This window comes from Aulonocara sp. 'chitande type north' Nkhata Bay, linkage group LG20, assembly GCF_057382095.1.
Source record: "Aulonocara sp. 'chitande type north' Nkhata Bay isolate Kocher_YH1m ecotype deep benthic linkage group LG20, A_spYH_male_GT1.1, whole genome shotgun sequence".
Taxonomy (NCBI): Eukaryota; Metazoa; Chordata; class Actinopteri; order Cichliformes; family Cichlidae; genus Aulonocara; species Aulonocara sp. 'chitande type north' Nkhata Bay.
Window position 1 is genome coordinate 36,794,158 of NC_141363.1, and position 70,127 is coordinate 36,864,284.

General features: G+C 39.7%; 6 protein-coding genes across 7 annotated transcripts; 2 read left to right on the plus strand and 4 right to left on the minus strand.

Annotated features, from left to right (window-relative positions):
- The first annotated feature begins 4,648 nt into the window (after positions 1–4,648).
- Positions 4,649–13,184, plus strand: LOC147306210 (transmembrane protein 198-like). The gene is made up of 5 exons (XM_086277060.1): positions 4,649–4,878; positions 6,135–6,446; positions 9,842–10,417; positions 10,525–10,652; positions 12,301–13,184. Exons 2-5 carry the CDS (start codon positions 6,293–6,295, stop codon positions 12,448–12,450), a joined length of 1,008 nt encoding a protein of 335 aa, XP_086133186.1. The 5' UTR covers positions 4,649–4,878; positions 6,135–6,292; the 3' UTR covers positions 12,451–13,184.
- Positions 11,360–18,253, minus strand: LOC147306211 (matrix metalloproteinase-19-like). The gene is made up of 9 exons (XM_086277059.1): positions 18,026–18,253; positions 17,502–17,590; positions 17,284–17,414; positions 16,993–17,205; positions 16,658–16,903; positions 16,472–16,573; positions 16,187–16,351; positions 15,946–16,073; positions 11,360–15,874 (listed from the first exon to the last, which is right to left on the minus strand). The coding sequence occupies exons 1-9, from the start codon at positions 18,140–18,142 to the stop codon at positions 15,635–15,637; spliced, it is 1,431 nt and encodes a 476-aa protein (XP_086133185.1). The 5' UTR covers positions 18,143–18,253; the 3' UTR covers positions 11,360–15,634.
- Positions 18,254–20,098: 1,845 nt separating this feature from the next.
- On the minus strand, positions 20,099–25,233 carry pym1 (PYM homolog 1, exon junction complex associated factor). The gene is made up of 3 exons (XM_086278251.1): positions 24,962–25,233; positions 23,265–23,358; positions 20,099–23,144 (listed from the first exon to the last, which is right to left on the minus strand). Exons 1-3 carry the CDS (start codon positions 24,990–24,992, stop codon positions 22,634–22,636), a joined length of 636 nt encoding a protein of 211 aa, XP_086134377.1. The 5' UTR covers positions 24,993–25,233; the 3' UTR covers positions 20,099–22,633.
- Positions 25,234–27,231: 1,998 nt separating this feature from the next.
- spats2 (spermatogenesis associated serine rich 2) lies at positions 27,232–49,078 on the plus strand. Of its 2 annotated transcripts, XM_086277574.1 has the most exons (13): positions 27,232–27,354; positions 29,748–30,013; positions 32,350–32,429; positions 33,961–34,069; positions 34,593–34,642; positions 34,939–35,161; positions 35,972–36,151; positions 36,302–36,437; positions 38,878–38,936; positions 41,805–41,914; positions 42,147–42,249; positions 44,248–44,396; positions 44,480–49,078. In XM_086277574.1, the coding sequence occupies exons 2-13, from the start codon at positions 29,989–29,991 to the stop codon at positions 44,738–44,740; spliced, it is 1,485 nt and encodes a 494-aa protein (XP_086133700.1). In that variant the 5' UTR covers positions 27,232–27,354; positions 29,748–29,988; the 3' UTR covers positions 44,741–49,078. The 2 variants fall into 2 exon arrangements, with proteins under 2 accessions (XP_086133700.1, XP_086133699.1); XM_086277573.1 differs by lacking the exons at positions 27,232–27,354; positions 29,748–30,013 and having other exon boundaries at positions 32,319–32,429.
- A 1,101-nt stretch (positions 49,079–50,179) lies between these two features.
- LOC147306214 (PAN2-PAN3 deadenylation complex catalytic subunit PAN2-like) lies at positions 50,180–56,790 on the minus strand. The gene is made up of 22 exons (XM_086277046.1): positions 56,262–56,790; positions 55,999–56,168; positions 55,793–55,910; positions 55,594–55,671; positions 55,261–55,516; positions 54,833–55,121; positions 54,559–54,655; positions 54,319–54,429; positions 54,068–54,187; positions 53,846–53,974; positions 53,529–53,728; positions 53,263–53,405; positions 52,978–53,084; positions 52,783–52,881; positions 52,552–52,680; positions 52,158–52,295; positions 52,011–52,070; positions 51,672–51,920; positions 51,384–51,527; positions 51,106–51,285; positions 50,905–50,998; positions 50,180–50,573 (listed from the first exon to the last, which is right to left on the minus strand). Exons 1-22 carry the CDS (start codon positions 56,526–56,528, stop codon positions 50,389–50,391), a joined length of 3,363 nt encoding a protein of 1,120 aa, XP_086133172.1. The 5' UTR covers positions 56,529–56,790; the 3' UTR covers positions 50,180–50,388.
- Positions 56,791–69,016: 12,226 nt separating this feature from the next.
- LOC147306215 (trace amine-associated receptor 1-like) lies at positions 69,017–70,003 on the minus strand. Its single transcript, XM_086277471.1, has one exon. The coding sequence runs from the start codon at positions 70,001–70,003 to the stop codon at positions 69,017–69,019; it is 987 nt and encodes a 328-aa protein (XP_086133597.1).
- Between the last annotated feature and the right edge of the window lie 124 nt (positions 70,004–70,127).

Sequence of the window (70,127 nt, forward strand, 5' to 3'; positions counted from 1 at the left end):
ATGTAAATGTTATAGTCAGTGGTGTAGTCCTGAGATTATTAAGATGCGGATGCTTGTAAAGTGCTGAGCGCTCTTAGCAAGAAGTGTCTTCTCGATGTCAGACAAAGTCATCACCTTAGCCTACAGGTTATCATTTAAAATAAAAGTTTGCATACCTAGTTTATTGCTGCGTTAATTACACTTTGTGACACCTGGGACCTTTAAAACATGTTCAGGATATCTGGGAATCTTAGACTGAACACCTTAAGGAGTAAACTAAAATCCAGTATTCTTACAGATTACTTTAGGTATCTCTTAACTTCTATTCTATGTCTTATTCATCAGTACAAGATGGGAAGCTATGGCACTAAATACAAATTGCAGTTGTGGCTTTGCTGACATTTGATTATAAAAGTCACGGTAGCTCAACGGTGGCTCAAGGTAAAAATGTCTGATTAATCAACCACTCTGAGAGGAACAGAATGACAAAGGTGCAAAACAGCAATCAATACCTGGTGAGACATTTCACTCAAAATTATCATAAATCATAAATGTCAGTTTTGTGGTGGCTCTACAAGACACCAGAATTCAATATCTGGACAACATAAACATCTGTACAAGATTTCCCTTTGGGCGAAAGAAGGCGACAAACCGACCGACAGATCATCAATACCGTCTCTAAAGCTGAACCACTATATCGGCACTGCTAAAAATAAACAACCTTCCATCTTTTATCACCAAGCTCTTTTGTCAGTTTTCATCTAATCTCTCAAGTTTTAAAAAGCATGGTGTTGTTTGATCTGCCAAAGCAGACAAAAGACATATAAGACCAATGAAAGCATGACAAGCTGGTACTGTCCTTATTAGACGTCTCACTGGAGGAACTTAATTCTGAATGACAGCTCCATTTCACTGCCTGTGTCAACCTTATTGCATCTCAGTGTCCCGCAGTTGTATGGCCATGGCTGCTGTCATGATTAATCTGCTCCATCTCCCCTGACATCTGATTTTTGTGCCATAACTCAGCCGCTGACTTGAGGTGAGTGTTTTTTTCACACTCTGCTGTTTCTGCTCGTGTGTCTATAAATAAGACTTTTGCTGCACTGTAAACTGCCCGGAGCAGATCCCTGTTGATTGAGTGCTAACTTACTACTTAATCTCACAGTAAGTACATGCTCTTACTATGCCAGCCTGTGGAGGGAAAATGTAATAACTAAAACGTTATACTCGGCGAGACTGTCTTTTGAAAATAAAGGATTATCCGATTTGACAAGTGTGGCATCTTGTTTGTCTGAATTTGTTGCCTCGGCCCAGTTCTCCCACAGAAATAATGAAATAAACTTGAACTCAGTGGCATCTGAAAGCAGAAGAGACATAAAAATAAACCCACTAACTAGTCGTGCTTGGACTAAAATCCTTCTCTGTATATGTGAAAATGAGCACAGCTTCATTTTGATTTGTTGCCGAAAGCAAAATGAAAATATTATTACTATTTAATAAAGAACCAGTTATGCAGACCAATCTTAGTACTAATGAAAGAATAAAAAATATACTGAGACTATAGCTTCATAATAAGCCTGTGCATACATATCGATGTATACAATTCAGGTTTGATAACAATAAAAAACAGCTAAAATATATCAACTTACTTTCTGCACTTGCCCTACAGCCTTAATTTTTACTTCACTTGACCTCCTCAGTAAAACGCACCTGCTCCCCTACGTCTTACTCTCTTCACTCCCTTTGTTACTGTTTACTTTTTTCCCCCTCTGTCTTATTTTTTTTTTTTTTTTACAGTGCCTTGATTTCTAACTGAAGTATGAAATATTTGCCTTAAATAATTTCCCTGATCATCTTTGCACTGTTCTCATAGATTTCAAGCTGCATCATTGTTATGGTTGATTTTACCTCCAGTGCTGAACTGCCTCCCTTCTCTCTTTCTCCTTCCATTTCGCTCGTGTTGTCAGCACCTCCCCCCTGGAGGCATAGCTTCGACCGGTCTCTTCTGGCTTCCTGGTTGGTACACCTGCAGTTGGTCACTCATCATCTACTTTTTGCAAGATTTTTCTGCCAGTTATGTGGCACTGACTGTGTGTGGCAGCATTTTTTCAGGCCCCCTCGTGGTATTTCCTGTCTACTTTTAAAAGTTTGAAGTGTGTTGTCCTAATATCTCAGATCTTCTTTCAGTGCATCAGACAGTGACCAATGCCTCCAGGCTCCTCTGGTTTGGATATATGTCTGCCCACTCTGCACCTGCCTCCCCTTGGACCGTTCATTCATTCATCCATCCATTCATCCATTCTTTCCCCCTTATCCAACTCAGGGTCACAGGGGCTGGAGCCTATCCCAGCAGCCATAGGGCGAGAGGCAGGGTACACCCGGGACAGGCTGCTAGTCTACTGCAGGGCTAACACATAGAGACAGACAACCATTCACACCTTTGGGTAATTTAGAATTACCAATTAAAGTAAACCCACTAAGTGCATGACTTTAGGAAGGAAGTCAGATTACCTGGACAGAGAACCCATGCAGACACAGGGAGAACCTGCAAACTCCAAACAGAAAGACATTGGATTAGAAACCAGGACCTTCTTGCTGTCTGCCAACAATGCTAAGCACCATGTTGCTGTGCTTCCCCCTTAGACCATTATTGTGTATTTGTGAATAAACATTTTAAACTATTCTTTTTTAACTACCGTTTACTTACCTGCCTCACAAATCTTCTTGTTTATGTTTTTTATATTTATGCAGAGCGCCTTTTAAAGGAGACTGTTGTTGTTTTGCTCATATTAAAAATGGCCAAAATTTCAAATAATGAAGCCACTGTCTGTAGTTTAATTTTTTCTACTCTTAGACATCAGTTTGCAGATATCATTAAATGATCATCTATGGCACAGAGCCCTGTCTGAGCGCACGGAAGTCCTACATCTTTCGTTTATCAGGGCAGGTGATAAAAAGAGAGCTGGGTTGAAGGGAAATTGATAAGCGCTAGAATGAATTGTTTCAGGCAGTGGAGTTTTCTGAGAATCATGCAAATGCACACCAGCAGAAAGCACAAAAACAAGGAAGATACAAAGCAGAAAAATAAAACAACAATTCAAAAAATGCACGATAAGTCTGAGAAATCGATAAAGGTAAAAAGGAAAACAGGGCAGGTTAGTCGTCATTAGGCTCAGGTAGGAGAGAAACACAAAGGAAAGCAATGAAAAACAGTGACAGTGATGACAGCACAGACAATCCCAAAGGAGGGAAAGGAACAAAAGCAGACAGTGAAACCAAAACAAGTCAAAAGAAAAAAAACAACCTTCAAAGTAAAACAGGAAGTAGCTAACAAACAAAGAACTATCAATGACCCATGAAGACAAGCCCTGATGACAGAGACAAGGGCACAAGGAGGGCACAAACACAAAGAAAGCAACAAATATAACAGGGAACAAAATACAACGAGCACATGTAGGTCCCCTATGTAGCATGCAGCTTTGAGATAAAACATTAATTTTAGCAATTGCAGTCCAGATGTAGATATGAGCTCAATAAGTTCAATAAGGAAGTTCTCTGGTCATTCATTTACCTGCATTCACGCTGCTCTTTTTTCTGCATTACTTCCTCTTTCCCACGCAGTCAAAGATATATATGTTGTCATCACTCTGGCCCAGTCTTTTTCTCACCTGCGTTCTGGGAGCCAGTCAGCCTCTGTTCCACATAGTTTAAATCTCAATGCTCTCCTGTCATTCTGCCTTTCAGACTTTTACTTCCTGCCTCCTCTACATCTCCACGTCATCCTGACCATTTCTGCCACCACCAGCGTCTAAACTCCAGGAGGGTCCTCTTCTATTCCTTGCCATTGTTGGACTCCACTATGCTATGTGGCTTCATTGCAGTCTAATTACCAAATACATTATTACTCTAAATTTCAATAACTCATGCTCAGTTCCTTCAAATCTTGACTTATTGAGATTTGTAGGCATAATGTTGCCTGCATGCTACCACCTTAGTTTAGCATGCTAAGATTCTGATTAGCACTAAAAACAAAGTATAGCTAAAAGTTGTTGTTAAATTTCAACCTCATGGTGGCAGTAGAGGAGAAGCTCAGGGATCACTTAAGTCAGTATGCATCATCAGAATCAGAATCAGAATCAGAATACTTTATTGATCCCTGGGGGAAATTATTTTTTGTTACAGTGCTCCATTTTAAACCAACATTAAGACAAGACAGACAATACGCTAACTAAGAATAGTACAATATATACATATATATACATACATACATACATACATAAGTCACTTATAAATAAATAAATATCATCCCTTTAAGACCACAAGTACCTTCACAAATTTTAATGCAGGTTCATATTATATATAGCACTAAAACTTTAAAGGCACCCACTTTAACATGGTTAAAACACACACACACATTTAGAATACTGTTTGCAACCCATCATGAAAAGGATTAAATTACATTTTTGTGGGGAGATCCTATGAATAAACACAAATCAGAGCCTAAAACAATATTGTTTTGGTGCAAACTGAATTTAACCTTAATGAAAAGTCACACTGACTGAAATAAACTCTGAACTGTGCTGTGGCTCCAGCAGGATCCTGGGTAGTGAGAGTTGAACTCTCAGCTGGTCCGGCCTTGGACTTGGTAGCAGCTTTGTATTGACGCTGGGGGCAGATGGTCTCTCTCTCTCTCAGAGTCAGGCGTCAGCTGTTCACAAGCACAGATGAGGGACTTACTGCGGTGGACATTGATTTCACACACAGCTCTCAGAGAGAACAACATAAACTTTTGACAAACTATGGACCTCTCTCTTCTTCCCTGGGGTTAACAGCTAATGAGGATATTTTGTTTTTCGCAGAAAGTTTACTTCTACAGTGTGAAGATATGTGGCATTTAAGGTAGGTCACAGAATTTTTAAAATTATGTTTTCATTTAAGAGACTGTGGTTTCTTTATTGTTTGTAGTTATTCTGTTCAGCTCTATAGATAATCATACTGACTGTTTCTGCAATGAAAACAAAACATTTTTTTGTCACTGAATCTCACAAACTAGTAGAAAAATAATTATTTTAGTGGCTTTTCCTGTATTGAAGCTGTGATTTTTTTTTATGTTTTTAATGTTACAAGGATTATTTAGCTGCTAGAAAATGTGTTTATGCTTTTATCTATATAAGAGGACACAGGAGTTGACAGGAGGATCCCTCACCTGCTAAAGCCCCTATAATTCCATTTGCTGACTGTAGGATCTGCCTGAACAGCTTATAAAGTCTTTACAATAATACACCCTGTAGCTAGACAGCTGCACTGTAAGCCAAGATGAAGAGTGTGTAAACACGATCTATGCAGTTAATAATGAGTGTATAAAATATCTAACAAAATAGTTTTAATTTAGCTGATAAGTAATCCTATTCTGTTTTTCTAGTGGAGGAAAATAGGTTTATGCTTTGCATAAATGTCTCCATCTTTGAGTGAAATGTATACCCCAATTTCACTCAAATTAATCAGGAAATATTTTTCTTTTGAATATTCATAATAACTATCCACAACATTAAAGTGATGCATCGTTAATTATAAGCTACAGTCCTTCTCCAGAATGCAAACTTTTAAATCACTATGTACTTAAAGGGTTTTCTGAATGCAGAACTCATTTGTTTCTGTACTGTTTTAGCTAGTTTTACTTATGCTAGAGGCTAGAGTACATCTATTCCACCATATAGAATATACTGTATTATTGTTGAGCTGTTTTTTTTCATTATCTTGTGCACTAAACTTAACCATACTTAACCACATGTTCAGGACAATACATACGTATTACAATGGCATCAAGTCACAAGGTCATTTCCTCATCTGTATCCTGTTCTTGAACAAAAGAGAAACTCAAGGGGAACCCCAGTTTCCTCCTTTGGTTCCTGAACAGGGAATTGGACATGGGAAAGAGCAACATCCTCTCATAAATTCACCCAAATATGACTGATGCTTCATTTAAAAACTTTATGATGTCTCATATGGAATGGAAGTTGTGTTTTCATTGGAGAAATTTCCGGGATAGACGAGACTTGATGTTTAATAAATCTCAAGTTAGTGCAGGAAAAAATAGAACTGGGTCTGTGTTTGTCTTTGCTGTAGAAGTCATAAACAGTCTTTTCTTTCTGCAGGTGCACAACAGGAAACAGTTTAGTACATGCTCTTGGTTCAGGAGCTTCCTCTTTCCCTGGATACAAAATGCAGGCCGTTCCAGTTTTGTCCTTTCAATGAGCAAAACAGATTCACGTCCACACCAGCTGCTCACCACCAGAAGTAATAACCCTCCAAGATGGCACTCACTTCACTCTATGTTACTGAGAAACCAGGAGCTGGCTTAAGTGAAGTGGACATATGTACACTTGAGATTAATATGAAGTATGAAGTCATCCCATCTATTGTGTGCTCTGTTTGCCTTTCATTTGGCCTCATCTACTGCTTTTCCGGTACGTAATCATAATGTTATTAACGTCAAATTTAAGGAAAGACTACTTAAATTTTTTACATCTAACTGTCCACTCCGCTTTTAAATGTTTCAAGAGCTCACCTGATGGCTTAAAGCCTCAGTGGCAGGTGTCTGCAGGCTGCCAGGGGTTTAGGGTGGATAAGCCCAAAGCTAGAGAAGGCAGATGGGTAGTCCTGTGTCTGAATTTGACAGAGACAGCATATATGAAGTGCTACCTGTTACACACTCATGGTCTAAAGTTAAAGCTGAAGTCTGCTCCTGTCAGCACTGACAGTGATTTGTTTTTATGTAGAGCTACACAGGGAGAAAATATACTACAGTATTAAAACCAATATTTATTTGGTATTACTGAGAAAATATGCAGAGAAAAATTCAATCAACACAAAAACTGAGTGTGATAAAGAGTGTTGTGTCACAAGGACCTGCAGCCTAAAACATGTGACATTACGCAAACACACATGCTGCCAAAGTCTGTTTTTCCAGTAACACTAACGCACTGTGAGGAAATGTATAACTGTCAATAATTAATAATGGGGAATTTAAAAAAAGCAGTTTTAGTGGTGCAGACAAAGAGAGTGCTGTCATAGTTGTATTCACTTATGCAACTCTGTGGTTAGTGATTGCCATGCACATGCAAGTGGCCTGCCCACAGAGACTCAAAGGACACCAGAATACAAATGAGTCATGTGAAGCATTGGGCAAATGTACAGCAGAATTACACTGCAAACAATGAGCTTTGTCTACTATCATCCACAACCATCCACCCAAAAAAATTCATCAGAAATCTAAAACATTGCCATAACTGTCTTCACCATACGCCTTTCCATATCACAAAATAAATATCTTTTGTATTCATAGACACTAGTAAACATGTCTCTCACTATAACTAAAGGTAACCTGTGGTATTAGCCACAAAACTGTAAAGGAACGAGAGCAATCACTGTAGTCTCCCCACCTGGAGCTGGAGATGAATGCTGGAACAAATTTGTGAATGAAAAGGTATTTTAGTGTGTGAACCATCAGCATCTGCAGAGTCATCCAATCAGCTCTTATTGTTGTGGCTCATATAAGGTAAAAAAAAAAAATAGTGGACCTAATATTTCATCTACCTTGGATAATACACATTTTTAATCTGTTTTTTACAGATTCTTTTATTGTTTTTGTTTTTGTTTTCTTAAACATCTGTCCTGTCCTTGTAGCAAGCAGAATCATGGTCTGAATGCTTTGTTGTGCCAAACACATCTGCTTTCCCAAGAGGAGCACTATGGGCTCTCTGTAGGCTCCTTTTGTTAATCTTATTGTTTTATTTATTTTATTTTTTATTATTCATGCTATTATCTATGTGGATATTATGCTGAAGCAGAAAGGACATGAAAGATAGAAAAAGAAAAGGAGAGAGAGAGAGAAAAGAGTGGGTATGGGAGGGAGGAAAGCTGGGAAACAGACAGACATGCTGGGTCTCCAACTGCTACATCTAAAACAAAGCACATTTAAAAATCCCACCAAAACTACAATAAAACTAAAATAATATTATTATTATTGCTAAGTTACAGTGCGTCACTTTATTTCTGTTCACACTGCAGCTGTAAGAATGTGACTTTCCCAACTCTGAGACTAATAAAGTTTATTTGATTTTATGAAGAATAAAAACATGTTTGTTTGATGTGTTTTGGGCACAGTTAACAAAAGAATCTTTGCAATGCAATTTTTTACAATTACATAACTGTAACTTTAATATAACAGTTAAGGGGACATAATAAATGACTGAAGTGTGGTGCTTTACATTATTGCATTACTAACAAATAAAATGTAGTTACATTAACCCATTACATCCTGCAAAATCCTGAAGAAACATCACAAAAATATTAGGTGATCTAAGCACATAAGCTAAACCTAAAACCTACAAATACAAACCAATATTCCTTAATTGATCCAGTGATGCCTATGCTTTGCCTGCTTATCCCCTGGGGCAACCTGGGACCATTTCGTGGCCTTTGCGTTTTACGTTTCCACGCCATTTCCACTGTGTTTAATGGAGTATAGCCAAACTTTCTAACATGAATTTTTTTCCCATTTTATTTTGAAATTCAGTCGGAGTTTTTAAAATGAGCTTAAATGGCTGAATAAAAGGCATACATCCACTATCGAACCTCGTGGCCGATTTGTGCCCCATTGAAACCCTTTATAAACGCTATTTTTCACTGCAGGATTTATACCGTTAACATCTGGGTGATGGCTTAGGTTTCGTTTTTGTTTTGGAGAAGAGGCCTTAGAATTGTAATTTTTTTATTTGTCCACCGGGTGGTGCCCTTGCTCCACATTTGACCCGGGGCTGGAAAACAGCGGGCTGCTTAAAGAGACCTGCGGGAAATGACGCCTCTTTTCCGGCGTGCTGCAGCGGCTTCGCCCGCTGATCGGGCGGGACAATTTTCGGCCCCAGGACCGTTTGAGGTTGGATTTTTTTTTTTTAATCAACAGGAAATGACGTATTTGTTGTGACGTGGTACCGGATGTGTGTGTTGGAAAAAGGGGTCCGACGCAACATGCCCCGGTCATCGTCGCGAGTCAACCCGGGAGCATGCACCGATTCCGGGCTAGAGGAGAAGCATTTGCCGCCTGGAGACCATTTTCTGGTCCTGAAAAAAAAAATAAAAGGCGATCGAAATGACTGTTTGTGCCAATCTTTAGTCCATCTAAAGGCCTAATTATAATAACAATCAAATATTACTTCAAATGTTTTTTTGGGAAAATATTTAGTTTTTTAGTTTTTTTTTTAGTTTTTTTGTAATTTAAAGGGTTAAAACAACGAAAATATAATTAAAACTTTATATGAATATTTCAGGGAGAAGTAGTTTTAAAAGACTGACCAATTTAAAGTGAAAAAAAAATTAATATTTAATATTTTTATTGCACTTTTTGGGCGTGGTCGATAGTGTGCATTTTATGAAATGCGCTCCTGGAAAAAAAATAAAAGGCGATCGAAATGACTCTTGGTGCCAATCTTTAGTCCATCTAAAGGCCTAATTATAATAACAATTGAATATTACCTCAAATGTTTTTTTTGGAAAATATTCAAGTTTTTTGTTTTTTGGGGCTAAAAAAACAGGGCGCTCATGTAATAAAACTGGGATTTAAAGGGTTAAAACAATGAAAATATAATTAAAACTTGACATGGATATTTTAAGCAGAAGTAGTTTTAAAAGATTGACTAATTTAAAGTAGAAAAAAATATTGATATATAACATTTTTAGAGCACTTTTGGGGCGGGACCATTTTTGGTCCCGAGGTTCACGAAAGGGTGGGATTTTGAGGTTGCCCCAGTATTAAAACTAACACTGGAGCTGGTTCTAACCTTCTTTTATTACCCTCCCCCAGGATACCGCTGCTTCAAGATGGTCATGTTCTTCTCAGGCTTCCTGTTAAGCTCGGCAGCCATGCTCCTCTTGTACCATAAAGAACCTGCACTGAGCACCCAGCTGCAGGCAGAGACCAAGGCGGGCATTGGCCTTGGTGTGGCTGTGCTGTGTGGACTGTTGACCATGTTAATGACAACTGTGGGACTCCTCATCAGCGGCTTACTTCTGGGAAGCCTTCTCTCCCTCTCCATCTTGGTGGTTATTGGACAATTTCACAGCCTTACTCCAGTTTGGGTGCCTCTCAGTGTTGTTCTAGCTGCCAGCATGGCCGCTGCTGTCTTTACACTCCAGTGGCAGAAACTATTCAGCATAATCTTCACTTCTGTGTTTGGAGCAACTGCAGTCATGCTGTGTGCAGATTACCTGGTGGGGGCATTTGTATTGCCAGATCAAGTGTATGATATATTTTCTCAAGCTGCTCCACGACCACTCTGCTGGTTTGACTGGGCTGTCACTGGAATCTGTCCTGTTTTGAGTCTCACCGGAGTGCTGGTGCAATGGTGGTTTACTGCCAAAGGAATGTCACACAATGGAAGTAAGTTTAATTCAATCTCTAACTCAAGGCTGTATTCACAACCTCCCTATTTGATGTTGTGTATTCATGTTTTATGTTTTTTTGTTCTCCCCTTTTAATGCATCCAGGTGCACATAAAAAACAGAAGAAATATGCAAAAAAACATGCAAATAAAGAGTCAAGGAGAAGACCTCAGCATCACCGCCAACGGAGGCCTCCACCCCTGAAACGCTATGCTGGGGATGTCCTGGCACCGGTCAGTGGCTGAGATTCAAATGGTTGATGTGCTTTTTGGTTCATATTTTATTTATCCATTCCAGATAATAATAATAACAGATGCCAAGGCACTTGGTTGTTTATCCATATCTACATAAGTCAAAAATGTAAAAAAATCTTTATGTTTTTATTGCTATTTCCTTGAATTATAAGAATCAAGTCAGTAATGTTGTGAAGAGCATTTTTACCAACTCTAAGTCATTAATAAATATTAAACTTAGCTATGTACCTAAAGGATTTAGTTATCCTTTGCTTTATTGCCTCCCACCTTTACTACTGCAACTTCCTGATATACAGTGCAATTTCCCAATTTGCATAGCCTGAAGCAACAATATAGGGCTACCCTCTTGTGGTGTCACCACCCAGAGGAGGGGTCAGACACAATGTGTGTTGGATGGCAATCAAGGGCTGCCAAAGTGCTTCTGGCAAATTGTCAGGCAACTCAAGAGGAGAAAGCAGTATTATACTCAAATGGTGCATAGTGCAGGTGGGAGCTGCAAACTTCAACTCAGCACATAGGCAGTGGAAGGAATACCTCAAGGATCACATCAATCCCATCGACATGGATGGATGAGGGGGCAACTTGGCCATCACTAAGGTGAGGTCACCATGATAGTTAAACCACTCCTTCTTAAGGCACTGGATGTTGTGTGACTGACACCCACAACATGCCTTTGGAAGGTAGAGACAGTGTCTCTGAATTGGCAAACTTGGGTGGTAGTTCCTCTCCTCAAGAAGGGGGACTGGAGAGCATGCTCCAGCGTCATGGGGGATCACACTTCTCAGCATCCCCAGAAAGGTCTTTGCCAGGGTGCTGGAGAGGATAGTCCACCCATAAGTTGTGTCTTGGATCCAGGAGGGGCAATGCAGTTTTAGTCCTGGCCGTGAATTCCGGATTAGCTCTTTGTCCTCTCAAGAATATTCTAGAGTGAGCAGGAGTTTGCCCAATCAGTTTACATTTGTTTTGTGAAGGCAATCGACTTCATCCCTCGGGATATGCTGTGGTGGGCACTTCTTTTTATGGACAGAATTTCTAGGCAAGTGACAGAAGGCTCCCACTTTGGTGGTTTAATGATCTCATCTCTGCTTTTTGAAGATGATGTGGTTCTTTTGGCTTCATCAGATGATGGCCTCCTTTCAGGAGGTGGTTAGGGTAAGAGAGGTCTGGGCTTCTCTGCTACCCCCACGACCCAACCAGGGATAAGCAGTGGAAATGGATGGATAGATGGATTTTATTTATCATTTATTCTTGTTTTTGAATTCTTTTTTTTTAAGTATACAATTGTTTATGTTGCTCTGTTGCTGTTTTATTTATCGTATTTTAATTTAAGTTTTTAGGTAGTTTTGGGTTTTGAAATTGGGTTGCTGGAGACCTTGAATGTAAATACGTTTGCCTGGAAATGATTTGGGTTATCTTCTGTCTCTTTCAAAATATGCTAGATAAATAAAATTGACATGACACAAGTATACATTAGTATTAGCACACTTTTCATACATGAACTGGTAAACAAGGCCCACTGCAGCTTTGTGGAGCACCAGAGTGTTCTAGGTTCTCACTGTGTATAATTTGTCTCCATGGTAAATGGCCAGTTTAACAACAGTGCATCCTCCTTTTGTTTGCCTTGCAGAGTTATCTTCAGAGCCTTCAGGAGCGTCAGATGGGAACCGGCTCCTCTAAAAGCACCGTCAGCACTATCACACACACTCTAATTGACTTTGACTTTGAAACAGGCTCCATGGTGCCTCTGACCACTTCCTCTCCAGTCTTCACAGTTTGATTAACATGGCTTCAAGCAACTATAGGTTACATATGTCTGAGGAATAATTAATCATTTGAATTTTTGACCATCACAAACACCTTTCCACAGTTTCAACTTGTGGTTTGAATCCTTATTACTGGCTTCATCAGATAACAATCAGCATGCTCAGACTGATATGAGGTACTTGGAGATCATCCCCTGAATGATGACAAGACAAATTAATGCAACCTCAACACAGCATCAGGCCCATGACTACTAAATCCTTTGAGCAGTTTAACTCTCAGATGAGTTCTTTTGTTTCATGCAATATCATTACAATCTTAAACACTCTGCTTATGTCACTGTGTACATACATAGATCAGTAACACATCTAGATTGCACTGAAATGTAATCATTACAGCTACAAAAGATAAATGTGTGCCAGCACATGCAATGAAACCAAGGATATACATAAAACATATAATTCTGAACGGTAGACCAATAAAATGTTGATCAGACAGCTTCACAGTCAGCTGTTTTGGGTATTGTCTTATGTTAAGAGTCATTAAATCAGCAACGTGATGTTTATGCAATCATACCAAAGATAAGAATGTCAGCAGCATCGAAAACACTGATGGTATTAAAACTGTGAAGAGTGTGTTTAGTTGTTTATGAGTTCAAGTTTGAATTTGAAAACCAGATGATGTGTTATTTCATCTTTGAAGGTTACATCCTTATTTTTAAGAGATTAAATAAAACATGCTTTTCCTCTGCTCTGTACTGTTATTAATCCATCTATACTCCTCTGGTGTGTTGTCCTTCTTTGAAGATATCTGTTCTGGAGAGGCTAGATCAAAATTCTCCTATTTGTAGGTCACAAATACATTTGACTCAGAAACTGTATCTCCTCCAAAAAATCATGACTAGGTCACAAAAAAATCCACACGCCTTCTTGGAGTAATTGTACAGCTGTTTTCTGTACACCATTTTGTCACTGCTATAAAAGAAGAATGCAGCTGGCCAGCATTACAGAGCGAGATGTCATTCATGTTTACATTCTCTGACCTTTCACAAACAAGAACCTCTTGTGTCTAAATGTTAAATCCAGTTTTAAAGCTTTTACTTCAGCATTTCTTTAGCATGTTGCATGTTTTGGAATCAGAAGTGACCAAATTTGGACAAATGGGCTGAGTTATCTACTAATATTACCATTAGCTTGATCCGTAAACTGCATGGATGCATCATGCAGACACAGATACCTTATAATTAGTGCTAAGCGAGCCATGTGATTTGGTATATAAATGTATTAAAAATGCTCCAAAAGATACAAACAGATTTGAGAAGTTTTTCAGAGTTGATAATGGACAGCTACCAGCCTTGAAAGTTTAAACAGTTCAAAAAACCTGTAATTATTATGAGGGATTTAATTATAGAGAACAAAGCCATTTTTGTACTAGACTGTAAATATGCCATAGCTAAACTTTGGCCTTTTAACACTGGAGTCTCTGAGTACAGACTCACTTTACGGAGCCAGCCTCAAGTGGTCACTTGAGGAACTGCAGTGTTGACTTCGATTTGCAGTCCCTTCTGGATGTTGCCACTTGGTCAATGCACTTTGTTCTATACAGTTTTATGGTTGTGGGGTTCAGGTTAGCAGAAAAGAAGAAAACAAGAAGTCTATGAACACTATGAAAATGGGTCCAAGATTTCTGGAACATTGTTTTAATTATAATTTAATTTTAATGTATGAATATGTCAGTTTTGTTCTTAACCTTCCCTTTATTCACACTTGTTTAAATGTTAATTCCACTTTTTTCCCACCCTTTGTTTTTTCAGTTAATGTCGCTACTGTTCAGCTATGTTAACTTTGCACTTTACGTGCAAGGATTTAGAATAGAATAGAATAGCCCTTTATTGTCCTTGTACATGCATAATGATATTATGGACATTTTTGTACAGAATGATGTTTATCGTAGCAAAAAACTTCTCCACAGACATTTTAAAAGAAAGTGGAAATGACATTTTTCACATTTTTGAGCCGTTGTCTTCTGTCTGAGTAAATACAGTTTCAATTTTTTTGTTCCTTCTAATTTTCATTTCATTTTGAATTAAAGTTTTCATTTCAGTGTAGCTTCAGCTAGTTTCCGCTGGTTTGCACATTTCACAATTGAGCTTTTTATGGTCTGACGATGTCCAGTTTTAATACAGTCTTTTTTTTTTATGTGGGTGGTATTTGTTAAGGGCAAGTGCTAAGAAGTCCAGAATAGATATTAGAACACAACAGTGTAATCGAAAAATTACGGTCACGGAAAAACACATACAACAAAGTCTTCTGATGTTTCCAATAGAACCACACGGCAGCAAAATTAATTCTTAGTTTTCTGAATGCACAATATAATTTTCAATCAGCCTATTCAAAGTCTGATTTTTATTTCAGTTATTTCAATTGTTCACATCGAGTTGTAGTTTTTAGTTTCATTTTAATTAATTATAATAAACTGGTGCCTAAATAAAAGTGAACACAGAAGTTAGGTATTTGGAAGATCTCCATGTGGTGAAAACCGCCTGCTGATCTTGTTCACGTGTCTGAAGTTGACTTTCTTATCATGTAAAGTGACCTTATCCTTCAAAGACACTGCATGCACAACTACACAGGTGTTTTCCACCTGCTCTGACTTCTTAAGACTCCTGCTTTGTTAAGAGCAGCGTGAGCTTCACAAAAATCTGTTTTGGTTTTATTTGATTCGTTTAGATTTTACCAAGACTCCTTTATCTGGCATTTGTGGCCAGACGTTAAAAAGGGCACCCTAACAACATTTGATATAACTCATATAATATACTGACATAATGTACACATACACCAATAAAATGCAACCGGGGGAAGGCTACAGAGAAGTATTCCTCACGTGTTCTGTGATTAATGTCCTCTCCTCTGTTATCCTGGTTGATTGGTCTGTTTATTTAATGTTAAAGTGGAAGAGAAGCAGAAGTATGTATAATTAAAGATAACTATTTTAACTAGTTACTAGTTTATTTGTTAGTTTAATTAGGTAAGTGGAAGCTTTAGTATTCCTTTTTTGCTCAACATGACAGGACTGAGAAGCAAATATCATTGCACACACCCACATAACCAATACCCATACTGTGAGCTTGTTTCACTGTTATTAAATCAAGTCATTGTGCAGATAAGGCTAATGTTGAGTCCCCAGTGGCCTCTGGTGGCTCAGTCGTCACACTGCATCCAGCGCAAGGCAGTGTTGAGAGGGTAGGTCTTCTCCACTGCTTGGTAGTTTTGGTTTACACGCCAATACTCGGTGCCTTTAAATATGTATACATAACCATTAGTCCACGTTAGTGCAGCATCAGTGTTGCTGGGCATCCCTTTGAAGAGTTGTCCAACTGGTTTAGGGTATGATTTGAAATCCGTCGGAGCAATTTCATCCCATTGCCAGTATCCAGAGCCCTGAAATAAAGAGCAAATTATTGACTGAGTTCAGATATCAAAAACAACAAAAAGACTGAAAATCATCTTACTTTGAAAAAGATAATCTTCTGATTCTTATTGAAGTAAAAAGCAGAGTCAATATTTGCAGGGATGTTGGACAAACGTTTGGGGAATCCCTGGTCAAGTTTGAAGCCTGTGTATCTCCATAATTTGTCTCCTGTGAAAGGATGTTTGCAGAGGAAAGACACTTGAATTCAGAAAACACACCAAACAGAACACACAGCTGGAATTAAACATTCTGAACGCTGCTGATAAAACTACTGAATAAACCTTTCAGAAAGTAGGATTTGCCAGTTCGCGGAGAGTGAACAGCTGCACTGAGACTTCCTGGCAGCTCCTTCCACAGTGCGGAAATCTGGGAGGGAGTGTTGTAGTCAGAGTTGGACACTGTCCACACATACTGCCCACTGAAAAAGTATGTCTTACGCAAAGGACCTGCAGGGGCAAAATGTAGGAGAAAAAATATCTTTAGAAGCATCTTCCTGTTTTGTTAAACAAAATACAGAGCAAAGCATATATAAAGGAATTTGTATTAGAGCATCAGAGTCTCTGTACCCAACATAACTGCATCCACAGTGGCCTTGCATGGATTTGGAATAACTCCTCCTGGCCTTGACTGTCCTGGATTTCTGGATTCAGGAATCTTCTCTGGCTTTCCTGAAAAGGGATAGCATTGCAGGTTGCATAAATAGTACTTCAAAGATATATTCATATGGTGCTGTAATAACATTTTGGCAATACCGTATAAAGCTTGGATCCCTTGTATGTCATCTGGATGAAGCTTGAAGTCAGAGCGGTATCCATTGTAAACAGGTCCCATCAGTGCATTGTAGTACTGTGAGTGGCCCAGGCCTAGAGCGTGGCCAATTTCATGAGCTGCTACAATCCTCAGGTTGGAGCCAGAACTCTTCCCTTCTGTCCACAGTTCATCCTCATCGAAGTGCACAATGCCAGACTCGGGGGCATCAGCATGCGCTAAAACACGGCCTAAAGATGAAGCAAGGATTCTAATTAAATACCAGAAGTCACTCAGATCACAAAACTTTGGAGTTTCTTTGTTCATATGCTGGTCCTACCTCGGCCATCAAAGGGTACTGGACACGTCTTGTCTTTTCTGTGAAATGAGATTTTGATGTCTGCTCTTCCTTGATCCAACTCTCTGAACCTTAAAGGTGACACATCACTCCAGTACTTAAAAGCATTCTGGATGGCCATGCGAGTCTTTCCCTGACCCAGATCAGGAGTGTAATTGTAAATGCGGTACGTCAGCATTTTCTTACGCCAGTAACCTGTGAAATTATAATTCTAAATCCTTTATATGCACATAAACTACACATTAAAAATCCAATATGTATACCGTTACCTACCCAGGACTCGATATTTGAGAGATTTGTTATCGAAAGAATCCTCGAGGCCACATCGAGGTTTATTCATCATTGCCAGCGTGGCTAAATCCAGTTTTCCTGATACCTGCAGGTTGGTCACTTTCTGAAACATTCTGACATTAAAAAAAAAGTTTGAACTTTCAATTGAAATGAAGTCTAAATAGTAAATGAGGACAATGTAAACTGATAAGATGGTTAACCTTAAAGCTTCCGCCATTTGCTCATGTGAATAATCTTGAACTTTACTGTCCAGTGGGATGTGCAGGTAGCCATACTTCTTTAAGTAAACCTAAAAGAATGGCAGACAGTGTGAGGGATATTAAATTATTGATCTCTACTAAACAGATTAAAACAATTGTTCTTTCTTTTTTGACATGTTACTTGACTATTTTTGGTCACTGAAACTAAATAATCTCAGCATGGGTGAGGTGAGGTTGACTGAATATAGATGCTCCATTACCAGCTGAGGAATTACTTCCATTTGTGCCAATTATATAGAGATCTGGCCTTACAGTGACATTGGTGAGCTTAAGACAATTAAAAATCCAGTTTCTGCTGATCTCTGTGGAAGTAATGTTAAAACTGGACAGCAGTGCATGCTCCAAGTATTTCTATTTTAATTCTCAGCGAATTGTATGCAAATTCTAGACTCGGAGACTGTGATTTTTACATTAATATTTTAGATTATATTCCAGCAGATCCAGCTTGTTTTGTATTTTCTTACCATGGCTTCTGTGGTATCTTTTCTGCTCAGGGCGATAGATGAAGCTGTTATCAACAAAACAAGAAGCACCATTAACTCCAGTCTGTATTCCATTTTCCAGTTTGGGTCTTTTTCCATTACTAGATAGAAAAAACAACAACTTTGAATCCAATGCGGCAAGTTGATCTTTTCAACTGATAAATAAGCTGTGTGTCTTTCCAAACATCATTTTATCCATCTTCTCTGTGTTCGTTCTTCTATAACTGTGTCAAAGTTGGTGTCTTAGTATTTATACTGTCAAGTGTCTGTTCAGGACCTGCCTCGAAACCACATAATAAATATTTACAAGGAATGTGATGTGTCGACTGCAAAACACCAACACATATTTCAGATGTTAACCACCTGATCACGCCTTCTGACACCATCATTTAGAGCCATTTGTCTTGAAGGGTGTAAGAATAACTTCAGAGTAATGTTGTTTACGTCAAAGGAAGCAAATAAATTAAGAATGAACTTTTTTTAGAACGTGGATGAGCTGCCCACTACCTAATAAAGGTGCCGTCTTGCGACTAGTTATGTCATTGTGGTGGAAGACAAGCACTTTCTTGATTTTTAATTAAGCTGTATTACTTTATAACGGATGTCTGTGGTAGATGTAACAGAAATGCTACCGAGTTGCTCACATGTGATTCATGTTTGTGAAATCTGCACTTTATTCCACAATATCTGAGCGTTCTTTATCCTGTGGTTGCCGTATAAAAAACAACAACAAACCACACATCCTCAATGAGACAACAGCTAATTATATTGTTCTCAAAGTAGGAGCCCATTCAAGCAAAAACAATGACACCCCCGTGTAACCATTGCTACAAATCGTGTCTGAGACAGAGTACGCCTCCTCCTCTGCTGTTTCATTGTGGAATAAAGGCTCATAAAAACCGAGACGGCAAAACTCCTGGGGTTTAAAACATTTACATCTCCTGGTGAGACCATCCCTGATTCCTCACCAAGAAAGAGAATTTTTATCTAGCCTCTCTGGCTCTTTAAGGCATAAGCTTTGTCATTGATTGACTAATTCTAATGGAGGAAAGCAAACATATTAAAGTGGATCTATCATGATTTTCTTGTATGCACCATCAAGATGGTGGATGCCTCTATTAAACACAAAGTTTAAAAAATGAGATCAGTGTTATTGTGTGGTTAATAGCTTACATACACGCATCATGGGCATGAATGTCAGGGCAATTTGGGGTTTTTACTGATTTGTTTGAACTGCTTTTTCCAGGGTGGATGATTGTGCAGCATACACCTTTTCTTTAATCCAAGTGGGGTCAAAAGTATACATCCAAACTGTCACCGTCAGATGAGAGGACACTCATTAGGATATTCATGAACAACACAGGAACCACCAAGGCTCAAACCTCCAATCACACATCTGGACCCATCTGGCCGCAATGACTTGGAATGGATAAAGCAGGCAAACATTAAGCTTCTGAAATGGCCTTCGCAAAGCCCTGATCTCAATCTTACTGAAAATTTGTGGACTTTGAAAAAAGCCAAGTCTGTGTCAGGAAGCCAACCAATTTAAAAGAACTCTGTCAACTCTGCCAATAAGATTAGTCAAATATCAGCCAGAATTATACCAAAGTTTGTTGATGGCTACCAAAAGCATTTGGTTGAGGTGCAACTTGCTAAGGGACATTTAGTCAATTACTAGAGCAAGTTTTATGTAAATATCTGAGCCTGTATGTTGTATACTTGTGTACCCTGTGTGGATTAAAGAAAACCCAAAATAAATCCAAACTTGCACACCTAATTGTATGCTGTACGATCATTCCAACCTGGAAAAAGAACGGGTTAAAGAAATCTTTAAAAGCCCCAAATTACTATGGCATTCATGTCATATGAACATTTGGCCACAACTGTACAGGTAATCCCTGTGAGCCTGCCCAGGTTTCAGACTGGAAAACAGCTACCAGTATAGACATTCAAACATATTAATAATAAAGATAGCCTATATAGGGACTTTCTTGCTTATATCAAATACTGGACAATCGTCAGAACGATGACTTTGAAGTTTTTATAAGTGGGGTTTAATTTATTTAAGCTTTAGGTACATTTTTATCAAATGACTAAACATAACAGAAGAATATATCGACTTAAGTTAATACAGACCCCTTTGCCTTGACTACATGTGGATGACTCATTCTTACTTTATGTTACATCCCAGCGGTCCATTTTGAGCCAGAAAAATCATTAATATAACATCCTCATCAGGACCACTCATCCCTCAAGTATAGGCTATCAACAATTCTACAACAGCACACTTTTTTTTTGTTAGTTTTGACCCTATGCCAAACCCTTTGCATGAAAGGGGTAGTCCAAATTTGTCTGGCCTGTCCAGCATTAAGTGTCTCTGTCCTGGTGTTCCTGGTGGCTCTCTAGATCACTCAATGTGCTTCCTACCCTCTGTATTTTTTAATGGTTTTTTTTTTCATATTAAAGCAAATGTTACTCAAAAGGATTAATCAGTGTATTTGTTTCAGCTGCTCCCGTCAAGGCTCACTATGGCATATCATCTATGCACTTAGTGTAATGGTAGCAAAGCTGCACAAAGGCATACAAGGAGTAGAGGAACATGTCAAAGACATGGCTCATGAGTCTGTTTGTAAAGTGCTGGAACAGCAATGGAGCTCTTTGGATACATTTTTGTTTTTTCAATAGGAAGAGGGCCATGTGACACATCAAACTTATTGGTAATGTCACAAGAAAAACAATGGTGTGCTCGGTTTCAACGTAACTTTATTTTTTCATGAGTTATTTACAAGTTTCTGACCACTTATAAAATGTCTTCAATGTGCTGCCCATTGTGTTGGATTGTCAATGCAACCCTCTTCTCCAACTCTTCACACACTGATAACAACACCGCAGGAGAAATGCCAACACAGGCATCCAGTATCCGTAGTTTCAGGTGCTGCACATCTCGTATCTTCACACCATAGACAATTGCCTTCAGATGATCCCAAAGATAAAAGTCTAAGGTGGTCAGGAGACATTCAACTGGCCCACGACGACCAATCCACTTTCCAGGAAACTGTTCATCTAGGAATGCTCGGACCTGGCACCCATAATGTGGTGGTGCACCATCTTGCTGGAAAAACTCAATATCCAGTGGCCTTGAGGTTTCCATTGATGAAGAATGGACCCACTATCGTTGTACCCCATATACCACACCAAACCATCACTTTTGTTGTTCCAACAGTCTTGGAGGGATCCATCCAATGTGGGTTAGTGTCAGACCGATAGCGGTGGTTTTGTTTGTCAACTTCACCATTCACATAAAAGTTTGCCTCATCACTGAACAAAATCTTCTGCCTGAACTGAGGGTCCTGTTCCAGTTTTTGTTTTGCCCATTCTGCAAATTCTGGGGCCGATCTGGGTCATCCTCGTTGAGATGCTGCAGTAGCTGGAGTTGTAAGGTTGCCATTTGTGAGTAGCTAATATCCACAGAAGGGATGTTCGACTAATGCCACTCTCCAGTGACATGCGGCGAGTGCTACGCTGTGGGCTCTTGCTGAATGAAGCTAGGACAGCCACTGATGTTTCTTCATTAGTGACAGTTTTCTTGCTTCCACATTTTGGCAAATCCAACACTGAACCAGTTTCATGAAACTTAGCAAGCAGTTTGCTAACTGTAGTATGGGAGATGGGTGGTCTCGTAGGGTGTCTTGCATTGAAATCTGCTGCAATGACCCGGTTACTGCGTTCACCAGATATCAACACAATTTCGATCCGCTCCTCACGTGTTAACCTCTTCGACATGTCAATGGCTGTGAACAAAGAGAAACTTGTAAATAACTCATGAAAGAATAAAGTTACGTTGAAACCACGAGCACCATTGTTTTTCTTGTGACATTACCAATAAGTTTGATGTGTCACATGGCCCTCTTACTATTGAAAAAACAAAAGTTGTATCAAGATGGCCGACTTCTAAATGTAATTTATAGATAAAAACAAAAATATAGATCATCACCCCTAGTCTTATTTTCTGAGCAAGTAAATGCTTTTTAAAACATATTCCACTTTAAAAACACAAAAGCACTTTACACAGCTTGTATTTTAATAAAAGTAGTGACTGTGAAGACTCAACATTAGTGAGACTACAAGAGGGCATCCAACCATTGACAAGAATGTTAATTTCCAAAACAGAAAGGTTAACAAACCAGATTTTCTTTGACAAAAAAATTATTTTTTCCATGTTTATTTTTTTCTGTAAATGAGTCCTCGTGATGTGATGAAAAGTACAAAACGGAGAGGACAGACACGCACAAAACAATTCACAATTATCCGTTTAAACATATTTATGGATGAAGAACCTCTCCTGTACAAGTATATGAGGAATCACAATGTTATTTATCAGAATCTATAAAACAACCTTGTCCGTGGTTAAGATGCGACACCTGCTATGCAGACGGTGCTGGGGCTGTGTTCACTTCCCAAGTTCATAACAAATATCAAATAGGTACAATATGTTTAATGGAATCTATGATCACAAAAGCTGCAAGGGTCCCTTCTTGTGTGTAGTTTGTACGTTGAGTTCATCCAACTCTTCTGCTGTCTTTTATTGCTTCAGGAATCCTGCTCCAGCTGCTCTAATTCCTCTTGTAAGGCCTTTGCCCGACCCAGCTTCTCCAACTGATCCTTTGTTGGCTGTTTTATTTCCCCTGAGTCCACTTTCTGCTGCAACTCCTCAACCTGTCGCAGCTTCTTTTTTACGTTTTTGATCTTCTTAGCCTTTTCAGCCGCCGCTGCTGAAGAGTCAATGGAAGAAGCCGCAGAAACAGGCGCCGCCGTCTTGTTTGCAGACTTGTCGCTCTCTGAAATGGACACATTCTCGACAGCGTTGCTCACCGACTCCACGTCCGCATCTCCATCCTGGCCCTGCTGCTGCTGCTGTTTTCGTTTTTCCTTACGTTTCATGTTGCGTTTGGCAGACTTTGAGAGACCAGCTGTGTCACTGTCCCCACACCCGGGGATCTTCTGCTGCTGCTGTTGTGTTGGTTGTGCTGCATCAGTTGGGTTCAAACCAGGGGGCAGATCTGGTTTACTCTTAAAAAACTTGACATACTTGTTTTCATACCTAAAGCAAGAGAAATGCAATTTAAATAATAGTATATGAGTAATTTTTATTAACGATGCAGCCCTACAAATGCACAAAAAGAAAGTGTGTACACTGTAGGGAAAGAAGAAGGGCGCTTACACAGGGACTTCTTCCTGGGGCACATAACCGTCCTTCACTCGCCTCGGCTTCCTCCAGGTTCCATCAGGTCGCTGAGTAGCAGCAATGTATTTCCCTGAAGCGAAACAGGCAAAGCATTTTAGAGATGACATACACCTTTGTGCAGGAGTGACCTGAAAATGTCTACTGCTTCTATTCTCACTGGATATTTTCCATGTTTTCCCAGAAAGGCAACACTGATGATTTAAAAGAAAGACTTGGACAGTGTGAGATTCCTGCAGCCCCAAGGCCCCGACCAACTACATGTATTAACTGTGAATCTTACGTTAATACAGTGCTTTTTATGGATTTCCATACATTTTAGGCATTTTAAAACCCATAAAATGTGATACTAACATGTTCCTACTTTGCAAGATTATTTTAGCAAATCTCAAAAGTCCACCATAAACCAAGGAGCTAACTCTAACTTTAAAGGTCTCTAACAAATCCTTATGCTAAGAGAGGAAAATAAAGACATTTTCAGCTGCATTTACTTTTTCCCCAATTTGTGGACTCTAAATTGGTTTGCATTGTTCGGTTCAGTTCAGAGTTACATACCAAACTTTGGACAGCTTAATACAAATAAGCACACTGCAAGTCATTATATTTTTGAGTGCATGGAAAAAATGTTTCAAAAGGCACTAATACCACAAACAAAGCCAAGGTCTAAGCAGTGAACCATGAAGCCTAGTAAAAAATAAACAGGTGACTTATAGCAATATGTGTTTAATATGTGCATCCAAGACAACAACTTGATGTAGCTGAAAATAAAGAAAAGAACATTAACCAGTCAACTTAGTTTACAAGTATGTGCATAGAATACATTCTTCATGTCACATTGTGAACCACTTAAAAAGTTGTACACATATCAATCGAACGACCCCACAGTCACAGAAACTTCACACCAAAACACAACACATGCAGAATCATTACAGTGAGCAAGTGTGAAAGTGGCTTTACTGCAGATCATCTCAACAACAGTGCTAGAGTTTTCTTTAAATGCAGGGACATATTTAGTTTATTGCACACAGAGGTAAAACTTGTTTAAGGACTGTTATAAGGTTTACACACCACTAGATGTCACTGTGCTTGTTTGGAAAATAAGTGAATAACAAATCAAATTTATCTGCTTTTATTAATTCACAACTCTCCGTTATTTTTAACAATTGTACAGTCAAAAAATGTTTTTTATTTACTACAGATGTTCTTTGGATTAAATTACAGCCTCTAAACGGACTTAATACAGTGACAGTCTAAGACAACATCAGCTTAATTCACGGCATCAGCAGCGTTAGCTCTAGCTGTTGCGGCCACTAACAGATTATCCCTCTACACGGAATTTAAAGTCAAATATCCAGATGTTTTCCTAAGCACCATGGAAATGTGTGTCTGACACTTATAAGCGTTATGTTAAACGGTGATTTAACTCTAATAACTAAAAAGTGCGCCTGGAGTGTTTAGCAACACGCTAACTAGCTTTACGGAAGACTTAGCCATTTTTAGTTACTAGCATTAGCTAGCTGCAACATAGAAAACCTTCAGTTGGCGGTGTCGGGGAACTATAAACGATGAATGCTGCAAAGGCGAAAGACGGGCTATCTCTCCCCTGTAGCTGTAAGATTTAAAATGTAAGATACATTTTCTTTGAGACAAAGGTCTGGCACATGCATCAGCCTTACCAGATTCATCTGTCACATAGGGGGTTGCCATTTTGGTGTAGTGAGCTACTCCGCTCCCCTCGCTCTGGATTACTATCTATCGGTAATGGTGTACCCAAAGGTCCCCTCCTTTACCTCGCTCACTCACAGCACCACACTTACAGCTTTTTAAACATCTGCTTTAAAGTTATTTCGCCGCTCGATGTGTGCCCGATCATGACAGCACATGTGTATGGCTGTTAAAGAGGCTGGCGGGCGGTGCAAGGTAACAAAACGAGCGTACCCTATTCTTCGACTTCGGAAATGACGACGTGGATTCTGGGTTGCCAGGTTTGGACAGTATGCGTATTGTTCTCACGTTAATAAAAAAATACAAAAAGAAAAGTCGTGTTAAATTTGTTAGTTCTTAAAAACCTCCCTTCTTTCTATTCCAAATGCTATTTTTTTCTTCTTTCTGTATTTTTTGGAAGTCTGTCCTTTGGAGATAAATCTAATCAGAATCAGAATCAGAATCAGAAAGGGGTTTATTGCCAAATGTTGAGCAGGTTTACAACATTAGGAAATTGCTGCGGTGCTTCAGTGCAAACATAGTGTAATAAATAGCACTTAAATAGTGTCATAAATAGCACTTAAATAGACATGAAAAAATAAAAGTAGGGATAAGAATTAAAAGTGCTACGTAGAAAGATATGTGCATGAGCTATACATGAGATATATACATGAGAATAAGAATTAAGAGTGCTACGTAGAAAGATATATACATGAGTGCAGGTGGTGATCAGTGCCAAACATGGAATGATGCAGTGACACAGCGTAGGGTCATGTGTTAGTGGTGGGAACAGTCATATGGTTATTGTTCATGTGTCCAACAGCAGAGGGGAAGAAATTGCTGTCAATATCAATTTGATTAAAAAAAAAACCTTCTCTATTTTCTCTCTATTGAACTAACAAAGATCCAGATTATACTTTCCAGTATGTACTCGTGCTGTTTTTTTGTTGCCCGATCTTGTACACTTAATCTTTTTTAAACCAAAAGAATAACTCCTTTTGAAAAGCTGTTAAACGATAACAGATTGATATTACATTGATAGATTATTAAACATTTGTATGGCAGAGCTGCCATAAATTAGTCAATTGTTCACTTCGTTGATTAAAAGAAAAGTAATTTGCAATAGTTCTGAGTTATTTTCATGCAAAGTATAAAAATATTCATTTTCAGCACAAATACCATTTCACTATGTATTATTCTGTAACTGTTAGAGAGCCAGACACAATTGGAATTTATTAGCTCAGGTAACAATGAATTGCTTCATCCACTGATGGAAAGGACCCTGGATGTGCCTGTAAAACTTTTAATTATTCTTCTATTTATTTTGTTTACTATTTTATTATGTTGTTTTAACATAAGCCTGGGCATCGAGTGTAATTACAATGTACTGGGGGAAATTAGTCTGAAATATTTTAAAGTTTCACTTTGAATTTTGCACTTTTTCTTAAATGCATTGTTCTTAATTATTTTGAATAATAACCAAAAAATGCATGAGTTTATTCACTAATGCAGTTCCATGCAGCTGTAAAAAGAATTGCGGTAAAAAATAAAAAAATAAATTTTATATATATATATATATATATATATATATATATATATATATATATATATATATATATATATATATATATACTAAAACTAACCTAAAAACTAAATGTACTAGCGAAAAAGTAAACTCAATGAAACTATATATACTCATAAAATGAGTAAAGTTCAAACACAGGAAATGTGCGTTTGTTGACTCTACATGTGAGTTAACTACTAGTTAATACTTTTTTGTCTGACTGTAATATCAGGGTCTTTAGGGTCCACACGACTGCTCTGCATGTCGTGCAAGACACTCACGTTAACCTAACCCTACTAACTGCATGTATGTGGATAGGGGGGGGGGGGAGCTAGAGTACCCGAAGAAAGCATGCAGTCTACGCAGAAAGGCGCTTGGCACATGATGGATGGTGGAACTCAGGACCTTCTTGTTGTGAGGCAACAGTGCTAACCACCTCGCTAAATATAGATAATAACTCAGCATTTTTATTTACAAAGGAAATCCTACATAAAAAAGTAAAACCAAATATTCTTGTAGAACAAAAACTAAATTTAAGAAAGCTAGTCGATCTTGCAAAAAAAAAAAAAGCAAAGCGAAATAATACAAACAATCCTAACTACAGTAACTATGCTGTAGCACATTTCACATCCTGTTTGAATGTTATAAGGGGCGTTCTTTCAATCCAATCTGGCAACCCGAAGTAGTCTGGTCGAGGAAAATATTGCCCACAGCAAGACTACTTGGCATTAAAGACGGCTGGTGGTAGGAGCTGCGGACACTCGTTTCCAGAAGCTACTGTTCACTTGCTGCCGCCAACAAGTACGTATTCGTGATTTTTAGATCATATTTTTGTGCTATTAGACTGAAAAAACATGCTTTAACCGCAGCGGAGTATTTAACGCTAAAGTTAAGCAGCCGAGTGATGGCTAGACTTACAGCACAAACCCGACTAATAAAAGCCAAGCGGTCTGCTAGCTGCGCGCTAACGTTAGCCAAAGCGGCATCCAGAGGACCCTCCAGAGAGGGGTTGTTTGTCTGATGTGCTGTATTTAGCTATGCATACATTCTCCGTGTTTTTTGGGGAGCTAATTTAATGCGACAGAGATTTTTTTTGCGGTCAGCGAGGCAGAGCCTTGCAGAGATGCTATAAACGTTAGGTAATGTTAGCACGCTAACGGTAACGTAACCTCCGGACTTCAGCCAAATACGTGCAGTGAGCTGCTCTCTGATGAAAGACTGGACCGAGACCCCCATTGTGCAAGTTGCTTTCAGTCAAGAGTTTGCAAAAATGCGTAGATATTCATTAAAAGCGAACAAATAAAACAGTGACATTACATAACAGGCTGAATTGAGCGGATCGTTCCGCTACAATAAACGCGAAGTTCGGGTTTTTTTTTTATGGCCGATCTTTGTCGTGAAGGTCCTTTCACAAAAGATTGGGATGTTTTGGGGGGTTGTGGGGAAGCCTTTCCGCTTCTGTAGCGATCCTTATTACTCAGGCTTTGAGCTGGAATATAATGCAAGATGCTAGTTAAGATGCAGCAACGGATGAGGGGGTATTTATATCTCTCTCCCTGATTAGCCAGCTACACTTAACGTCTTATAATTAAAGGAGGTAGTCTAGGTTTTCTAGTCATGCCCGACAGGTTTAATTAACTGTGAACCTAGCGATCACTGGCTTCTCTGGCAGCAATTCAACAGAGATTAAATTACAGCAAAGAATAAAAAATAAAAAAACAAAACTACCTGGTGATTGGATTGTGTGTGTGTTGTTTATCAGTGCTTTTCCTCTTAAATCTGCCACACACGCATGTACCTTCCTTGAAGCCCAAACTTTTTTACGTCATGAGTGCTGTGTTGGCATTTTCTTCTTAATGGCATCACTCAACAGGAGTGCACCTGGCATTCTTGAACGCTGGAGAACCATCCCTCTTGATAAACACAGTACATCTCGGTGCCTTTGCATGAGTGGCTTGTGCAGTGTCACTTGTTGATCGTGCGTGTATATGTGAGTTTGACGTCTGTAAAGGTGTGGTGGAACTGGGACTATGGCATGCCAAGTCCTAATCAAGAGGGTGTTGGCTTCTACAGCCTTTTAAGTTTCCGTTTCTGGTGAACCAGGATCAGAAAGGGAAACCTATAAGCTACAAATAGCTGGTCCATAAAACTGGATCCAGACTACTGGAGGTCTGACTGAAGCAATTTTAAGGCTAGAGTGGGCATAATTAAATAAAGTTCACATAAAGCAGCAGTGAGACGGGCAAGAGAATGTGTCTGCTATATTGATTACTAAGCAAATTGTTGCTTAGTAATCAAGCTGTAAAATTTCCAAGAGTGTAATAGGGATTTGCAGATGCTTTTTTTTTTTTTTTCCCACAATGAAGAAATTGCAAAATTGTACTTTCGGTAGTTTTGTCTAAATTAAGAACCCATGTCATTATACCAAAACCAAACCTTATGTAATTTCTGACATCACCGACTCTTATTCTTCCTGTTTAATTTCCAGTAAAGAAAATAAGTTGTAAAAGTGTCCAAAGGTATTTTAAAAAAGAAAAGGAGAAAAAAGTCATTTTAGACTTCAGACCCAGTGTAGCTGTCATAGAGACTGCCAGAAAACTTAGAATATTCAAAGTAGTTTTAAATCACACACACAATTTTTTTTTTTTTTTTAAATACACTTTCAGATATTTGCACACAGTTGTCACCAGCCCAATCAAACGCTGCACACTGCAACACCATTGCCAGCACAGCATTATCACCCACCACTCCTGTAGACAACCGAGAAAAAGGAAATACCCCTAAAAATGTGTTAATCTGAAACCCTGCTAAACTTTTCTTCCCAACTATATGCAGCTTTTCTGCCAAGGACAATATGAACTGCAGATTTTTATTTATTTATTTATTTATTTATTTTTCTTGAGGACTCTCCGCCAGACAGACAATTTATTGAAATCTGTTTTTCATTCATATTTCATAGCCAGAGGAAATGGATTTAGTTTGCATTCTTTTTTTTTTTTTTCTTTTCTTTTTTTTTTCTCAAATCATCGAAAAGGGAATGGTGGTATCTGCATTTTTACTTGGTACAGCATGACCACAGTTGGGGTTTCCTTTTATTTTTTTTAATGTATTTTATTATTCCAACATTTAGATACTGACACGAAACCACTTCTTTATCACTAGTTCTGAGTTGTTCTTTTTCTTTCATTCCACAGATTTAGTGAGGGTAGAGAAAAGGGGAAAACTTAAATCTTTGACTGAATGGTGACGGTCTGGATCTGAACCTTGTTCTTCCAACCCTTCTGCCAGCTCTGAGCTTCATTGAGCTCTTCCCTACCGAAAGCAACTCCAACTGAAAGTTTTGTCACATTTGGACCTGTTAGCTCTGCATCAGCTTGAATATATTTGAAGGAGTATACACAGCAGAGATTTTCTTGGATACTTCTGTGTGACAACATGGCAAAGAAAAACAGCCAAAAAGGTAAGGGTTAAGACAAAATATGTAATGTAATTTATTGTAAAGTACTTGGAAAGTTCTTGATTTAATCACATATCTTTATAGTTTTCTTCCAAGGAACCAGACTTTGTTATTTATTTTAAAGTGGTTTTCAGGAATAGCTCTCCAGGTTTTCTGAAGGTCTTTCAAACTTTTTCTTTGGACAATGACTGCTTTTTCACCCGTTTTCAGTTAAGTCTTTCTACCTGACAATTTTCAGAGGAATGATGTGTTTGTTTTTCAAGCCACTTAACACTGTCATATGAATCAAGCATTAAAAGGTGCTTATCTGAAAGGAGGAACCAGTGTTGTGTCCACATATACCAGAAAAGGTTTGCAAAGAACCAATTTTATATTGCATCTTTAGGAACTTTTTTTTACTAGCAGCCTGTTGCAAAAGCACATCATTTGTTCCCATTGTTTAGTTCAGTCCTTGAAAAATGCCAAGGATAACACATTTAAGATGTTTTTTTTCACCACCGAGGTGATTTTGTGCTATTAGCTTAAACCTTGGCATATCTCAGGAGTGTTCTTCTTTTAAAATATATTTTTTTTTCTTTTGAAAATGAGGAAACTTGAGAAGCAGATGTCAAAAGAACTGGGAGGCATTAAAAAAAATCTATCTACAGCAGATGAACAGTGTCAACGACAGAAATGGTCTCAGTAAAAGGGTGGCTGTTAAGAAGCCATTCTTAAGGAAGGAAAATGGCAGAGAAACAGCTGATGTATAGCAAATTACACGTCTTATAGACTGATGAATTCAAATTTGAAAGTTTTGGTTCAAATAATCATCATTAGCCATCTGTAAAACACAATTGAGGTTCTGTAACGTTTTGGGGCTACATTTCAGCCAGTGGTGTTGGGGACCTTTTCAAAATTGGACTTACGAATGCAGAAAAGTACAATCAGTTTTTGAAACGTCATACGATGCCGTCTGGAAAGCATCTGATTGGTAGTAGCTTCATTCTTCAGCAACACAATGATCAAAGATGTTGTTAATGCTGTAAAAAGGATACCTGGATACAAAAACAACCCCAGACCTCAACATTATTGAAGCAGTGTGGAATCTATTTGATAGAGAATTGATCACAACATCCAGACAAGAGCTTTGTCTTTCATGAAGCCTGGAGAACTATTCCTGAAGATGACTTAAAAAAACAAAAACAAACCTTCTCTAAAAGAGTTCAGACTGTGTTACACAATAAAGGTGGTCATGCTAGTGCTGACTTTCTCTCAATACGATATAGCCTTTATACTGCATTTCCATGTACCCGTTTCAACGAATTGCTATGTCCATTTCCCTAGCAAAAGGGACACGAAGGATGGTGCAATACTTTTGCACAATACTGTATCTCTATATGGTGCACAAGAATTGAGTTACAGATGGGTCACAGCAATAAATTATTCAACAAATAAATGTATGCATGATTGTTTTCAGCTAGAATCTAATGGAGTTGTCCTGAAAGTACGTGCAGATGGCTGTACTTTTACAGCGAATTGGAGCTGTGGATATTTACAGTGACATTAACCTACTTCCATGCATGAGAAAAACAACTTTTACAAGGGCTCAGCAGTTTCCTCCCTCTTGTGTCTTTCAATGGCTAGAGATTAACTGTGGACTTCACTCTGACTCTTCGCATTCAGCTGAAGGCCTTTTGTTTATCATTTTAAAGATTAGTGTCATCTGACCTTACAGGAAGAGATCTCATTTTACCTTGACTCAGCTGCTTGTCTCAGTGAGCCAGATTTATTCTCCTCCTGCTAGAAGAAACTCTGAAGTTTTTCCTTCTTGAAAGAATGTCTTTTTGGATGCTATCATTGGTTATTAGTCATTAAAATGAGATCCGTGTTCCAGACAGTTCAGGCACAGATGTGATGAAGTCTTCTTTTTTCTTTTTTTTAAGCACTTCCTTTGTGCTTGTATCTGAAGTAGTTGTGCTTAAATAACACATCGTTCCACCTCCACAGTCCTGTGAGGCTGGCATCTTCATTTTTCATATTTGTTTATTTGCATACAGGAAGCAAAATCTATTTTCTCAATTTCATATGTAAATATTTTGTTTTTTATCATGTAGATTAACATGTTACGTCACATGTCTGTTTCACAATAATAATTCTGCTGCTGTAACCTGATTAGTATATTTATAAAGGTGGCCAGCAACTTTGTTTTTTTTTTTTTGTTTTTTTTGTTTTTTTTCCAGGAAATCTCTAAAGATGTCTGCTGGTGGTTTTGTTTTGCAAATGATGCTCTACAGAGGTTTGCAAGTACAATTGAAGGGTTAAATGGACAATGCAGTTGAGTTTCTACTATATTTTTCCAGATACATCCGGAGTGGTGTTTGATACCCGTTCAAAAATGGTCATGTCCCAGGGTGGAACGGCTGAGAGGATGAAGGAGAAGGTAAGAAATTTACACACTCCTCAGGAGTAGTGCTGCAATTTTCTTTCTTTTTTTTTTCCTTTTTGTTTCTTTTTTTTTTTTTTTTTTTTTTTTTTCTTTTTTTTTTTCTTTTTTTTTTTTTTGGAGGCCTTAATCTGAAACATCAAATTGCAAAATATTTGTTCTCATTTGTGGATATGGCTGTAGATGGAATTAAGATTAGAATGAAATTATAGAAGAATCACAAAATACATTCAAGAGATTACACGAGGTTTTAAATTGCTGAAATTGCGTCTTTTTTTTCTTTCTTCAGCAAAAATCGGCACAATAATTGAACACAGTTATGAGCTTTATATTAATTTAAAGATAATGTACACTGCATAAAAGCTCAACTGAAACAAAATGCAAATACCTGAGTAAACAGATATCTGTAGACCTGCATGTGAGTCAGTGCTATGAGCTTGACGTCACTGTCTTGCAGTAGATCAAAAATAGCATGTCAGCATTGATAAATAGAACTGATAACATTGGAGGCATGATTTTGATGGATTGTACTATCTCAAACTAGTTCTCTATTCCCATCTCTAACCATTGGATTCTTATCTGCTGCCAAAGTTGGACGCTTCTAAAGCTTGACATTCAGTTTCATTTACTGTGAGATGTGTACAGCAGGTTCCTGGAAAGTAGCTTTTTGGCGACAGTAAACATGAGAGGGCAAATTGTCAGAGCATGATTTATGTTGAAGTAGAGCAAAAATCAGATTCACCAGCTTAACAGATATCTTATCTTTAAAAATGAGAGCTATATAGGTATGTATCACTTAATCCCATGCCAGGAAGCATCTTTAAAGCTGTTAAACTATAATTTAACAGTTCTGGGGAGTTTTATATAGGATCCCAAAAATTATTTTACATTTTTGTTAAATTAAATGGTGAAAAGCAAAAATATTTCATTAAAGCGTCCGATAGATACACTCACTGGCCACTTGGTAGTCCCTACTTTAATTCTTTGTGGTATTGGTTCAGCAAGGTGCTGGAAACATTCCTTACAGGTTTTGGTCCATATCAGCATGATGGCATCAGACAGATTCTGGTGTTTGTTTAGATTTAGATCCATGATTGCGTTATGCTGACTGTGGAGGCTTTTTGAGTGCAGTGAACTAATTGTCACGTTGAAGAAACCAGTTTCAGATGATTTCAGGAACCATTCACCACACTTCTCCTAAGTCACCTTTCTTCCTCATTCTGATGCTCAGCTTAAACTTCAAAAGGTTGTCTTGACCTTGTCTACATGCATCATATGCTTGTCTGATTATATAGTTCCATTAACAGTCGAATTTTCGAACCAGTCGAACAGTTGTATTGACTAAAGTTGCCATGGAGTGTCATTCTTTCACTGACCAAAATGAAAGCTTTGTATATTTCTACATTATTAGTGTATTATTAAGAGTATGCATTCATGTCCTACAGCCACTTCTTACTTAAAGTGTATTTTCAGTAAATGTTTGAGGGCCCTTATGCTTGTCAGTGCTAATGTTCACTATGCTTCACAGATCAGTGCTGTCAGGGCGGTTGTCCCCAACAAAAGCAACAATGAGATTGTGCTGGTGTTACAGCATTTTGAGAACTGCGTCGATAAGGCCGTGCAGGCTTTTTTAGAAGGTATGAGGACACCAAATCTCTGAAAGTTACTGTGATGTTGTGTGACTGGATATTTCTGTAAAAGTGAATTTGTAATTTGGTATTTAATGGAGCTTACTTCACTCACTCCACAAGTAGAGTTGTGTTTACATACACAGGTCGTGGGCATGAATTTCACTGTAATTCTGTGCCTTTAATGATTTCTTTGAACTGTCCTGTAATTACAGTGTACATGTTAACATGTACACTGAACTTTTTTTTTTTTTTTTTTTTTTTTTGTCTTTAACCTTAAATTGTTTTCACCATCATGCCTGCCATGCTTTGCATTCTGTAGTTGCGTATCATTTGCATGCCTTTGGTTTGGCAGGTTTAATTATAGCAAAGGAGCGTTGTGTCTCTACGTCAGACTACTCTTTTGTTTCCTTAGTTAGCCGTGTCTAAACAACGCCTCGAGGCATTCATATGTTCAGATGGTATTACAAGATTTTCAATCTGCCATGTGTCAGCGTGTACCTTCGTCATCATTGTTTGGTTTACACCGCAGGCAGTGCAGCTGAGATCCTGAAGGAGTGGAATGTCACTGGAAAAAAGAAGGTGAGAACCACAAAGCCTACGTCTTAAACATCTCTTTGTTGAGTTGGCATATTTATGTCACTGTTTCTTAGTAAAAGATTTAGTTTCAAATCATTGATGACATTTTAATCTGCTCTCATTGGTTCTAAAATGCATGGATTTGTTTAGTAAATTCTTCTGCCAAAAGCTTAATTTTCATTTAAATCAAAGCTTTCTCTTTTCTGCATGCACTGAATTAGTTGATATCACTGCACTGATACTAAAAAGATGATAAAAAAAAAAAAAAAGAAGGCTAACACTGATATCCTACTGTTCAGCCCAAGAAGAAAAAGAAGCCCAAACCTCAGCCAGAAGCCCCAGCAGAACCTGCTCCACCTGAGGCCACATCGCCCGAAGAGGGCAAGGACGAGCTGAATGGCTTTCATGCCAACGGCTCAGTAATGGACGGAGAGTCTCTTGATTCGCTGAGTGAACACTTGGACTCTGCCTCCCTGGATGCAGCCGAGCTGGACTCTGAACCTGCTACATCCGAAACCACCGGTAAATGCAACTGTTCGGCTAAAATGTGATGGATGGACAGAGTAATTTATGGCCATGCAAATTGCTGCTCTTACAACCTGAACCTTATTTGACCCTTTAAAGTAAATCTGTTCCTGGACAAATATTTTTGTTATATGACTTAACTGCAGGAAGGTTACCTTAAGTGAGCCAAGGACACAGTGTGAAAGTCTCATTAGATTTTTATCAATGAAACTTAGATTAGAGCAGAGCCTGTTGCTACATGCTGGTAAAGAGTTATTTATTACTTAACTTGAAGAAATTAATTTGGTGTTATCTATTCAAAATCAAAGTTCAGTGGGGAAGTGTGTACTTGTAATCTTAGTGGTTTAAAAATGTCCTCCTGAAATGTGTGACTAGGCAGTTTTTTTGTGGGGGGAGTTAACTTTTAAAGTGAACCACATGGTCTGCTGACTTAGCCTGAGTGGGCAACTTGCTATTTTATTTTATTTATGATTTAGCCACAAGCTCTTCAGGCCCATTTGACTGTTTCCGTGTGCTGGTCGTTGGTACAAATGCAAATAAATCTTAAAGAGAGAATTCTTAATCAAATTATATCCAGAGGTCTTTCAGTGTGCTTTGGTGAATGCCATCCCTCATTTCCCTTCATAAGAGTTGCATGCAACCAAAGCATGCTCAAATGCTGTCAGAAACCAGTGCAGCAAGTGCTACAAGCGTACTACAAATAGAAAATACCAAGAACCTTGTCCCTAATAGATTCTGCTTCTTCACATGAGGGTAGTTTTATAATTATTTACTTTGTGTCCTGACAAGTACTTTGTTTTCTCACAGGTGCAGAAGCAGAAAGTCAAGGTAGTGCTCCAAGTCCCACCTCTCAGCCAGGAGGAAGAAATCACCAGGCTCCCAGAGGCAATAAGTCACGACAAAGGCCAAACTCAAATTCACATCATCCCCCTGCCTCATTAGCATCTAACACAGATGAGCAAGGATCATCAGGAGTAAAGAAGATGGGTTAGACATGGCTCTTATTTCCAGAAGCCCATTTTATTCTATCCATATTGTTTCTTTGTGCCTCACAACCAAGGGCAAAGGTAACATGAAAACAAATGTGTCATAGCCCCAAAACTCTTGCTTAACTTTTCCTTATTCTCTCCTTCTCAGCTTCCAACATTGATCGCTCTGTGAAGGACCTGCAGAGATGTACTGCATCACTGACTCGCTACAGGATGGTGGTCAAGGAGGAGATGGACTCCTCAGTAAAGAGGATGAAGCAGACATTTGCTGAACTACAGAGCTGGTATGGGAATTCATTTTAAATCTGCCTGTTGTCATACAGTTGATGTTGAAGTAAAATTGTTTTTTCATTTAACAATCAAAAAGTATATTGATATTATATTGACAATATTCTGTGCTGTTAATAGTATATTTATAAACACTACTTCCAAATAACATAAAATCATGAAGCTAGTCTGCAGGTCTCTACAGATGTCTCAGGTAGTTTGATCTAAAATTAATGTCTGAAGTTGTAAAAACACTGCTTTTAATTTTGTGTGAGCTTCTTTAAACTTTGTCTTGCTAAACAGGACCCACAGTGGGGTTTTTTGTTGGGTTTTTTTTTTTAAAGTAAGTGAGTAGAAAGAAATCAGGAAATAATTGTCACTCCTGTGACAGTGTCAACAAGCCTCTATATTCGTAAGACAACCCTGAAATAATTTAGAATCTTTGAGTCTAAATAGACCGTGACGAGAGATGCATTAAGAAGAAAATTGTTTCAGAAAAGCAAAGAAGAATGTAAAAATAGATCTTTGTTCCAATTTGATTTCTCAGATTTGTGTTGCATGTTCACTAAAGCAGTTCAGACATTATTGCATTTTTATAGGTGCTGCTCAGTTACCTTTGTCCTTCTTGGTGGTGCAACTTTGCATAATAGTAAAAGAGGTCCATGTGTTGAACCTTGGATTGCTTTCATAGAGCCTCTGGTGTGTGCAGAAAAAAAGACTGATTTAGAACACTTTATTAAAGATAATAACAAACTAAATATTTTACATATTATTTCATTGTAGTAATTTGTCTTTAATCCCTGGATTTACACTTGCAGTTGAATTATTATTTTTTTTTTTTCACATTAGGCATACAGTTCATGTTAACTGGATTTACAAACCAGTTTAATTGTCCAGTTTTAGTGGTTTGTCTACTTTAGGGTGTTCTTTAAATGGCTTACAAACTTCATAGGTACTGCTGGTCTGAGCAAGAAGAAAAATCCATGCCCGTTAAGCCCCTAATAATTCATCTGGATAAGATGACTGTCGTGATCATTCTCATGAGACTTTAGTAAATGCTGAAGTAGCTGGCAGTAGATTATGAGCTCACTAATAACTAATTGGTTGAAGATTATCTGGGTTTAGTCCAAGCTGGCAATTACAGAGTATCGTCTACAAAACCTCAGGTTATTAGGTCTAACTCGGCAAAGCAAAAAGATTAACTGAAACATTTGCACGTTGATAAAGTGTATTCCTTATAAATTCTCATAGAGCGCAGCCATTGTTCATCTTTCAAAAGCTGAAACCTGATGCTGTGGTTGACTGTGAGGATATCCATTCAGCTCCACTCTTGGCTCCAGACCACTGCTGCCACTGACTTATAAAACTTTTAACAGTTATTCACTTTTACAAAGATAAAAGACAGATCAGTTTGTTATTGTTCAACACCTACAACTCTTAAGAGGCTCTTACTTCAATTCCATGCCTAAGACTTCCACTTCTGTGAAACACTCATGAAAAAAAATTTTGTTTTATTGTCAGTAAACTAGAAGATTGTATTGAGGCAGCCGGTACAAAAGCAGGTAGTTGGTTATTGTCGAAAATGGATGATAAGCACCGCTGTGTCGTATTTCAGCTTTTTAGAAAGAAAAGCTACATTGTGGCTTTCTTTTATTTGTAATCTGTGAACAACCATCAGCTGAGAAACAAAACTGAAGCGGTATAATTAGATTTACAAGTGTGGACAAGAATTTTAATTTCCATATTTGCTTTGTGCGTTTTATTATGAGTAATGATGATACCATCTATCATCATTACTCAGACACTCAAAGTTTGCCATGGGTGTAGTTTAATTCTCGTTAGTATCTCACAGCAACCTTTGAGGCATACAAGATGGCCATCTACGTAACGGCTGACTCTGTAATGCTACAGAGAACGGAGCGAGATGTCCTGAGTGTAAAGCTCAAACTCCAGTAAATGTGTTATCCCATCAAGACTGAAGCGTTTATGCCAGCAGTTGTGTTCTCAGGTTCGGGTTATTTGTTGTCTAGCAAGATTACTCAGTCATGAACAGATTTACATGGATATTTTCTCAGAGGTGGAGCTTTGTCCAGTTTAGAAGTAATCAACTTTTGGAGTCTGGATCCAGGAATTTTGGAAACTATTCTTCACCATGAGAGGAGTCAAAATTGTGCATTTCCTTTGGTGTCTCTATAAATGTATGCTGAATTAAAGTGATAAAAATAATCATTATTGATGTTCTTAAAATATTAAACTAATCAATATTCCAATATCCTTCTGGCTTAATTTGTGCATGGTGTGGAGGAATTTTCAGCCTTGGCAGAAGTCTGCTGTCCCCAGTGGTCTTATTGTTTAACCATATTGGTATTTTGCTGCAATATTAGTGCAAAGTCGGCATGCAAATCTTGTTTTAGAGAAGATTCTAGAAAGTTTACCCTCTTTTCTTTATTTTTCTAGTTTAATGGACAGAGAGGTGACTCTGCTGGCAGAAATGGACAAAGTGAAAGCTGATGCCAGTAAGTATTGTATTTTCCAGTATGCTTGTCACATACCACCCTGCAGCTGCTTGTGTTCTTCTCATGATATGATCACCTGACTCAAAGGCCCCAAGACTCTGACCTAAATCACTTCTGGAGGTTGTAAAAGAAATCTTATGGAACAGCAAGTCCCAGTTTCTTCTAAACTGCAGTGTTGCCTTAAGGTCCTGATACACCTAGAGCGTGCGTACGTGCGTGCGTGTGTACGTACAATGTAGGCCTCATATTTGTACAACTAGGCCATTCTCTCTTATTCTGTCCTCTCAGTGTAGAGTGTTGTGTGTTCCAGGCCTGGAAAAAGTGAATAGTGTCAGGTGTCAAGGGAGACTCAATGCTGTCTTTGTGCAAGGCGTGTGTTGAATTGAGAGAAAAGCAAAGAAACTCTAGTCCTCATCCGATGTTACAAAAGCCAGGTTTTCTCAAAAGTTACTTTACTCTAAGAATCTCTTCCTTCAGGAGAAAGTGATACAACTGATAATATATATGTATATTTATTTTAGATTATATGTTTCAAATAGAGAAAAAAATAAGTATTTGTTAAACCTCTTTCCTGGCTGTGGGACTGTATCAGTAGTGCTAAGGACCAGTGGGTACTTCAGATGTCCTCTTTAAGATTAGTCTGAGTGGGACATGTCATGTGCTTGTTGAAAACACAGGTGTATGATTGTTGCTTTTACAGCCGTGATTGGACACTAAGGAAGGAGAGGAAAAGACTTGTATCAATTGACTAAGTAGCGAGAGCAAGCTAGAAAGGATTGGGAAAGGTTAAAGTGATTAAGGATAGAGATTGAAATGTGCTAACAAGTGAGCAGACTATGTTGAGAAGATGGAAGGACTTTGAAGACCTTCTGAATGAAGAAAATGATGGAGGAAAGTTGGGTAAGGGAGTTCAGATGAGAATGAAGTGAGGACAGCCAAGAAGATGACGATGAGTGGAAAGAAAGCTGGATCAGGCAATATACCTGTGGAGGCATGGAGATATTTAGGAGAAAGGGGCTATGGAGTTAGTAGATGATGATGATATTAGTAGTAGTAGTATTAAGTAGGTTAACAGAATCTTGGAGAGTGAGAGCATGCCTGAGGAATGGAACTGTACTGGTACTGATTTTCAAGAACAAGGGTGATGTGCAGAACAGTAATAACTACAGAGGGATAAAACTGGTGAGCCATACCACAGAGATGTGGGAAGGAATTTTTGAAGCTAGATTAAGTAGGCTAGTGACAATTAACAAGGAGCAGTATGGCTTCATCCTGAGAAAGGCCACTGCAGATGCAATGTTTGCACTGTCTTTTTGGATCTAAAGAAAGCTGGTGAGGTGGAGGTGGAAGAGAGCCTGGAGAGGTGTGGGTATGTGTTTTCAGCCTATGCTTTGGAGAAAAGAGAAATGAAAGTTATTAGATGTAGTTAAGATACAATGAGCAGAGGTGGACAAGTTTAAGTACCTGTACTAGTCATTCAAAGCAATGAACAGGGTGGACTGGATGGAGTAGGTGGAGAAGAATGTCAGAGGTGATTTGTGACAGAAGTATAGCAGAAAGTGAAGGAGAATGTTAACAAGATGGTAGTGAACACCTGCTGATAGCACTAACCAGTGGCAGCGTGTAAGATTTTCACTGATGGTGACCACCAGGTTGGGCAGATTGAGCAGTTTAGAGAGAAAATTAGAAAAGCAAGGCTAAGATAGTTTAAGCATGTTCAGAGGAGGGATAATAGATATATTGGGGGGGAAAGGATGTTCAATATGGAGCTGCCAAACAATAGAAAAAGAGACTGTACTGAGAAATTTTGTGTTTGGTGAAGATATGAAGAGATGACATGTCTTCAGAGGTATGTTATTTTTCTCACAGAAGAGAATGCTGGGGGTGGGATGTGCGCAGATGGTCCGTTGTGGTGACCGATAAAGGGAACAGTTGATCAAATAAGAAGCTGTATTAGTGCAGAAGCTCAGAGATTTAGACCAGCGTTTATGTAGAGTGAGTGGAGATGCGAGTGGTGACGCCTATTGTTAAAGACAGTATTGCAGGTGAATACTGCCATACCTCAGCACCAGTATGAATGGAGTCAGGGTTGTGGTGAGGTCACAGTTGGCAGCCATCATAATGGGCCCTCAACTGAAATCTTTGTCATTTTCTTTGAACTGGGGACCAATTGCATATTTCTGCAGGGCAACCCATTATTCTAGTTTGAGCTTCATATTTTGTTCTTTGATTCTAGTAGAGCAGCTTTGGATGAGTCATTGTTCATTATCATCCCTTTTGTCTTATACTGGGCCCTGGTGCTGTCTCTCAGGTTATCATTACCTGAAACAACCTGTTTTAGTTCCCATCCCTTCCTCTTTAAGATGCTGTTCTTTTGATTGGCTGCATTTCACAAACTGACGGAGTGATGAGTATTTAGATGAAACTGAAAGATTACGAGACCTCTTTATTTTAAACTTAAGCAAAAGAAGAGGGTCGATTTTGAATGTATTTTTACTTTTTGAAGAAAGGAAATTCTGTCTTGTCTTTGCTTCCTAACACACAGGACAGTTTGTCTTTAAGAGAAGGCACAGTTTTTAAAGTAGTGGGTGGCCTCAGACTTATTTTGTCTGCCAAATTTCCAAATTGGCTGCTGGACGTGTCTCACAGTGAGCGCTAATGCAGCCAACTTTGGACTGACTAACTGAAATGTTCCTCCTAATTTAAAGTTTAGAGTTTAACAGCTCAGAATCACTTTAGGTGCAGCTCTGTTTTTAAACTTTTGCTTAAATGTGTGGAAGACATAATACAGGCAGACATTTGACTGCATAATAAAAACCCTCCTTAAATTCTTTCACATCTGTTCATATTTTTGCTGCTACGTTTCAGTGATGATCTTGGACGCCCGGCAGAAGAGAGCCGAGGAGCTCCGGCGGCTGACAGATAAGTCGGCATCCATGTCAGAGGAGCAGCTGACTGAACTGCGTGCAGACATCAAGGTACCTGCACAGCACAGCTGCTCCACTTTGATGCTGTCTTTCAGCATCAAAGTGGTGTTTTATTTCATAACCGACTGAATGGGAAATTGGTGTTTATTTTTAATTAATCTACAACTCAAGGCAGATTCTCCTACTTATGCTTACAAAAGTAGAGATGAAAACAACAAATTTTGAGACACAACGTGGGTGGGTTTTTTCCCTGACTTTTATTTATTTATGTTTTTATTTGCAGCACTTTGTGAGCGAGCGTAAATACGATGAGGACCTTGGAAAAGCTCTAAGATTTACATTTGATCTTGAACCGCTGAAGACGAGCATTGCAGGGTTTGGATCAGGTACAGTATCAAAGTCATCTCATTTATTTCTCTTACTGACCTGTGTTCAGCTATGCCTCACGCTCGACTGGGACACACCTTTCCTTAAATCACAAAATACAAGACCAGCAGGCTAGAAATGACTAAAGCAGTAATTATTATGATATGGCAAGCATGCAGTACTGAATGAGCAGAGCGCTATTTTTATGGTTGGAAACTATAGTGGAGCAATAAGGAAGCTTTGATAATATTGTTAGCAGCTCTGTTTATTAATTAACCTCTGAAGAGGAGGATGTCAAGTTGGCTGTTATGAGGGAGAAAGAGGTTTGTGCGTGTTCTTTTTTTCTTTCTTGGTCTCTGCATACTCGGACCGGTCTGCAGAAGCTGCTGTCCCATCATGTCAGACATTTGGTTTATTTGTATTTTGACCGTGACTGTGCTAATCAGAGCACTCTTTAAGCAGTCTTATCTGACTCTAAAATCTTAACCCAAAAATTGTGATTTCATGCTATTTAAGGTTCTGAGAATGCCTCTAATGTAGATCTGTCTAAAACAAGTTTTTAACACTTTATTTTATGCAATTAGCACACTTTTTTTCTGCTTGGTGAGAAAGGTTGCTTGGTTTACCATTTTTGACCATAGCCTATATTTAACAGAGGGACGTAGACACCATGACTTCACGTACAGGTTTTGGATTTCACCTTTTGAAGACTCAACTTGGTGTTTTTGCTACTGCCGTGTTTTGTGCTGTCAGAATTTGCCATATTTAGACCATTGGTACAGTGTTAAGTTGTCACCTTAGAGCCCAGTCACACAGGCCTGTGCAAGACCAGATGGTGACCACCTGACAACCTCTGGTAACTAGGAAACGTATTGCCTAACTTGCTGGCAAGTGGTTGCTGTTGGTGGGTGAAATTAGTCAGAAAGAGGTGCTGCACTGAAACCACCTCGTGACCACTTTGGTTGCTAGCAGTTTGTTGCAGTTTCACTGTGCAAATTGCAGTTTTTTGTAATTTGTATAACGTCTGTAAAATGCTCTACAACTACTCACCAAGTGGTAGTGAAACTTTAAGAAGTGCAACAGCTGAATGTTCTCCCCAGAGAAAAGCAAAGGTTTCTCCTTATGAAACGTCTAGTTTGGAGATAAGGCAGAACTTTTACTTTGAAGGTGAATGCTGCTGTTTCTTTAATCACATTGCACTTTTTCCAAGTTTTACTACAGCTCAGTGAAAAGTTTACAACGTTTGCAGACAAGCTGGAAATCCATCATGGCAATCTACTAGCAACCGAAATCATAGTAACCAGATTTCTGGTGAAGCCTCCTCTTTGCAACTGTTTTCACCAATTGGTAACCACTCTCTAATTTGTTAAGAATGCACTTTTCTTTCCCTAGTAAGCAGTGGTCACTTGGGGTCACTGACCATTCATGCCTCTGTGACTGATGACTAAGGCTTGTAAAAGCTTTGTTAACAAGTTGTATTCATAAACTGTACAAGTGCAATGCACTGGGACAGATCATTCATGATGTTCGATGTTCATTAGTGTTACAGAAATATAAATACTAGAATTTCACTCACCAAAATTAAGGCATAAACTTGTGGGAGGGTTTTTTTTTTTTGTTTTTTTTAAAAACCTCACAGCAAGCCATATTAATAATTAGATAAGGCATTAAAGTACTCCAAAAAACAAACACAGTGGAGTGGTCCAGTTCAGTGACTGTCACTGGCATAGGTGAGGCCTATTAGCTGCAATTTCCTGTTTTAAGACACACCTGTAAATGTAAGTCTCAACAGTTAGAAAAAAATGAGTCACTTTAAATATCTTTTCAAAAGGAAAACTATTAATAGATCCCAAATAGTTTCTATAACAGGGTGTAAATGTGTTTTTTGATGCTGCCATTGACTTAGTTTTAAGTAACCATTAGAGGAAATGTAGATTTTGGCACTTCTGCATTTGCTTCATCTTTGAGCCCCAGAGGTTTCCGCTGAGTGTTGACTCACTATGTCGATTTTCTCACAGTTTACCACCCACGTACAGGCTACTCAAACCGATCCCGCTGTAGCTCCACATCATCTTCTGTCGCCAGCCCCACCCTGCCGGAGACGCCTGCTCCTACCCAGATCCAGAGCAACCACCCAAGTGAAACCCGTCCTCCACCAGCCAAACAGGTCAGCTGGAAAGCTGTAGTTTGTCAGACATTAGACCAAATGCTGGTTTACTTCACTGACAAACTTTAAACTCTCCCCCTCAGATTTTCCAAGGAAACAGGCGTACCTTCCACGGACAAGGTTATCACACAGGTGGTCAGCGGTATAACGGTGGTTCCTACAATGACAGGAACGCTGGTCGTGCAAACCACCGCCATCAGAATGATGGTGCCTCCTCTGGGCCTACATCACAGCACTCTAACAACTCAAGAGGTCCCTCGCATTCCTCCACATCCTCTCACAACCAAGACCGACCCTCTCACAATGGGCTTCCCCAAAGGGTTCCACGAACACATGGTCCTTGACATTTTAAAAAAAACAAAAAATCACAAGCTCAATCAAACCCATCAACTAACCCTTGAACTCCTCCTTCTCTCCACATACCCTTCCCCAACCCTTCACCTCCTCCCCACCTACTAACTCCTTTTAATGAAGAATAGAATACAAGTTTACATATTTCTGTCAGTTGAGCTGTAGTGCCGCCTCGCCACATCAATCAATTCATCCTTCAAACTTGAAAAGCGCTCACTGTTCTATAATCGCTCTTCCTCTTTCTTTTCTCGCTCCTGATGACGGTTAACAGTTTCTATCTTTAGGCCCCTTTTGAGAGATCTTACTGTCATGCTATTGTCAGTCTCTGATATTAGTTTTAGCAGTTAAAGCAGACTGCCAGAGACTGACATGATTACCTGCAACAATTTGTGCACTATTGAAGTTGAACTCTTAGTACTTTTTCTATTTTTACTGTGGCTTTGTCAGCTCTCTGATTCGAACCTCAGATCTTATTATTCTGCTTGTCTCCCAGAACCATTTCAATGCCTTCACCACGGAAAGCGTTGTGAAAGTGTAAAAGCAGTTCTAGCATTAGCTGGGACTTCTGAAGAGTAGACATGCAATCAACACTACAAACTGTCATTAATCATTGCAAGGTAAAGAAAAAAGAGACATATCAAACTGTAATCCAGAGCTTTTTGTACGGCTGCTACAAACTGTAGGGAACTTGTTAACGCTAGGACTTGGCTGTATTAAGAGTAACACTGTGGACACAGATGGTTACCCTTTTGAAAGGAGTAGTTTAACATTTGTCAGTGCGCTTTCCCTCACTCTTTGCTCTGAGTTGCATAAGTAGATTAACACACGTGTACACTAAATATGAATCTGGCAGCTGATTAGATTAGCTTGGTGTGAAGGCTGCAGAAGGAGAGTAACTGCGTTGGCTGTCTTAATGTGGCAAACTGCACCTCTAAATTCACTAATTCACACAATCTTTTCTGGGGTTTTGCACAAAACTGGGATTTTTCTGGGGGGTTAAGTTTGAGGCTAGCTGTTACTCATTTCTGGCTTTAATGCTGAACTGATTGGCTGCTGCTTGTAGTTCCTTATTTAATGTAAGCACAAGTGTGTTATCTACCTCCTCATCTGACTGCATGGAGGTGATAAGTGCCTATCCCAGGGTCAAATGTCAAACTACTCCTTTTTAATATTGCCTAAGGCAGTGATGTATCGCCCTCCCACTGGCCGCCGGAGTTATCATGTGTGCTGTTTTTTGTTTTTTCTTAGCTAGCTGTCCATTGTTTTATAACAAAGAGGGCTCATTACCTTTTGTAGAATAATGTTAAATATGTAAAAACTCTCAACAAAGGAAAAGTCCTTTGTGGTGCACATGCTTTTTCATAGTTCTGAACATTTATTCACAGGCCGTTTGTTCTTTGTGTTTTTCTTGTTATATGCACACGAATGGCATATTAATGTCGTGCTTGCCTTTAGTCACAGACTTCACATTTGCCTTTCTAGAAACATGGATGTCTGCATCATGATGGCTTTGTAAACAGACGGTACTCATAGAGCAGATATGTGATTTATGAATATGTGCAAAAACAAAGTGTAGGATCTATTCTTCCCCTTCTCCTGCCTGACTGATATAGATATCAGCCATTCACTGATTTATGGATATTGGCATGTATGCTGTGTGATACAGAAACTCTTTTTTTTTTTTTTTTTTTTTTTTAAACAACATAATGCAGAAAAAAGATGCTTGGGGTACTAGAATTAAAAGTTTGTCCAGCAGTGTGACTCCATTGTTTACAAAACTCTCAGCAGTGCCTGCTGCACCACGGAGAAGATGGAGGTGTGGAGTCGAGAAGTGTCTCCACATTAAGTTACGACCTAGTTTGTGAAATACATTACTGGAAACTTAATAATGACCCCTGTATTTTCAATTTCAGTAGATCCCATATTTTGTGTGTGTGTGGGGGGGGGTTATTGGCTGATATGTCGATATCTAGCGTCAGTTGGCTCTTCTTTTTATGTCCACTCTGTGCATCTATGGAAGTAAAATTGAGTAAACTGATGAATGCATTAGAGGGTTGTATTGATTTCTTAGATCTTTTTTTTTTTTTTTTTTTTTCCCTGCCAAGTAGCTGCTGCTGTTGGGGCTCAATCTCATCGTAGTGTCCAGTTTGTGAACAAAAGGCTGGCGAGTACCTCGTCGCTCATCCTTCGACACTACCCGTTTCGAAGTCGTTCTCTCACAGTGGGCTCTTAGTTTGGGACATGGACCCCCTGGTGATTCCTCCTCTTATAATCCTGTAGTTAATGTACATATGAAAGGCTGTAGTGGAAAATCGGTTGTTACATTATTGCTGCATCTTCTTCATAACATATTGTCTTCCTTTGAGCAGATTTTTTTTTTTTTTTTTTTTAAAGGGGGGTTTTTGGTTCTTAAAAGAGTTTCTGGGCATATGGAGCTTTTTTTTCCTGCCCCATTGAGATTAACACTCTTTACGTAGTTAAATTAGTGAGTATTTGTGTAGAAAAGAATGCAAACTGGTTTCTGAACTTTGGTAAATGTTTTCTAGCTTGTCTTGAAAGGATGATTTAGCGTTATGGGAAATGAGCTTTTAGCTTGTTACAGTAAGACAAAACTATCTGGAACAATGAGTTAGCTTGGTCTGGCATCAAGCCAGGAATTGGGTAGATTCCTTTCACATTAAACGGGCCCAGATTGTGGGTTTTTTTTGTTGTTGTTTTGTTTTCCCTCCTAACATTTTTTTTCTTTTAAGACAGCTGCTTCAGAAAGAGAAAAAACTAGCAGTTTTTGCTTTTCATGCCAGGTGCTTCTTTTTTTCTTTTTTTTTACTTTTATTACAGCATTAAGGTTGCTTCTGTGTCTTTTCAATGATATTTCCATTCTTGCTCCTTGGGACCACTGGGTGGAAAAATAAACAACCACTGCAACTGTGGCCCTGTGCAGCAGCAGTAGTTGCAATGAGTGTTTCCAGTTTTCTGGTCTCAGGAGGGCAGTAATGAACCACCCGTCTGTTTAAAAGCAGCTCTCAGGTGTTGTGGTTTGTTTTTGGGTTTTTTTTGTGTTTTTTTTCTTTTGTTGTGGTTTGGGTTTTATTGTTTTGGGGGGGGGGGTTTGTTTTATTTTTACTTGTATCCATCCTAGACTACAGTAAAAAACTTTTCATTTCCAATGTAACTAAATTGTCTGCTAAGCACCTCAATAACAGAAGTCACAGCTGCATAGAGCTGCAATAACAGAGTCACTGGATGCATCTGTCACACTGCTTGTGAGCTATCCTATTGCAGCTGTGTAAAGTAACAAACTAGAATCGTTAAATGCAGTAAAGTTATGAATCTAAAGTTATTGTTTTTTACAAATGTTGTAAATCTTTAATTCGGGAACAAATTCACCCCTTTTGAATATGGTTCTCTGGCACGCAGCCTGACCCTGCAAAATAGTCACATGTAAATTAAAAAAAAAAAAAATCTTCAAAACATTTAATGTGATTTATGGGCGTCGGATGTGCTGATTAGGTGCATTGTGTTACAGCTGGATAAAGCCAGACTGGCCTATGCTAAGCAAAGCTAACCCTGTTCAGATAGGCAATTGCTCTTCTCATCCAAACTTGCTGGACACTCCATAAGACGGCGAGCGCATTTCCCAAAATGTTTCCTTTTAAGTGCATGCACAGCTGGTAGGGGGGTTATATCATCACAAAGATCTGTATAGACTGAAGTTGTACCAAAATCTGAGCCAGCTCATCGACGGGCTGCGGTATGAAGTGATTTAAAGCTGCAGGACAAATGCTAAACAATTCATTAATTATCTCATCTGCAAAGTTGTTTGCCTTCCTTCAACCACCCTTTGTTTTACATTCCTAACTGTAGGGATATTAAGTTATCGCCAAAGAAACTATCGTCCTGTGCAACTTTTCTGCCTGTTTTTTTTTCCTTCTTTTCCTCTGCCTGTAAAGAATTCCCACTGGGATAAATCAAACAATTCACATTCTTTTTTTTTTCAATCCTTTATTTGTTTCCTTACTGTATATACATATATGTAGGTATATAATTTGTGCTCACATAGGGCATTTTGTATGTGATATTCATATTAGGCCTAATGGAGGTTAAAACATAAAGTTCATTAATTTCTTCCAGTAAACCCTTTGTCCATCTTCTCAAAAACCTTTCTGAGACAACTGTAAACTCAAGTGCCTTTTTCTCTTTTCCCACTGATTTATCAAAGTCCCCTCCACCAGAGTATGGACCAAAGACATCAACCGTCCCCAACTACCCAGCCCTCTTTCTCCCTCTCTCACTGAATGGCACACTTTCCATTTACTACAAATAAACAGTTTGCAATACTGAGTGTGTATGCTTTGTTTTTTGTTTTTTTTAATTTATAGAGTTGCATTATAGAGTTTTCCATTACTCTGTCTAACCAGACCAGGACCTTGTGGCTTAGATTTCATGACTTCATAAGAAAAAGAAAAAACCATACCCAAGGATATCATGGTGTACATCTAACACCCTTCACATGCTACAAGCTGTTAATCCCTTAAATATGTACCATTAAATCTACAAGAGTGACAAAAGTTGAATAATGTTCCCTACTCCTTTGTTGGTAAATATGGACAGAACGGATGGCAAACAGATAAATGACATCTCCATGCAGTACCAGAAACATCAGGTAGAGGGAACCGTTACATTCAGAATAAATAGACATGATTTGGGAAGGTTTGAGAGTCATTGTGTGATAACTGAGAGCCGTGAACCGAGTATCCTGAGCTGATATCTGAAGGGCACTTATGCCGAATTAGTGAGAGGGTAACTTAAAGAGAGAGTTTTAAAAAGCTGCACGTCTTCTGGCTTCCTTCAATGTTATTCACTTTCTCCTCTTGCCTTAGCAGTGCAGGTTTTTCTCCTTCAATTTCATCAACACTTTGTCTGCAGTAAAGGTATTTCCTTATCTACAAAAATTGGGGTTAAAGGTATGAAGATTGTGTTGCGAGACCACATGGCTGGTTCCAAATTATTCAGATTTCCTGTGTGATATACTAAAGATTATTTTTTTTAAACAAGTCAAAGGTTTCCACGCAAATGTAAGTGAAATAAAAATATTGTAGTAGTGAATGAGACATGCAGTAGCAACGATAGCATAATGCCAGAAATGGTATACGCATTGCAACAGATTCAAAGGTGGATGGTGAAAAGAACAAACTAAATTAATTGTTAAATTTAAATGATTCTCTGAACATCCATGGATTATAGTTTCAATCTATTTTAATCAAGATTTTCATGGATTCGTGCACATTCTCCACTTCCTGGTATCAAACAACAAACATTTTACAGTGCTCAGGATGACTTCATCTACATGCAACAATTTTGACTTTTTCCTTTTTTCTTTTTTTTTTAAACAAAAATGCTTCAAATTCATATTTTGAATGATCACTTTCCCCCCTGTAAACCTCTCTGATATAAAAAGCTTACATTTAGATATGATAAAAACAACTGAGTCACTGACTCAAAGCAAATAACTATAAAATATGATACAAAATAAGCAGCCCGAGCATCTTCAGGTCATGGTGTTGCTCACAGTCCCATCACAGAGGGAAGCACAGCAGCACCCGTGGATGGAAGGAGAGTGCATTCAGTCCACTCAGACGGACTATCTCATGTCCGAATCTGGGACTTTCCAGTTCAACTGGAAGCCTTTGTCGTAGACTTCGTAGAGCACTTTCGTCACGTAATGATTCCCTCCTTCCTGATACAGCTCCAGGTACTTCCTGTAAAGCTTCAGGGCCGTGCATGAGTCCTCCGTGCTGTCGTGGGTTTCTCCCTGGATGTTGAGGCCTGTGGACATGAAAAAAAGGTCAGGAATGATTAAAATGAAAGTGTTCAGCTTCAGATTACAGTGTGGATATGAGGAATTGACACGTACGCTTTAGTACATGAACTCAAAAAAGCCTCTAAATACTTTGTTGTTCAGATTTAATTCCAAGATGGGTTTGATGACAACTAAAACATCATGAACTATACTGACTTCGGTAACATGAGCGGATTATTCAGTTTACATATTTGGATCCTAATCCCTCTCACTGTAATAATGTGATTTAATTCGATTAAAGACTCATATTTGGATTATTTGGATTTGATTTTGTTTTTTTTGTTTCTACTAACTTACCAAGAAAATACCAAGCAAGGAATTTCAGAGAAATCATCCTCTTGTAGGGCAATCGGAAGAGGTCGACGGTGTCGATAACTTGATCTTTGGGAACCTTAAGAAACAGAAAATAAAAAACATTAAAATCAAAGCACATCTATAAAAAAACATCTCTAAACTATATGAACTAATTTGAAATATATAACAGATGAAATAACGTACCACTAAATTAATGACACGAAAGTCATTCTGCAGGCCGTGGCCGACGAAGCGAACTCCTGCATTGATGAGGAAGCGTAGCTTCAGGTAGGTCGACTTCAGCGTGGTCACGTGCTTAGAGGATACTGTGGCATCCAGGTCTCCAGGTTCGATTCCAGAGTATTTTGTCAAATAGTCGACCACCTGGAAGAACAAATTGACAAGTTAGCGGGTGGATCCTTGAAACATTATATATTCATTCTTTTAGGTCATCGTGGTCTTTTCTCTCTGCAGCTTCTCACCTGCTCCTGAGTGGAGATGTAGTCATCGATGAAGGGGACCCCCTCGTTGGGTCCCTGACCCCTTACACAGGTGATCCTGGCCACAGACATCTGACTGGGCGTGATGGTCGATTTGGTGCCGTCGCTATGCAGCACTGCTTCCTCCTGCAAACGCACACATTCAGGGGTCAATTTTGTTTTAAATACTTGAGTCAGATTAGCTGAACTACTGAAAATATGTATTAGGAATATTTAAAATTGTTTTTGATCCTATATTATAATTAATGATGGTATCATAGCCAGACTTACCTCACTGAGCTTTACAAACTCAGCGTCCAGCCCCACCAGGTCGCCAGCCTGCGGCATCTCACTGACTGTGAGTGGGATGAAAGTGGCGTCTGTCTTGCTCTGCTTCTGAGTCCGATATAAGTCGGATTTGACTTCAGACTGATTGTGCTGAAACTCACTGCGGAGGTCGTATTTGGTGTGGTAGTTTCTCTTGGCGTAACACAGGATGGCTGGCACTTTCCAGCTCACATCAAACTGTGCAGCCTCAGTCTGAAAACAAAAGGAGAAACATTTTTAAATGACTGCACACATTAAAGTTAGCATGAATAAACAAGCAGGAATCTTATCTAGGATCCTTACCTGCTCAATCGGCTCAATGAGGAAGTCATTGAAGAGGTACCACTGCTGGCGAGAGACTCCCTGAAATAATAAAATCATTTTGAATGTTAAAAATGAAACTTTTTGTAGTCAGCAGATGTCAAATTTTCTTATCTAAGCGTCGCTCACCTCTTTTCTTTGATGGTAGGTCTCACCCACTTTGATGTGTGCGACCAGATTACCACCCGCGCCAGCGTCCAGGATGTGCGGCACCGTGGCCACCAAGTCATACAGAGAAGCTCCCTCCGCCTGTTCAGCAGCACTTAACTAGTAACAGAAAGTGCAAATAATTGTAAGATAAACTTTTTCATTTCACAACAGTTGAGAAATTCATGTGTTACAGAAACAAAAACACTAAAACCAACCTATAGTTCAATATCTACAGATTAGTGTAATAATGTTTTAAAAATATTGCTCCTGGAAATATGGTTTTAATCTTGAAGTGAAATTTTAACTTGGTGATGAAAAGTTACTCAATTATTTCTTCAAGTGCAAAGATCAGCTGAAAATCTAAAGTCCTCACCTCCTCGCCCTCAGGCCAGCTGCTGATCTCCAGTCTCTGACTTTTGCTGAGGGACATCTTGAGAGTGGCGGGGATCCACACGTGACGCTGATCCTGATCTGTCTTCTGCATGGATTTGTTGAAGGTGTACTATAAAAACAGAAACATGGGCAATCATGTAAATAATGAACAGATAAATCAGTTTCTTTGTTTCTTTTAACTGTATTTAAACACGGTGAATCAGTGGCTTACCTCGGCCTGAACCTTCCAGAATTCAGCCTCTTTGCTGCTGTTCACCTCACAGTTTATCACCAAAACATCTGGGAGACATCGAATGTTGCGTGTCTGCACCTACAGTGTAACACAAAGAAATGATTACCCTGCACAACAGGTAACAATCAACCATAAATGAATTGTCATTATGAGTGAATGAAAGCTGTAACTTACTGTGGGCTGATACTTGTCACAGTTTCCACACCATGTGTGAGATCTCTGCTGCAGGCAGATGCTTTTCTTCAGGATCTCAGCAAAGTCGTGCTCCTTTATTCTTTCTCCTGAAGTGTCAAAGTACAATGAATATCAGTGTATACATCAAATCAAGCAGATATTTCCCTCTGCTCATTCAAAAACTAAATTCATTCAAACCATTATATAATCATTAATAGTTCAAGTTTCAAAGACAGAGTAATTCACAGTCACAGATATCCATGCTCTCAGTGCTCTCAGACTCACCTTGAGAGTCAGGGTAATGCATGTTGAACAGCAACATGAGGGAGGAGTAGACTGTTTCTATGCCACAGAGACACGGGCTGCGGTTCTCAACTTCAGAACAAAACAGCTCTCTAATGACAGAGTCGCCAGGGGAGCCCAGAGAACTGCAACACAAACACAAATCAGTTTCAGAAACCAGAAGGAAAACTCTGCATTTATAAACAAACATAATGATAAGACTGGGACAGTGTCCAGTAAGAATGCAGGTCAACAACGATGTGTTTTACCTGCTCCTGGTCGTCCTGTAGGCCCGTGGATCCTCCTGCTCCTGTGTCTCCTGGAAGAGCTGGTAGAGGATGAAGTGATTCCATCTCTGGATTAAGCGACCTAGCTTGACTGTTCCTGTCGTCTCCTCATAGTTTGAGAGGATCAGGCCCATCTCTTTGGCTTCAGGGACGTTTCGAAGTGCTCTGAGGAAGTTGCTGGCCTTAAGGAAGAAGACATTAGAGGTTACTTTGGGCAGTCACAACAAAATGAGATTTCAAAGTAAGAGCCTTGTAATCCCCAACAGATTGAAAAAAAAGAAAGAAAGAAAGAAACTTACCTGACATGGATCTCCTTGTGACAAATCCAACATGTGGAAGAGGAAGCCGAGTTCACAAGCCAAACAAAACTCCTTGTGGCACAAATGATTCTGAACAAGGCAGCGAACTGGCTCCAGGAAGTATAACACCTAAGATGCAAACATAAAAGACCCATGGAACATTTGACAAATTGTCTCATATTAAAAATTAAATGTACACATTGTGAATCTTCAGCTTCTTACCTGGATCATGCAGTTACAGTAGGCGTTGGGAATCTGCGGCTCCAGGCCAGCAAACAACGTCCTGTTGTAATGTTTGAAGTCAAAATCTTCCCGTCCACGTTTAGAGTATTTAATTGTCACCTGAAGCACAACAAATACATCTTCGTCACATGCTTTGGAAATCAAAGCTTGTAGCAACACTCTAGAAATTGTTACAACTTAAAATTAACTGTATCTCTATGAACACCAGGGTGAAACGTAGCAAGTCCAACCTTTCTGTACTTTTCGGGAACAATGTGAAGGAGCGGCTCTTCATCACTCTCTGTTGGAGATTCAGGGATGTGGTTGTAATAACCAGGTGACCCTTCTTTATTTGCAGGGACCTGCAAACAACAAACAGGAAAAAAAACTTAAAATACACCACGTGGAGATGGGTTTAACTTTTTTTGTAAATTTATTACAATATTGTAAAAATGACAGTTTAAAAGAGAAACAAGTTTTTTTTTACATACCTGGTTACAGGGGCAGGCAGAAGGATTTTCCACATAACTGTTGAAGCCAACAGTTTCAATAGTTTGTGGGATTTCTGGGTCCATCCCAGGAACCCACCTGTTGAAAAGAAACATGTTTTAGATGGAAACCTTTAATGGGAACTACGTGAGACTCTAACCATTTATATCAACTGGGGAAGACTCGACATTATCTTACAAACTTTTATTGAATCTGAAAACAATATGTATGAACGCTCTAATGCAAACTCTTCAGTCTCGTTAGTGATTGTGTTACCTTGAGCTGGGTGTAGCCTGGGCAGTGGGGATGGGAGAGCAGGGCTGCAGGTTATGATTCCAGGCCAGCTGAGGCTGTGCATCCACAATGCAGGGCTCTCTGGAGTAGACGTTAAACATAACGTCCCGAGTATCGGACCAGAGACGCACACATCCCCCTGAATCTCCAAAGGCTAAGGCTTGTTTGCTGGATGAGACCTCAAAACTTGTGAGACAGTGGCCGTTTGTGTTGACGTGGAAAATATCCGCCATGTTGGCGAGGCCAGTGGGCTCACAGAACTGACACTCACCTGGAAAAAGACAGAATGCAGGCAGTTATAGCAAAGCCACAAATCACACAAAGAAATTGTGTGTCACATTTATTGGCCAAACATAGTAAGACTATGCTACAGAAAACTGGACTAAAGAATCCTGAAGCCAGCTTCATACCTGTCTGTGAGATGATTGCGAGCCGTGACGTGTAGGTAGGAAGGAAGCGCACAAAGAATGGATCCACATGCACCCAAAGGGGGGTTGCAGCTCGCATCATGCGGAGGTCATACACCATCAGGAAACGTTCATTCAGCCCTCGGCTGGAGAACCCACTCACAGCCAAAAGGTTTCCATGAACATCAAAGTCTGACAGGCCGCCAGGAAATGCGTCAAACTTTTGTGTCCTAAATGTGCGCAAGTCTCGAAGGGTCACCTGTTATCAGCAGAGGGTCAGTGTTAGAGAGATATAAACCAAACCTCATCAAACTGATCCAATCAGGGGATACTTACTTTGCCAGAAGGGTGCCCAAAGACGAAGAAATGATTGGTCTGACGCATTAGTGTCACTCCAGGTGCCTCCACTGTGAACTGGAAGGACAATCAAGACAGCAGACAGTCAGACACTCGCTGTGAAGTCAGTTGTATGATGTGCCAGTGGTGTAAGCATAGATAGTTGTGGATTTTGATAAACATAAGCCTGGTGTCTTACTTTTTGAGTTTCTTGAAGTGTGTTCATGTCAATTTCAACCACATAGTTTTGTAATCCCCCCATGAGCAGCATGTTATCAGTCATGAGGAGACTGTGCATATCAGCTCCTTTCTCCATCCTGCAAAGCACCAAAAATGGCCATTAATTCAATAACATAAGGAATAATTTCACAGCTTCAGATCATCAACAGTCAATGTAACACTTACCGATAATCAAACATGACGAGGCCTCCACGAGTGTAACATCTGAGGTTGCACTCAGAAAGGAACAGCACGCCTGTTTCCAAACTCTGTATGTGTCTGATGGCATCAGTTGCGTGCACTTGGAAAGAAGAGTAGTGTGCCATCGTAGGTCCAAGGAAGGATTTTACATGACCCTAAGAGAAGAGCACAAATATTATTACAGAGTGCAACATTTAAGGTGAATGTAGAAGAAACAAACTCTGCTGAAGCATCATTTTGGCTCTTACCGTGTAGTTTCCCATCCAGAGCATTTCCTGCTGCTGGTCAAAATGTGTTGCAGTGACGGGGATGCCAGCTTCTGAAACTTTACTGTGCAGCTCAGAAAAAATCCCCTTCCTTACGTGCACAGGTTTAGGAACGGTCACAGCCAGCTCCTGTGTGTACACGCCCATGTCTTGGTGGAGGTTTGGATTCAGATATGAGTTCATGGAGGGTTCCAGTCCCCCAGGAGTCCACCGAGGAGAGCAGTGAGGAGTCCAGTGAGGAGAGTTCATAGTCCTGTGATGGTTGGCCCAGTATTCACCTAATCTTGTGCTGAGAGCTTCAAAAATCTTCTTGAGTTCAGCTAAATCAGCCTGCAGAGGAACTGGAACTTCTGTAAATAGTAGTGGAGAGAGCCGGGTATTTAACCTCCACTGGGATTCAAGGCGGTCCTAAGAGTCGTTGACTGTCCCTGTATTCAACGTTAGGCTCACAGGTTTTAGGGTCTGAATCAAGGTGGGTGTGGCTGAGTTTACATGAATACAGGTGTGAATTCTTTGGGAGACGTGGGCATCATATCATCATTAAGCCCACATTAAGGTGTCAGAGGGGGGTTGACCCAGTTTTTGCCTGAGCGTATTGTTTCTGAATTGCACCAAGATAATGAGTTTGATCAGACTGGGAGGACCTCGTTTAGCACGCTTAATCCACACCTTGATTAACAGCCGTCGTCAACATGTCGTCAAAAGCACCAAATTCCTTGGTGTCCGAGATGCACCAGATGTTGAGTTTGATTCTTCTGAGCTTCTCCAACAAATCTGCTGCATGTCGGACGACAGTTATGTTACACATATTGTAACAAACTAACCATGATTTAATCAATTAAGTGGTCCTTTAGCATGACTGTTGTTAAAATTCACTGGATTAATGTCAGAGTTCAGTCTTGATCCTGTGTATCCAGGTAGTTGTTCTGAAGTGGTGATCAAAAAGTTGTGGAAATGGATCCATATAGATGAAAAAGATTATCATCAGTGGTGAATTCAACATTTCAGTAACAATTAAAATAAAAATTTACTGGATTAATCTCAGAGTTCAACATTGATTAAATAAAATTAAAGTTTTAAACTTTACAGGTTTTATTTTCTCATCCAATTAATGAAAAATACAACTTTTGGTTTAGTCCTAGCTGAAACCATATAATCCAAATTTGATGCCCTCATTGGTTGAGTCAGTTCAATTGAAGCTGATAGTTGACTGTTGATTAAAGATAGTTTCAGCTATTGTCTGTTATCTGTTTCCGTGGTATTGATTAATCTTGGAATGGTGATTGTTTGGTTTTAATTAACAAAGGACCATCAGCACTTATCCAAACTGCATTTGTGTGAATAAAATAAATGACAACCAACATTCAAAAACACAAAAATGAGCACTTTTATTGATTTCATCATGTTCCTGTTTCCATCAGTTTATTCAACAAACTAGTTATAACAAGTTTATGATCTTACAATAAAGACACTTAAGTCATTTTCCTCAGCCTGTGCTTTTCTGGGTCAACTTCCTGTTTCATGTTTGACCCACTCACCTGTGTCACAGCAATAGAACATGAAAATTTAAGCTTTTTAACTTTTTTAGCAAAGAATTTAACTCATCGGGCGAGGAAATAAACCCTGTGTAGCCTTAATTCAGCTTTTAACATGTTTAGTGTTACTAACAAAGAAAAGATCCACAGACATGATTTGGGCCGAAACAAAAGAAAAAGTCTTTTATGGGGCAGGGTTGTTGGAGACCAGGCGGGGCTCATTTATGATTCACACCTTGATACCAGCTTGAAACCTGTGACCCTAAAAAACAAAGACAAGCTCAACGACTCTCAGGACCACACCAACCATAAAATTAAACAACAGTTTGTCCCATTTTTGGAAAACATCTTTTGCTCCTGGAGTAAAATAAAACAAATACTATAAAGATTAGTTTCATGTGGTTTGAGCGACTTCCTGTATCTGTCCTTGTGGCAGCAGAGTTAGAGAAAGTGTGCAGCAGATTAGTTTGAATTTCAAACACAATTTTTCTAAATGTTGAAAAATCCTGAATATTTAAATACTGTTTAAGTCTTCTCTGATCTTTTATCTGACTTACACTGCAGCTGCCATCTTGTTTTTAAAAATGACTGCCCTCCAGGAAAAATATAATACATATATTTGTATTACATGAACATTGCCAAGTCATTTACTGGCTAATAACTTATATTTATCAATTACATTTAGTACATTTAGGACCTCTGAAGGGTAACATCCTCTAGTGTCTCAAAAATGTTTTTACTTGCTGGTTTGACACAACCTGAGCTGTGATCTGATGAATGTTAACATTCAGTTCAACCTTTATCCCATTTATCTACATTATATTTCATCCATATGCACAATGAAACAAATTGTTTATACATTTCTCATTTTACTCAGCTTTTCAATCAGGTCCCAATCAGATATTCTTTCATTGATGTTTTGAATATGAGAGAGGGATCGAAATAATAATGATCGAAAGGTTGCGCTCCCGCTCTGTCTCTCTGTTTCTGCTCTTCAGGAATAATTCTGATCAGTTATGGAACAGCAAAACTGAGCTGAACTTGTCGGTCTTGCATTCACTGTAATGTACGGTTATGTTGGTTGTTGCTGTAGTTTCCCTGCTTTGTTGTTCTCTTCTTGCATGTTTTTCCCCTGGCAGGTGATCCAGTTAATTTTAGTGTCTTTTCTCTCTGTTCCATCTATTTTCTTTCCATCTCCTTTGTGGAGCCTCTTCCCAACTTCTCTCGTCTTTCTCTTCCTTGTCCACCGGTCCTGTCTGTTTAGATTGTAGTAATTTAAAATAAAATAAAATAAATAATAAAGATCGAAAAAGCTATAATAATAATAATAATAATAATAATAATAATAATAATAATAATAATAATAATAATAAAAACAAGATCCATTCGCGCAGGTACATTGCTACACGCGCAACTTAAGTTGGTGATTTGGCGTCAGTCCCAACCATTTCTAACAGACGAGCTCATCCTTATAGAAAACCGTGTTGATTCTCCTGCAGCATCCTCTGATTTATCTGAACTGTCACACTGTTTTCAGAGAGAATCTTTTATAAAACTTCTTACACTCTTGTGTGTGTACGCCGCTGCTTTGCGCTGCGTTTGGCTGGGAATTGCTGAAATTAAATGTTTACATCTTTGTATATGAATCACATGAATTAGCGCACTGTACATCACCCAAAGAAATTTCCACTCACACGGGTAAATTCATCATAAAACTAACATTGCACCTCTTCGGGTAACCACGAAAGCAGCTTTGTGAGCCAAAAGAGGTTTTTGCGTTGCGCGGACTGATACTAAATCTGGACCTGGATATCAGCTTCACACCAGCCATTCGTAGTGTTATAAGTCTACTTCACGATCTTCTGAAGAGTCCTGAGTGTTTGGTGACTTCTGACTGACTTTTAAGTTTAAACAATACTCTGGCACGGAAAAGGTTACGGCTTTCTTTGGACTTTTATACCCCTGAAAAAATGCTTCCTCTCTCTCACAGAATCTGTTGATTTCGGAGCCTTGAACTGGTTCAAAGGCCTTGACTGTCTTACTCGCCACATATTGACAAAAATATTCGTACTGATTTATTTTAGTATTATTATCGATATTACAATATTTCTGAGACTGTAATAGCTCGTTTTTAAGCCTCCCAGTTATCAGTATTGTGATCACACTATTGCTTTAATATTATTGAGACTACACAACACATTCATCCCTGACCTCCACATATCCAGCTGAACAGGATTACTATACTCTGTGTAGATTTACACATTCTTTCGTGGAACATTGAAATAACTGTGTTGTGTAGTTTTTTAACATATCTACTGGATCATTACTAACTGTATGTTTAGTTTTACTTGTAGAGTTGTTGGTAAGACCAGACAAGGAGCTCGAACAATTTCATTTTATGGTTCCCAAAACAAAACAAGCCGAAAAACAATGAAAATAATGTCAAAAACGTTTAGAAACAACTGTGTGGAAACGGTAAGAGTGTGCAGATCATCCAGCAGAGGGCACCATTATATCAAAAAATCGTTCAAATGTGACTTAAAGCTTTATTAAATGAAGCATGTCTATTAAAGTATAGTTACTACTTTTGGTGGTGGCTGTAAATGCTGCACTTGAAGCACAGTCCTTACCAGTTAGAGCATTTTAAAGATGTCGAGGTGAAATATTGAGGACAATTTTTTCAAACTTGCTAAATGTGTCATTTATAGAAGAGAAATAACAGCTTTTGAAAAACTTTACGTTGATCTGAATTCTGAGAAAGCTACAAAAATCCAGCTGGAAAATGAACAGTGCAACAGATTTCACAGAATCTGGCGGAAAAAAAACAAACTAAATTCATTGTGGTTGGAATCTGTTTTAATCAAGATTTGCATGGATTCATGCACATTCTCCACTTCCTGGTATCAAACAACAAACATTTTACAGTGCTCAGGATGACTTCATTTACATGCAACAATTTTGTCTTTTTCTTTAAAAAAAAAAAAAAGCTTCAAATTCATATTTTGAATGATCACTTCCCCCCCCCCCCCCCCCCCTAAACCTCTCTGATATAAAAAAGCTTACATTTAGATATGATAAAAACAACTGAGTCACTGACTCAAAGCAAATAACTGTAAAATATGATACAAATTCATTTCCAGTGTAACTAAATTGTCTGCTAAGCACCTCAATAACAGAAGTCACAGCTGCATAGAGCTGCAATAACAGAGTCACTGGATGCATCTGTCACACTGCTTGTGAGCTATCCTATTGCAGCTGTGTAAAGTAACAAACTAGAATCGTTAAATGCAGTAAAGTTATGAATCTAAAGTTATTGTTTTTTACAAATGTTGTAAATCTTTAATTCAGGAACAAATTCACCCCTTTTGAATATGGTTCTCTGGCACGCAGCCTGACCCTGCAAAATAGTCACATGTAAATTTAAAAAAAAAAATCTTCAAAACATTTAATGTGATTTATGGGCGTCGGATGTGCTGATTAGGTGCATTGTGTTACAGCTGGATAAAGCCAGACTGGCCTATGCTATGCAAAGCTAACCCTGTTCAGATAGGCAATTGCTCTTCTCATCCAAACTTGCTGGACACTCCATAAGACGGCGAGCGCATTTCCCAAAATGTTTCCTTTTAAGTGCATGCACAGCTGGTAGGGGGGTTATATCATCACAAAGATCTGTATAGACTGAAGTTGTACCAAAATCTGAGCCAGCTCATCATCGACGGGCTGCGGTATGAAGTGATTTAAAGCTGCAGGACAAATGCTAAACAATTCATTAATTATCTCATCTGCAAAGTTGTCTGCCTTCCTTCAACCACCCTTTGTTTTACATTCCTAACTGTAGGGATATTAAGTTATCGCCAAAGAAACTATCGTCCTGTGCAACTTTTCTGCCTGTTTTTTTTCCCTTCTTTTCCTCTGCCTGTAAAGAATTCCCACTGGGATAAATCAAACAATTCACATTCTTTTTTTTTCAATCCTTTATTTGTTTCCTTACTGTATATACATATATGTAGGTATATAATTTGTGCTCACATAGGGCATTTTGTATGTGATATTCATATTAGGCCTAATGGAGGTTAAAACATAAAGTTCATTAATTTCTTCCAGTAAACCCTTTGTCCATCTTCTCAAAAACCTTTCTGAGACAACTGTAAACTCAAGTGCCTTTTTCTCTTTTCCCACTGATTTATCAAAGTCCCCTCCACCAGAGTATGGACCAAAGACATCAACCGTCCCCAACTACCCAGCCCTCTTTCTCCCTCTCTCACTGAATGGCACACTTTCCATTTACTACAAATAAACAGTTTGCAATACTGAGTGTGTATGCTTTGTTTTTTTTTTTGTTTTTTTTAATTTATAGAGTTGCATTATAGAGTTTTCCATTACTCTGTCTAACCAGACCAGGACCTTGTGGCTTAGATTTCATGACTTCATAAGAAAAAGAAAAAACCATACCCAAGGATATCATGGTGTACATCTAACACCCTTCACATGCTACAAGCTGTTAATCCCTTAAATATGTACCATTAAATCTACAAGAGTGACAAAAGTTGAAGAATAATGTTCCCTACTCCTTTGTTGGTAAATATGGACAGAACGGATGGCAAACAGATAAATGACATCTCCATGCAGTACCAGAAACATCAGGTAGAGGGAACCGTTACATTCAGAATAAATAGACATGATTTGGGAAGGTTTGAGAGTCATTGTGTGATAACTGAGAGCCGTGAACTGAGTTTCCTGAGCTGATATCTGAAGGGCACTTATGCCGAATTAGTGAGAGGGTAACTTAAAGAGAGAGTTTTAAAAAGCTGCACGTCTCCTGGCTTCCTTCAGACAATGTTATTCACTTTCTCCTCTTGCCTTAGCAGTGCAGGTTTTTCTCCTTCAATTTCATCAACACTTTGTCTGCAGTAAAGGTATTTCCTTATCTACAAAAATTGGGGTTAAAGGTATGAAGATTGTGTTGCGAGACCACATGGCTGGTTCCAAATTATTCAGATTTCCTGTGTAATATACTAAAGATTATTTTTTTTAAACAAGTCAAAGGTTTCCACGCAAATGTTGTTAGGATGCCTGGGTCGTTGACCCAGGGTTTTTGAGTGTATGATATTATTCATATTTTCTAGTTTTTTGGTTTCTTTGAGTTCTGTCTCATGGTTTATGTCTCTGTCTTCTTTAGTTGCTCTGTCTCCCCTATCACCTGCATCCCCTTGTCTAGTTCGCGTCTATGTGTATCCTTAGTTCCTATATCCCCGTGTCCACTCAGTGTTTGTGTCTGCCCTGGTCCCACGTCTCTGTTCCCTCTGTAGTGCCTACATGTGAGGCTGTGTCTTTGTTCAGTCTGTGTTATGTGTTTCCTGTTTTACTTTGAAGGTCTCTGTCTTTTCTCAGTGTGTTCAGTTTACGCTTCTTTGGTCTCGTCAGTTCTGATTTGTCCCAGCTGTGTTTCCCTCCTGTTACTCATTCCCTGATTGCTCCCTCTGTGTATTTAAGCCCTGTGTTTCTCTGTGTCCGTGTCGTGATCTACCGTTTATTTTGCTGTGTGTTTTGTCTGTCCACCGGTGTAAGTTTATTTTGAGTTTTTTCAAGTTATGTCATGTTGCGTTCAGAATTAAAGCCTTTTTTGAGTTCACGTCTGTCTCCGGAGTCTGCACCTTGGGTCCTATTCCTGCCTGCACACAGCCCCACCTAACAGAAGATCGCGACCAGAACATGGACCCTGCAGACTCTTTTTCCTTTGAGTTCAACGGCGAGATGGAGCGGCTGGTGCGCCTGCTTGACCGCATTGCTCAGGCCAATGATTTGAGGACCATGGCAGTTGGGCTAAGTGCTGTGGATGCCATCATTCAGAGCAACCCTCGGCTTACTCAGTTTTCTATGGACACAGTGCTGGGCAGCTCCATAGCGGCCTGGAGGGAGCAAGTCAGGGCTGGCGAGCTTGCTCTCTCTACCTTCACTTCCACTTCTTCACCGCCGCCCCAGGACAACACACACTCACCACCTGCCTCGTCGCTACCTCAGACTGCCTCTCCCTCCTCACACCAGCCAGGACCTTGTTCGCCTGCCTTTTTCCTGGCGGCCATGTGGTCGGATGAGGAGGAGGTCTCCGTATCTCCACCAGTTTCACTTCCCTCATCTAGAAGGAAGCGACGCCATCGTCACTCCTCTCCTCTGTCATCCGTTCAGCCTTCTGCCACGTCAGCTGGAGGGCCCGAGGAGCCCGTTCAGCCTTCTGCCACGTCAGCTGGAGGGAGGAGCCCGTTCAGCCTTCTGCCACGTCAGCTGGAGGGCCCGAGGAGCCCGTTCAGCCTTCTGCCTCCGCTGGAGGGCCCGAGGAGCCCGTTCAGTCACCTGTCTCCGCTGGAGGGCCCGAGGAGCCCGTTCAGTCACCTGTCTCCGCTGGAGGGCCCGAGGAGCCCGTTCAGTCACCTGTCTCCGCTGGAGGGCCCGAGGAGCCCGTTCAGCCTCCTGTCTCCGCTGGAGGGTCCGAGGGGGGGCCCGTTCGGCCTCCTGTCTCCGCTGGAGGGTCCGAGGGGGGGCCCGTTCGGCCTCCTGTCTCCGCTGGAGGGTCCGGGGGGCCCGTTCGGCCTCCTGTCTCCGCTGGAGGGTCCGAGGGGGGGCCCGTTCGGCCTCCTGTCTCCGCTGGAGGGTCCGAGGGGGGGCCCGTTCGGCCTCCTGTCTCCGCTGGAGGGTCCGAGGGGCCCGTTCAGCCACCTGTCTCGTCAGCTGGAGGGCCCGAGGAGCCCGTTCAGCCACCTGTCTCGTCAGCTGGAGGGCCCGAGGAGCCCGTTCAGCCACCTGTCTCGTCAGCTGGAGGGCCCGAGGAGCCCGTTCAGCCTTCTGCCACGTCAGCTGGAGGGCCCGAGGAGCCCGTTCAGCCTTCTGCCACGTCAGCTGGAGGGCCCGAGGAGCCCGTTCAGCCACGTGCCACGTCAGCTGGAGGGCCCGAGGAGCCTGTTCAGCCTTCTGCCTCTGCTACGCCTGGTCCAGCTTCTGCCTCTGCAACGCCTGGTCCAGCTTCTGCCTCTGCTCCGCCTGGTCCGGCCTCCGAGTCTGCAGCTCCGCCTGGTCCGGCCTCCGAGTCTGCAGCTCCGCCTGGTCCGGCCTCCGAGTCTGCAGCTTCGCCTGGTCCGGCCTCAGCCTCTGCAGCAGCCTCTGTTCCTGCTTCGCCTCAGCCTGGTCCGGTTTCGGCCTCTGCAGCTCCGCCTGGTCCAGCCTCCGAGTGTTCAGCTTCGTCTGCTCCAGAGGTCTCCATGCTGTCTGTTCCTGCTCGTCCTGTCCGGCCTGCTCGTCCTGTCCGGCCTGCTCGTCCTGTCCGGCCTGCTCGTCCTGCTCGTGTTTTGTCTGTCCACCGGTGTAAGTTTATTTTGAGTTTTTTCAAGTTATGTCATGTTGCGTTCAGAATTAAAGCCTTTTTTGAGTTCACGTCTGTCTCCGGAGTCTGCACCTTGGGTCCTATTCCTGCCTGCACACAGCCCCGCCTAACAAATGTAAGTGAAATAAAAATATTGTAGTAGTGAATGAGACATGCAGTAGCAACGATAGCATAATGCCAGAAATGGTATACGCATTGCAACAGATTCAAAGGTGGATGGTGAAAAGAACAAACTAAATTAATTGTTAAATTTAAATGATTCTCTGAACATCCATGGATTATAGTTTCAATCTATTTTAATCAAGATTTTCATGGATTCGTGCACATTCTCCACTTCCTGGTATCAAACAACAAACATTTTACAGTGCTCAGGATGACTTCATTTACATGCAACAATTTTGACTTTTTCTTTTTTTTTTTTTTAAACAAAAATCCGTCAAATTCATATTTTGAATGATCACTTTCCCTCCTGCAAACCTCTCTGATATAAAAAGCTTACATCGGACAGTCTCGGTTGTTGACAAGACACTTCACCTACCGCCTACTGGTGATGGCCAGAGGGGCCGATGGCGCGATATGTACCTACCCCAGGGCAGTTGTGGCTACAACTGTAGCTTGCCTCCACCAGTGTGTGAATGTGAGAGTGAATGAATAGTGGAATTTTACAGCGCTTTGAGGGCCCCGAAAAGCGCTATGTAAATGCAATACATTATTATTTTTATTATTATTATTATTATATTTTTGCATGCTGTAGCGCCATTTGTGGGAGCATTTCAAGTTACTATACATTATATCAATTCAACCGTTATAGCCCAAATTTTAATACTATGTATGCATTAAGTCCATAGAAACTACATAAATTGCAAAAAAGTGCAATAAACTACAAAAAAATTGAAAATTGTTTTTGTTTTTTTAAACATATATTTCTAGTTAGAGAAATTTAAAAGGCTTATCCCTCAAAACTGTAAATACAAAAAAGTTACACAAAATAGTTTCCAACCATGGGAAATTTATGTGTCTTCATAGTTTTATTTTTGAGATACACCAATTTTTATATACAGGAGGAAAAAACGAATAATGCAAATATGCAAAAAAACAAAACAAAAGAAAAACAGCATGTGCATCAAAATAAACTATTTCCAGCAGTGCAATTTGAGTTCTAAGCATCACAGAAACAATACAGTCAAAGTCAAACATAACTTTTAAAAACATCAGTATAGCAAAATGACCCAGAACCGTGACAACTGTGCTAAAATCACTGCGGAAACGAAGCCCGGTATTGTCACGGGAACATCCATTCATCCATCCATTTTCTTCCGCTTATCCGGTGCTGGGTCGAAGGGGCAGCAGCCCAAGCAGAGAAGCCCAGACATCCCACTCCCCAGCCACCTCCTCCAGCTACACCAAGGTGTTCCCAGGCCAGCCGAGAGATATAATCTTTCCAGTATGTCTTGAGTCTGCCCTGGGGCCTCCTCCCGGTGGCACATGCCTGGTAAACCTCACCCAAGAGGCACGCAGGAGGCATCCTTATCAGATGCCTGAACCACCTCAACTGGCTGCTTTCGATGTGGAGGAGCAGCGGTTCTACTCTTAGGCCGAATGGCTGAACATTTCACCCTATCTCTAAGGGAGAGGACAGCCACGGTTCGGAGGAAACCCATTTCCACCATTTGTATCCGCGATCTCATTCTTTAGGTTACTACCCACAGCTTGTGACCATAGGTGAGGGTAGGGACGTAGATCGACCGGTAAATTGAGAGCTTCCCTTTTACACCCAGCTCTCTCTTCACCACAACAGACCGGTACAACATCCGCATCGCTGCAGCCGCTGCACCAATCGGTCTGTCGATCTCCCACTCCCTTCTCCCGTCACTCGTGAACAAAACCCCGAGACCTCCTCCACTTGGGGCAGGAACTCGTCCGGAGTGGGCACTCCACCCTTTTCTAGCTGAGGATCATGGAGGTGCTGATTCTCATTCCCACTGCTTCACACTCGGCTGTGAACCGTTCCAAGGCGAGCTGGAGGCCATCACCCGGAGAAGCTAACAGAACCACATCATCTGCAAAAAGCAGAGATGAGATCCTGAGACCACCAAAGTGAAAGCCTTCCGCCACTTGGCTATGCCTAGAAATTCTGTCCATAACAATTATGAACAGGATCGGTGACAAAGGGCAGCCCTGGTGGAGCCCATCACCCACCAGAAACGAGTCCGACTTATTGCCAGCTATGCTGACCAAGCTCTTGCAACGGTTGTATAAGGACTGAATGACCCGTAGCAACGGGCCAGAAACCCCATACTCCCAGAGCACCCCCCACAGGACCCACCGAGGGACACAGTCAAATGCCTTCTCCAAGTCCACAAAACACATGTAGACTGGTTGGGCAAACTCTCATGCACCCTCATTGTAGAGACATGTCAACCAAGACAGCCCTACAACATCCAGAGCCTTCAGGAACTCAGGACGGACCTCATCCACCCCAGGGGCTCTGCCACCAAGGAGTTGTTTAACTGCCTCAATGATCTCGCCCCCAGAGATTGGCAGGTCATCCCCTTCGTCGTGTCACGGGAACATGCGTTAATTAATTTGGTGATTTATTAAATGTATAAATGATATTATACTTATAACATTATACTTATAACACTTATATTCTAATCTGCTGCTGAGTCTCTTATGCTGATGGAAATGCAGATAACACAGAACATGCAGGAACACCTGTTCAACCAATCATGTTCATTCCACTATGCATTCCTGAAGCGTTCATTTCTTTTACAACAGTGTTGTGTTTGGCTGGTATGTCTTTATTTTCTTTATTCCAGAGATTTTCACTTCTCTGGAATAGTTGGCACTAATAAGGATGATTTTCTGTAAAAGAGTATTTATATGACCAATTAATCAGACTCGTAGATGATGTTAGATTAGTTTGATGCTGCCAATGCTTTTATTTAACCATGCTGGGAAACACTGGGTTAACTTAGAGAGCTGAGAACCAGCTTTGTGTGACTGTTTATCCAGTTCCCAGTGTTAGGGTCAGTGATTCCAGATAACGGAAAGATATCCTGGATATGCTGACCTCACTCTGTAGTATGCAGGGCTCTGAGACAGCAGCTCGACTCTACATTACCCTCATGCTTAATATTCACAATGAAAATATTAGTCGAACATCGTGAAGTCTGTATGTGTTTCTAACAAGCTTTGTATAGTTAAACCTAACAGTTACTACATGATGGAAACAACAATGTTATCTGTTTTTATAAAGATTATGCGTGAATACACAGGGCACACTGATTATTGATTATTTATTTCCTCCCTCTTAAACATATTCTTATTGTTAGTTTAAATTCAGAATTGGCAACTGAAACAAAGTATGTCACATACGAACATCAGGAAATAAAGACCCAATAGATATATTCTCAGTAAATGAAGTCGGTGTTCAACCTGTGAGAGGTGACAGTCAGCGGGGGCTATGACAGTTGTGTACCGGGACCTGCACTTTGCTGGCGGTATAACAGCTTGAGCGCTATTTCAATAATTATTGAAATATTTATTTAATATAATTAATTTAAATTTAAATTAATTAATAAAATATTTATCAATTCATTCATTTTGTCACTCCTGGCCCTCCATAACGATAAGCGATGACAATATTTGCAAAACTATTTGAACAATCAAATAATGTGTTTGTACATTTGTACAAAACGTATTTGCTACTCAGATTATTTCTTTCAGTCGCTATTGAGACATTATGTATGTGATGCTTCAGGTAGGGTTCAGTGGCTGTTTTATGTTTGTTTTTACTGTAAGATTTGTGAAATGTGTATATTTTATCAAGTCATATTTGTGTTGGTAAAATCCCCTTGGAATATTTTCCCGCAAATAATCATTCTGATGGCTGACCTGAACCAGCTATAAAAGAAAGCATAAATAAATGGATTTAGCATTGAATTTGCCAATGTAAGCCAGTTAAGAGTTTCAATTACAGGAACTGGTACAGAATCACTGGTAAATGGTGGGAATGTGATGCAAAGAAAAAAAGGACTCCAGCAAAATATAAAAACTCCCAAAACAATAGCCAGAGTTTTGGTCGCCTTTCTCTCCTTGATACTGGCAGTTTGTCCACACTTTGTGTTCTGGATGCTTCTTGCTTGCCTCAAAGCAACAAAGAAAATCTTTAGGTAGATACAAAGCATTATGGTCACTGGCAGGTAAAATGATAACATGGGTCCAACAGTGCTTTCCATTAGAATGTCAATCAAACATGATTCCTCACATTTTTCATTATTAAATCCAGCAATGGTGACACTAATTCCAATTATCCCAGAAACCCCCCAGCTCATCAGGATCATGAACACAACAACACGATGGCTGATTTTAGTTTGATATGTCAGAGGCTGGCAAACAGCATGGTATCTGTCAATAGAAATACAGCAGAGGTTCAGGATGGAACATGTGCTCAGTGAAATATCAAAGGTCCCTCGCACTTTGCAAAACAAACCCTCATGATAAAGACATGAGCTGAGAGAGAATGCCATGCTGAGAGGAAATGCTATAATCCCAACGAGCAGGTCAGCCACAGCAAGAGAGAGGATGAGAGAATTAGTAGGAGTATGGAGCTGTTTGAAGTAAATCACAGAAATTATTACAAGGAGATTTCCACATATTGTTATAACAGACAATAATGCAAGGAATGCATACAAGAATACACACATAATGGAAGGGCTGTTTGTCAGCATGTATTTGGAGTCTTGTATTACATAACAGGGATGTAGATCATTTACAATGTTGGTCATGTTCATACTGACCTTTTGTTTCATAATTAAGCAGCTTAAACCAACAATATGATTTTTTTCTGCTGCACTAACCTGGGACTTGACTTGATGTAGATTGTCCTTCAGTGCAGGTCAACTACTGATTGCTAAGAAGAGCGAGAGTCCAGAC

Excerpts from the sequence above, each read along its gene's own strand:
- LOC147306210 (XM_086277060.1), top strand. The coding sequence starts at position 6,293 with ATGGCACTCACTTCACTCTATGTTACTGAGAAACCAGGAGCTGGCTTA. Across the intron at positions 10,418-10,524 it reads AGGAATGTCACACAATGGAA|GTGCACATAAAAAACAGAAG; the intron begins GTAAGTTTAATT and ends TAATGCATCCAG. Across the intron at positions 10,653-12,300 it reads CTGGGGATGTCCTGGCACCG|AGTTATCTTCAGAGCCTTCA; the intron begins GTCAGTGGCTGA and ends TTTGCCTTGCAG.
- LOC147306211 (XM_086277059.1), bottom strand. The coding sequence starts at position 18,142 with ATGGAAAAAGACCCAAACTGGAAAATGGAATACAGACTGGAGTTAATG. Across the intron at positions 16,074-16,186 it reads CAAATCCTACTTTCTGAAAG|GAGACAAATTATGGAGATAC; the intron begins GTTTATTCAGTA and ends ATCCTTTCACAG. Across the intron at positions 15,875-15,945 it reads AGAAGATTATCTTTTTCAAA|GGCTCTGGATACTGGCAATG; the intron begins GTAAGATGATTT and ends TCTTTATTTCAG.
- pym1 (XM_086278251.1), bottom strand. The coding sequence starts at position 24,992 with ATGGCAACCCCCTATGTGACAGATGAATCTG. Across the intron at positions 23,359-24,961 it reads CTATGTGACAGATGAATCTG|GGAAATACATTGCTGCTACT; the intron begins GTAAGGCTGATG and ends GTTTCGCTTCAG. Across the intron at positions 23,145-23,264 it reads CCCCAGGAAGAAGTCCCTGT|GTATGAAAACAAGTATGTCA; the intron begins GTAAGCGCCCTT and ends CTCTTGCTTTAG.
- spats2 (XM_086277573.1), top strand. The coding sequence starts at position 32,319 with ATGCAGTTGAGTTTCTACTATATTTTTCCAGATACATCCGGAGTGGTG. Across the intron at positions 32,430-33,960 it reads CTGAGAGGATGAAGGAGAAG|ATCAGTGCTGTCAGGGCGGT; the intron begins GTAAGAAATTTA and ends TATGCTTCACAG. Across the intron at positions 34,643-34,938 it reads ATGTCACTGGAAAAAAGAAG|CCCAAGAAGAAAAAGAAGCC; the intron begins GTGAGAACCACA and ends CCTACTGTTCAG.
- LOC147306214 (XM_086277046.1), bottom strand. The coding sequence starts at position 56,528 with ATGAACTCTCCTCACTGGACTCCTCACTGCTCTCCTCGGTGGACTCCT. Across the intron at positions 53,406-53,528 it reads TACAGGACGACCAGGAGCAG|TTCTCTGGGCTCCCCTGGCG; the intron begins GTAAAACACATC and ends TTTGTGTTGCAG. Across the intron at positions 52,296-52,551 it reads GCTGGCCTGAGGGCGAGGAG|TTAAGTGCTGCTGAACAGGC; the intron begins GTGAGGACTTTA and ends TTCTGTTACTAG.
- LOC147306215 (XM_086277471.1), bottom strand. The coding sequence starts at position 70,003 with ATGAAACAAAAGGTCAGTATGAACATGACCAACATTGTAAATGATCTA.